Source organism: Ctenocephalides felis, unplaced genomic scaffold (genome assembly GCF_003426905.1).
Source record: "Ctenocephalides felis isolate EL2017-DRISC unplaced genomic scaffold, ASM342690v1 CF-g0.4_SCAFFOLD_03571, whole genome shotgun sequence".
Taxonomy (NCBI): Eukaryota; Metazoa; Arthropoda; class Insecta; order Siphonaptera; family Pulicidae; genus Ctenocephalides; species Ctenocephalides felis.
In genome coordinates, this window is record NW_020539725.1 from 39,727,941 (window position 1) to 39,795,567 (window position 67,627).

A 67,627-nucleotide genomic window follows, 5' to 3' on the forward strand; every position below is an offset into this window, starting at 1 on the left:
ATAATAAAATAACTTTATTTATGTATTTCCCTGTTTAAATGAATGGAAAAATGTTCTGGCCGGAACAAGATTCAAATTATTGCAGCAACCGTCTCTGTTTCTCTTAAGAATTTTAGAACCTGAAAAGGACCAACTGGTGTTTTTTTTACTGTCATTCTTAGAGAAGATTCTGAGGTGTCTTGTGTACATTACTACAGAGAATGCATTCGTTAGATGTTTTCTCAGTCAGCATAAAACCCGTTATTAGTCAGTTGAGATATGCTCTATGTTAAGGTTTTTCTCTATAAAGTTTTAAAGACTTTTTCTAGCTTGACTAAAATCCAAAAGATTTGTTCAATGGTTTCATTCTAGGTTTATGTTATGTTTAAAAGTTGTTATATAAGTAGTAGATAGCAAAAAAGTTGTATTATATAAAAAGTATAGATACTTCATTGCTCCCTAATGAGTGACCGCACGTCTTAAAATCAATTTTAATTAACAATATTTTTTTAAATCACTACTTTCGATTATATAATTTTTCTTTTAAATTAGTCAATATATTTGTTGTGTTCGCAATAGACATCAATTAATAATTATTCATTGTTTAAACAACATTAAATGCATATATTCATATACATATTTACTCACGCACTTAATTCTCGCACCATAAATATAAATTATTCCAATTGCATTTGTATCATGTGGAATAATTTTCAGCAATTAAATTTGTTCATTGAATTGTAGATCTATTTCGAGCTCACCCTTACGAACAAGTAGGTCAAACTAAACACACATGCCCTTCAAACAAAAGGTTCGAGGTTTTTTTCTTCGCTTCACTTTTAATTAATAAATCACTTCTTCTCAATGAAATAAGTTCGGTCCAAACAAATATATTTTCCTTAAGGCATCGAATTACAAAGTTGAAATTGGATTACTTACACAACTGATGAACGGGAGAAATAAATTAGATTTTAAATGTTTTTCGATTTAAAATGGGATAATTATAAATTGAAGATCTGATCTTTTTTTAATGAATCTGTTCACAGCGTTAAATTAATTTGGAGGATAAGTTTTTTATGTAAAAACCTTCTATAATGGCCATTAAAATATTTAATAAAATTGTATCTCAACGACAAATTCCCTCTTGTCGAGTTTCGAAAAAAATTATACGCTTCTAAGATTAAATTACTTGATAAAACGAAAACAAATAATTTTCAATAGAAACCTATAAAATATTGTTCAGACTTCTCACTAAGGTTGTATTGAGTGCACTTCTTCGAAAGTGAAAATAATTGCATGAAAATATACCTCTTCATATTTTAAGTCAAATCAATAGCTTTCCGTATCATATGTTAAAAAATACCTGATAAAAATCTATTGAAATTTTTGTATCGGTATAGCGTAAGTGCTTCGTCATGAATAAAAACTACGCGGCGTCTCCACCGGATTGTGTACTTGTATTATTCGTATTCGAATTCCGAGTGCTTGCAAGCAAAAGTACGTCCGGCGTTAATATTAAAAGGGTCGTCCGAGTCCTTTGAGTTTGAAACCTTTGTGTACAAAGAAGCAGCTGTGACGAGGGTCTCACGACGAATGAATAGCCGTAGCAAGTCCGCGAGAAAACAGCGAAATGATAAATGAATAACTGAGTATTAGTGCATGAGAAGGACTACTATGTCTAATAAAGGGGCTGATATCTCCAAAGCAGAAATGATTGAAGATTTCTACATTTTGGAATAATTTGTGCTATTACTGATGTGACACTTGTCCCTTGTTTTACATAATTTTAAAAATAATTTTATCTAAAAAAACACGCTTCTGTTTTCCCCCGCTAATAATACCAGCTTGTGGGTATATATGGGACACTTCTATATATTCTATATTTAACTTATAGACTTTTCTCTAACGTCTCTGATAGAGACTCTTTATATTCTAGTTTATTGTCTAAACGGTTATATACATATTTTTTCATATGATACTTTTTGAATCAAAATTTATGATGATAATCTTTCAAATGGACTAATTGTGAGATAATATATAGTCTTCTGATATATCTTTATTTATGCTGTCTTCTGTAGAACACAACGTGCTTATCAAATATGTTCTATTATCTTTAAGAAAAACTAAAGCATTTTCATAGAAGCATATTATAATAAAATGTTATATAATAATTGACTAAAATTTTCTAAAGATATTTCTGTTCTAAGAAATTAGTTCCCTCCCTCGTACTATTAGAAGTTGTACATGACCAAGCGTTACTAGCGTTGAATGCGGTTTGCGAAACTTATTACGAAATGTTTCTGTACTACCCGCACGTGATGGATTACTACTATGTTAGACCCTTTGTTACTTATTTATGATAAACTAATATTTGCCAAGAAAAAGTTTTTGTAATTCAATATGTTTTACTTTTATTTCAAGTTATATAAAAACATTTGTAAGAAAATCATACTGAGATAATTATTTTTATTTTACATGTATACATGTATTTAAAATTACAAATAATTATATATATATATATATATATGTGTGTGTGTGTGTGTATGTGTGTGTGTATGTGTGTGTGTGGCAATATGTATCATCAGTAATATAATAAACTACATATGTAACCAGGGAATTGAGATAATGAAAGAACAGGCGACGACATAATCACTGGACCGAATATGTTTCTTGGGATTACTGCTTATAAGCAAGATTTATTTACCATATAAATTAAGTCGGGCGGTGTATCGGTGAGCACGTAATATCATGCATATTTCTCCAGGCGCCTCTGAAATGCGAAAATTTGCCTGGCGTTGACAGAGAATAATTAGACATCACACTATCGAATCAATATTGCGCAAAAAATTACCTACTGCCAAACTGTAAATGATTGGATGCAGTGACAACATCAAGGAGTTGCTAGTATATAATATGGCGATATAAAAAATTAAATTCATTAAAAGCTTATGTAGGAACTTTCATAAAATACAGCAAAATAATAAAAACTTTTTCCAACATAATTTGAAACCACTGACGCCAATAATTCTAAGACTATTTAAAGATAAGTATATGTTTTTAAAGCTGATTGAACTAGATAAACTCATTATATAATATTTATTGTAAAAATAATATAGTAGTACCTACTCATTAATTAATTTAGAGAATATTAATTTTACGTTTGCGCAAGTCTAAAACATTTGACACTCTTGTGCATCTAATAACATTAGGTACTTGCGTTCATATAGAATTAAATTTTGTTGCATAGTAATTAATACAAGGTTGGTTATCATAATGTAATTACGATACCCGTGAAGTAAATAATGCAATCAATAAACAATGATTGATAATTATATTTTCAATAATTTCATCTAATTCTATAGAAACATTGTTTATCAAATGAAACACCATGTCTATTTTCGCAATATGGCTGTGGGGTAACAATGATTTGTCATCATTGTTTCCTAACTTGTTATGGTTGTCCACTTGACACATTCGAATTTGTCGTTTCGTGTATCACAAGCTTATAAATGTCAAATGCAGCTAGCTTTCCATGTATCCCGAGTTCATCAAAACCAAAAATAAATTATACTAAAATAAATTTTTACTTTTTTATAATATACTAAGTGCTTCCAGTAAAACTGTTACGTTTGATGCACCCAGAACAAGCAATATCATCATTGAAACTGTTATGACTAGAAGAAGAAATCACCAGAAACTGTTATGATTAGGAGAATAAATAATCCTGTAAGTGTGATTTCAATTTGCTGATGAAATTTGAACAATCATCAGCAAGAAATGATCCTTAACTATAAAATGAAATAATAACCAAACAAGTAATTTTCAATTCACTAGCAAACGCCTTAATAACAGAGAACTATCGACGAAGGTTGAAAAGAAAAGCGCCACTGGGTTTAAGTCATCTATTGTCCTTATAAAGATTGAAATAACTTAGTCAGTATTTATAAGAAATTATTTATAAGTGAATAGTTAAGATTATATCATTATCAATAAAATTTTGTTAATATTATAACGAATGTGAAAACAACTTTTGAGTTTCCCAACAAGCCTATTTAGAATACAATCCCTTTACGGCTGACAATTGTAAATTTCCCAAATTTATTAAATGCCCTTAACTGGACAGTTGTAAATAAAATAGAGAATAAGATTTAAAAAAAATCTCTTGTCAATATATAATATGATTATATATAATATGATTCATAAGATTGCGCCATGAGTAGGCGCGAAACCTAAACAACTCAGCAACGAATATATCCCATATTTAACTCTGCTTGTGGGAAACCTAGAAGCATTCTGCCACTCACTATATCAGAGATTTATATCAAACACGGTTTTGATAATGTCTATCCGTCGTTTCAGCAGCTTCACCAGATTAAAAATAATTCTCTCACAATATTTTAAATAGTACAAATCTCGGCGGCAATATAAAACCCTCTACGAAGAGAAGAATTTTAAAAGCAGTAGTAACGTAAGTGATAGTAAGAGCTCGAAGAAAAAAATTAATCTATGAATAATATTAATCCATTGCTAACGATTGAGAAATTTTAATCAATGGTAATATCATTGACTTTAATCAGAATCCTTTATATAATGGGTTGGTCATGGTCCTGCGTAAAGCTCAAGTTTCGTGCTACATCTTCATACACCCACCTTGTTTTAAAATAATGAACCACAATACGAAATAAATGTTGTCTTTTGTTTCGTACATTTAATGATCTTAATAGTGCAAACAAAACGGAAAAGAGCTGTGCAAACTGAAACTGCTTGAACAGAGGGATAATGCATGAGTCTTTGTGTTTTCAAAAGTAGTGTCAACTACGAGAAAATGTAAAAGAAACTTCTGAAGCATCCAGTTAAATTCTTTTTTCAAAGGCAAAACATTCAACTAAACATTTATATAACAATGCTCATTATCTGAAATGTACTATTGTTACAAAACAGTCTTTTACATGCCAATTGACAAAGCAAACAGGCGTCGACAGCTCGAACGCCTCTTTCGAGTAGCATGTGTACGTGCTCAATCCCCCTTTGCGAGTTATTTGTGAATTCGCACAATGGGAAACGCGTATAAATTGATTAAAAGTCAATATTTATATACACGAACAAAGGCCGCAGCCTTTCTGCCTCAGAGTATCGTTCTTCTTTAATGTAAACAAAATGAAAATGAGAATTTTCTACGGTAGAAAATCGGTTAAGGTATTTATAGACATCCATAAATGTGACACAAGCAACCTTGAATTAGGAAGTATTTGAAGCAGCACCTATAGAAATAGATTTGGAATAAGAAGAAAACGAGGTACTGCAAAGAGTTTGTAAGAAATTTACTTGAGAAAAAAGTCAGTGAAAGTTTAGTAAATTCAATATTTTGCTAGCTTTAGTAATTTAGTTTTAAAGTTCACGTAAGCCACTCGAACGTAATGATTTTCGTTATGTATTAAAAAAAATATAGGGGATAGAGACAATCAGTATAACTAGTAATAAGCGTTTTTCAACAGAATCTTAAACGTTATAAACATATTTTTTGTCTCGATTGAGCATGTAAAACATTCTGCATAATATTGTAGAACTGTGTAGATGGCTTTTTCGCAAGTAATATAAAATTAATCTATTATAAAATTTTAGTTTACGTCATTATTATTGACTAATTTAAAAATTTTAGATATCTTATTTGGTTTCAAATTTATCAATCTTTGATAATGTGTAGCAAGTTTTGTAATTGCTAAATTGTTTAAATAGTTATCTTGATTAATGTAAAAAAAATCACACCTATGGTTAGTTGAAACAATGCTTTGGATAGTTGTAACATACAAAGCTTATAATATTTAAGCTAAACTCATAACCGCCCATAGTATCAAATAATATGTTAACATAATTTTGATTGAAAATGTACTAGTCAGCGCCCGAAAAATCATTTTATGTGATTGCTAATTACTAAAATCAATATAAAACATTAAACCAAATCATGGTTCACTATAATATACTATCTATAATACTACATTTTTTATTAAATATAAAAAAATGTAATGTATTCTAAATTACTATATAGAATATATTATACTTTTTTATAATCTATATCTGTAAAATATTTCCTAAATATTGTTACTAAACTCATCATATAAAAACGGGATTAAAAATGCAAAATAAATGCTGGATGTATAATTTAAGCTTAAATTGGTTATTTACTTCACATTTTAATATCAATGTGCTCTTTATGAATTAATTCTTCATAACTTCTAATTTAATTAAGCCTCCAATTACTATACAAAAACATTCCCATTCAAATTCCATACACGTAACGCTCTTTCATCTATATTTAGCACTTCAATCTTCCTGAAAATAGTGTGAAAAGAATGTGTCACACAAGATCAAACGATTTTGCAACCCAATCACACACCTGGCCGGATTGGAAATCCCTTCAGCTTCCATTGTCTGGCGCGGTCATATTTTTTGGAGGCTACGTGCTGCGAATTCGCAAAAACAAATTGACGCTATTAGTGCGCGGCGTCCCGGCCGTTAGGTGCTCCACTAATCACGTCGTTTCACTCACACCGGGGCCCTTTTAGAAAAAGAGGCCGTCCAAAACTTATTCACATTATTAATTGAATCAAGAGATTTATTTGCCAATAAGCCTGCATTAAAACATAAGTATAGCTCGCCATTTATCTCAAATTAGTAACTTTTGTTCAATTACACACTGTTATCAACATCAAATATTTTTTAAGCTATTACATTTTTTTATAAATAAACTGTCTAAAACCTTCTTAATACAATAATATGCTGAACCAGGAAGTTTTTGGGTCTTTTAAAATTTGAAAACTATAATAAATTAAGGAATCACTTTCCTTATGTTAATTATCTTTTATTACCTTATACCAGTAATCTTCATATCTTTTTACAAACCGTATGATCCAGTTTCACTGAAACTGAATATTGCACACATTTGATTAAGATTTTCTTTTCAATTCGTCACAAAACCTGAATAAAGGAATATTTTTTGTGATCAAATATTTTAGAATTTTATTAATGAATAAATGGAAAAAAATGAATGAGAAAATAAATTAATAATTTATAATATTTCATTATAATAATACAGATTGAAAGACAGGTTCATCACTTGAGTTAAATTCTTCAACTCGATACAAGTTGTAAAAGCCTATTCTTGAATGAAACTATTGCTCCTATTACTCCCTAATAGTAAAATGAGAAATAGAAAACAAAACATGGTAATACGTGCATTATTTTTCGAGAACAGTGCTCTATATATTCTATTGAGTTTTACCTACAAACATATTTTTCACTATATTTTTCAGTAAAAATCGATATCAAGTTCTCCGAAAAAACATATTCGAGGGCAAGAAATCATAACCACTACATCCTTACTCCAATAAATCGCAAGGTTATAGAAATTCATCCATATGCGCAACATTATGCTCTTTTGCAACTTTATGGTTTAGGAACCTATAACGTGGCACAAGCAAAATTTATATTGCCAAACATATTTAAACAATATATCAAACGTTGAACAAATACAATATATTAAGGATTATATAACACGGATTGAAATAACTATATATATATATATATATATATATATATATATAGTGTCAGCTGAGCTAATATAACGGCACTGAACTCCTAGTTTTTACTGATTTATGGTCAATTGTATCAGTTAGATAAACGTAGCTTCATAGATAAACAAGTATAAATGCGTATGTATGCGTATAATATGCGTAGCTTGGTTAGGCCGAAACATAAGCATACCAGTATGATTGTTATACAACAATTATATAAAAACTCTGCTCTTTAAGGACGGATAATATAAAAGACTAAAGTGTGATTTCTCTTACATATACGATTTCTTCAATCAATTTCAATTTTTTTGCCTTTCTTTGTTTGCTAGAATTCTCTAAGAAGTAGATTTCGGCAATTTCTTGGTTTTTCATTTTCGGTTTTACCTAATTGGCGAAAAAGATAGGAAAGAAGCTGAATGTCCTATCAAAACGATACAAAGTTGATTGTATTGAGGATTAAATTCTCTTCTAGTTGAACCTAAAGAACCTTAAAAAAAGTAATAATTAAACAACTATTTGAACAATCCAAAGCGATTTTTTTATCATAAAACATGTTTTTTTTTGAGTTGCGAAAAATTGGTGAATTTCTCACTTTGTTCTGGATTTTTTAGGTTCAACTAAAATTTATACTATTGAAAATATAAATTTATTTTAGTTTTTTTTTGTTTCGGGTAGAAATTTTTTGCCATCCTTCCCGCCAATCGACACATGCATGCTCGTGGCGCCTCGGCAAAATACTTAAATATTTCAATGAAAAAATTTGAGAAGAATGTTGAAATATATACCAATAAAACCTGAAAGTTTCGTTTCAATTAAATATTTATTTCTTTCCCTAAAAATTCATCAAAAAAGCGATTTTGAAACCTTTAAAGCTAAGGTGACCATGCGTTCCGGATTGGATGGGCCAGTCCCGATTTTCCGCCTTGCTCCTCAGCTTTTTCTAAAAGCAATATTTGTTCCGGTTTTGGGTGTTTTGTTCCGGATTGTCTAGGATTTTTAAAAATGTTTTGATTGTTAATATTCTTTTAAATATATTTCAACTAAAAATTTGAACCGAAAATTGTGCATATAAATTTCAGCTCACCAACACCACCCCCCGCTCCCCCGCTCTCGGACACATTATAATCCGTCTAGGATTTCATGCAAAAACTATGATCACCTTACTAAAGCAAGCTTTCCCCTTAAGTATATTGGATAGCACGGATCATGCGATAACTTAGTCAATTCAAATACATATGAAAAAATCTATTAATTAGCTCTCGCCCTAATGCAATGTGGAGAAATAAAGCTCTTTCGGTCCGGGATGCGACTCAGCTGAACGGCGAATGTAGCGGACATGCCGCTTAATGCGGCGATGCTTTATTTTTATTGCAGCGCACGCGGTGCTGACCGACATACGTTTACTGCCTCCAGCAACATTCCGTCTAAGACCGACCAACATTAACGGGTTTATATGTTTAAGCTTCAAAGTAAACAGACGCATATACACAAGACTATATCAATACGTATATACGTATATATTAGGGTGGTCATTAATATGGACATTTTCGAATTTCCTTGCTCCCAAGGGCTCAAATGGTTCCAAACTGATAAGAAACAATTATCTGAAAGTTTTAGCTCTTAATATTGTCTTTTAGATAGAGCACAATTCAATCTAAGTTTTGTATGGAAATAGCATGAAAAAATTTTCAAAATTTTTGCAGAGCGTCGAATTTTCAATAAAAAATGACACGAATTTTCACTTTTAATTCATTTGTCGCTAAGTTATACCTAAAAAAAATTATTTTTAATTTTCAAAATTTTTTCTATGCTATTTTCATACGAATTGCGTGCTATCTAAAAGTTAATATTAAGAGCTAAAACTTTCAGAGAATTGTTTTTTATCAATTTGGAACCATTTGAGCCCTTGCGAGCAAGGAAATGCGAAAATGTCCATATTAAGGACCACCCTGGTATATATATATATATATATATATATATATATATATATAAATATATCAATGTACATGAGTAGAGTTTAAATTATTGTAACGCCCAATCAATAATAATTGTATGAATGTTTTATGAATTTATTTGATAACCATGAGTGCACTATAGTAATCATTTGTTTGACATCACAAACAATAAATAACAGAAATCAACGAGTTTAACAATTATTAAAGCATCGCAAATATTTTCCATAAAGGGACAACATATATGCAACTAATTATTAGAGTATAATATAGCAATGACCACTCACTTAATTAACTTCAAAATTCTATCAAAATCCATTTTGTTTATAATTTTTTTTTAAATTTAATTTTATTCTGCCATTTGTATATATCTTATATATAAAATTCTTCTGTAACAATGTAAGTTTCATATTTCCTCCTAAACTATAATTCGGATTTTCATGAATCTTCCTGAAGTTTGTTCGGAAAATTTTTTAGAATGTTTTGATTCATAGAAATATAGTTAAATTGTAGAAATAAATAGAAAAAATTACAAAAAACCGCTTATCATTGTTTGCCCTTGAAAATATTTGAAGCTTAGTTTGACATTAAAAACAATTGAGGACTGTCATTTGCCAAACATTTCTATTCACTTATAGGCTAAGGCGATATTAGAATATAATAAATTCATAATTATGAATAAGGAAAATGTAATGTCTACATTATTAATGCCGAAAAGCAGCTGAGATGTGCCAAAAATTAAATTAATATAAGATGCAAATAATATAACATGCATTTGACAAGTGATGCAGTCTGCGCATGCGTCTGACGTGCGCGTGGTTTGCTTTTGCTTGCAATAATTTTGTTTGCGCACTTTGCGAACAAATTCGCCGTACAAATTTGCGCAAAGGAGACGAACCATAAGTGATTGCGCTCGAAAATATTCAATTTGCAGTAGTTTTGCCTTACTATACTAAGTCACAATACAAAAAAAAAATTTTTACAAGTTTCATTGTGTCAAAAATTCATATGTTTGTCATTGGGTACGGAATATTTACTCAATGGAGCGCTTTGGGTCTGAAATTTTTACTATTTTCCAATTCGTTTGGAATTTTGGAACTAGGTTCATCTTACTCTTCAGAAGTGAAAACAATTTAGACTCCTTTACCACTTCTCGGGTGGATGACATTTCTTTTCAGTGGTGTAATTTTACTTTTTTCAAAATAACGTTGGGTATCGATAAAAAAACTAATTATACGAGAAAAATATTTAATAATGTTTTTCAAAAAAGGAAATACTTTTCAAGTTACTGGCTACTGAATATTTGTTTCTTTTTTGCGTTTTTCATCATTTTTTGCTAACACCTTCAAAAATATACATTTTAACGAAAATCATGTAATGAACAGAATTATATCAATTAAAATCTTAATAAATCGTTATTTTATAGTGTTTTAGGAACATTATTAGGCTAGATATGAAAATGGGTTTTTATAGTGCTCAAAATAAGCTTTAAAATGAGTACTTATGCGTGTAAAATGAGTGAGCTATCATGCAGATAAAGGACGCATGCAATGTTTTTTTTTTCATTTAAATCAAATACTTTGAGTGCCATATCCACCAAAATTAAAAATAATCGTATTCAATCTAGAATTAACTTGGTTTAAGAGATCTTGATGGATTCTAGAAAATACCACAACTTTAGTACAAATGATTCTCAAAAAACTCATGATTTCATGAAAAACAAAACATTTAAAAGAAAACAACCAATTTCTCATCATAATACCTCTGAAAGAATACGTATAAAAGTATATATATATATATATATATATATATATATATATATAAGAAAATTCGAGGTATTTTTCTGACTAATTATTATTGTTTATTATTTTTTCGTTACACAAATATTGATAGATGTATGATTAATTAAGGGGCTGTCCAACCAGAGGTCTTTCGAGCCTCTTAACTTCGCCGTTTTACGATAAGAGAAGTTACGGTAAAATTAATGATAGAGAAAGTTGTAGCTCATTTAATCACCTTTAAAATAGTGTATTACAAGTTCTGATAAAATCAGAATTAAAAGAGTAATAATCCAATTAATGCTGTGGATGGTGACGGAGTGCAAATTGTTAAAAACATTGAAATTAAGATAAAGATTAGCCTATTTCCAAAATATCAAGTAAATTGGAGCACAGTAAAAAAATTCACAGAGCAATAATTTTGTTGATTGTAAGTTGAATAGAGCACATGTGAACAGGATTTGACAAATTAATTCACTTCAAATATAAACTTAAGCAATAATGTATATTGATTTATTGGAGAAAAAATGTAATTTAGATATTAAAATTACTAAAAGCCAGTTAAAATATGGTATGAAATTATAAAAATTATAGGCAACATTATTGAAGCATATATTTTGGGTAAAAAAATAGAAGGTGATATTGCACCTTTGCCGCGAATGCTATATATTAATTCTTTCTGAATTTGTTGTACTTTTTAAAAGATTTCAATTTTCAACACGTGTATCTTATGCTGTGACATAAATCACAAAGGCAGACGATAATTTTTAGTGTCATAAATTTGGAAAATCGATGTTTTAGTCGTGAATAAACAAAAAATCATTCATTTATACATCCACATCTACAGGTATGACTAAAAATACTATATAACCCTTAAATGCAATAAAATAAATTGAGCTATTGGAAATAAATATGTTCTATAAATCGCAGTGTATAATTTTTAATATACAATTTTATTGAACATTTTTTAATATTTGTTAAATGAATAATTAAAGTGTTAACTGTGGGAATTGAGAACAATCATTTTATTTGAAATAGTTCTACATTCAACATCACTCATATATTGGTGTAAATAGTAATTTAAAAAACAGTAATTATTATTTTTAACTAAGCAGTAAATATTAGTATAAAAAATTGAAAAATTGTAGACATGAGTACAGAACAACGTCTGTCGGGTCAGCTAGTATATATATATAATTACATATACCAGAGAATGCTGACCAGTCGTTTACAGTTGATATTTATGAATTCGTTGTTTATAAAAATTCACTTTGTAATTTGTATATAATATATGGCTTATTTATGGTAATGTAGCTATATAACTGTATAGAACGATTCTCCTCAATCCGTTGTCTAAACAAATCTTTTTTAAAGTACAGGTCTTTTGAGTAAAGAAAATTATTATTGTGATTTAAAATATTCTTGAGCTGATTTATTTAGTTTATATTTTGGAATTGGAATTGGAATTATTTCAATTTTAACTGATATAAAATCAGGCAAATAAATAACCAGTAGAAAATAAGTATTTTATTAATCTGTTTTTTATAATTTAAATTAAAATTCAATTAGTATTTAGTAGTCATCGTTGTCCTTGTTCGGAATATTTTGGCCAATGTCAGCTCGAGTACGTCTGCGAGCACTAATGAACTCAAAGGGCTGTCGCCAACGCCCAGACAAATTCCACAATTTGATAAATTAATTCGGTTCTATTTATACATCTTAAATTGGAGAATCAATAGAGAAAAATAGTTTAAGATCGTGGAACATTGTATTCATTTTTAATATGTCGGACCGGGTCCGACAAAAGACAGGAAAAATATATCATTTACTTTGCAAAATGCTAATAAAATATACACGATTTATAGGGTAGACCAGGGCTAAAAGGTCCACTACCAACATCTCAAAAACAAAGAAAATTAGGAAGTTTTTAACAGCAATATTTGAAAGTAGAGGGCAAAAGATGTGTAACCAGTCATAGTCTTAAATCAGACAAAATTACTATCACAATATAAACGACCACAATGTAAATTTTGAAACGAAAGCATTTTTTTTCGTTTTTTGTCTTTTTATTTTTGAGCACGGTTGTTTAGTTTATGACAATAAAATATAATTTTTAAGTATACTTAATATAATTGTTTTATAAAATGTATCAATATTTTTAAGTTAGATTCAATAGTTGTATTTCTGTAACCACTAGAATAGTTCCCATGTAGTTTGGATGAGAAAAACAACCTAAATTTTTTTAATTGCGAAGTGTAAACAATAAGAAGCTTGTTAATAAAAATATAAAATAAGTAAAAAAAGCTATTTTATAAAAGATAAATCAAATTATTAGTTATTCCAACTTTGATGAAAAATTCTTCTGATAAAGTCTCATATGAAGGTTGTAAATTGTAACCAATGCGATAAAAAATTTATAAAAAACTTCATAAAAATGTGCCCATATTAAGCAGGTGTTCATTATCTTGTAATAATTGTATTTCATTATCCAATGAATCTGATTATAATGAAATAAATAGAACTATCTATTTTTATCTGATCTAGCCCCCTGATCTGATTTAGCCCCCTGAATGTCCCTTTTTATCTCGCCTATGAAATGAAAGTGATCCCATGTTAAATTTTTGAAAAATAATAATAAAGCATAATTTTATGTTATTTGTTTTGATGTATACTGTAGAGTCTCGTTTATCCAGATCTCAGTTATACGGATTCGCGATTATCCGGACTACCGGTATAGTATATATAGTATATGTATAGTATATGTATATACCTACAATTCGAATTTTTGCATGATTAATGCTGCAGTTTAGTATACATATGTATGTAAAGCAATCTGAGAAAATATAAGGTTGTCAAATATCTCCCTTCCGCCTTTTTGTATTATAAACCAATAGCAAAAAAGCGGAAGGGAGATATTTGACAACCTAATATATATACATACATAAGGAAGTTTCTATTTCCTAATAAACATTATTTTTGTTAATATCTATGTGTATATTTGTTATTTTTAATAAATACACAACATTATTTTTCATATATTTAATTATCCGAATTTTTGATTATCCGAATACCTCTCGACAACAATTAGTGCGGTAAATCGAGGTTCTACTGTAGTTGGTTTGGTTTGTATAATATAATTGCTAAAAGTCAAATTGCACTTTTGTGCCCCTTCCTACCCTATATAAATATTAAACCCTTCTAAGTAAACGTAATTCCACTGTAGCAAGTTATATTTACCTGAACATCAAAAATAGTAAATTTTAATTAAAATCCGAAACGCAATTAAAACCCGGCATTAAATCTAAGACAAATTACACCGCCAAAACTTTGAACTTTAAGCAGTTAATCGAATCTCGTAATTACTTGCCGCATCCGTTTATTAATTTCCCAAAATCATCTCCGTTATTTGATTAGCGCGGCTGGCTGATACAAATCCATCCAGGCTCATTTCATACCCATGTACTTACAGTCGATAACGTCGCCCTGGCAACCGCAGGTGTGCCAGTTACGCCCGTTATTCAGAGACTCTTTTGTTTTTTTTTCTGTTTCGTGTCATTCTTTCACGGGAAATTGTGATTAATTAAATTGTCGACCATTAAAGAGGATGGTTCGTCATCGAAATAAAAATTTCCATAATGGGAAACTGGCGAAAATATAATTGCAAGTAACAGGTAATATTCACGCTTAAATAGAAAGACATAAATGAAGAGTAAAAGTTCTTATAGTGCAAATTGACAAAAATTGGTTTAGAAGCTTTTACATTCAATTTAATCAACTACCACTCTTAACGCTAGATTTACGGATGTTGATTGTATACCTATTTTTACTCAAGTGAACTAATTTGGCTCATACAAAAAATTGAATTTTTTTGAAAACAAATAAGTTCAAGTTAATTTGAATGGAATGTTTATTATCAAAAAATTAAAAATAGACATACTTGTATGTATCAATGTATATAGTCATTTAAATTTTCATTGAGTCAAATTGGCTCGGGTCCGTAAATATATTGTTAAACGTACCAACTTTTATTACTAAATAATTGTTTTATAATTTTACTGTAATGATTTACTTGATCTAAAACATATAGAAATTTGTCTAGTCTTAGAATTCAGAATTGATGTAAATTACTACTCAATGAACTTTCATTGGGCTAGTGATTACTAGCTTCTTTAATAAAACAATGAAAGTATTATGTTGAATAAATCCTTATTTTATTAGGAATGCTCTCATGTCCTCATTTTTATAAAATTGTTCTCTATTTAATTTTGTTTAAGTAACATTAGGTATAGTTGTAAATGTTTCAGCACGATTGTTATCAGGTTTAGGATTATAGAAATATACTAAGAAGTATAAAAAATATATGTCTAGAATAAATTATTGATGTAATTAATGTTCAAGAATTAGAGATTAGACAATTTTATTTATAAATGTTTTCCCTATGATAACATTACCCAAGTTTATAAAAATTTAAATATTCTGAATTTATCATTTGGATTTAGTTTAAATTTATATTTTAAGAACATTTTGATTTTTTTGACTCTACTTAGAACATTTTTCAAGAAATTTAAGATATATTGCAATATTGACCAAAAATTATGTATTAACTAATATGAGCAAGTAACTCAAGTACAAATCTTTACCATTCAATGAAATGAGGTAATGTTGTAAGTTTTTGTTATTTCTAGAACATGGTGGAGAAATCTTTATAAAACTATATTGTTATCTATTTTTTTTTAAATCTGTTTTAACCCTTCCCACTCGCGAATTGGAGAACTAATACGTATTCGGCATCCGAGTGGAAAGGGTAAATATTAACGATCTTACACAACTACTTGATTATATATTGTTTTAGTCCTGAATTCTCTATTTCAAGAGAAATTCTATATTTTCACTATTTATTACTTGTAAAAATTATTAGCCCAATTTATATAAAAAAAAATTTTAGCTTAAATTGAAAGATGAATTTTAGTTTATAAACGTATTATATGCGATGGATATTGATGGTATATACTTCCAATTATTAATTTAAAAAAATTAAAACAATTTATCGATAAGTCATATTTAACTATCTATGTCAAGTCAGACTCATATATAGTCGCAAGATACGTAAAACATATAAAAATTGTAACTTTAAATATAAAATTCTCTTTGCCTCATGAAATCATGTTGTGGACAAATAAAAGAAGTCTTGTAAATTGTATAAGAATCTACCAACATTTCAAACGCCGCAGGTGAACAATATGTCAGAATTTGCTGCTTTGTGAGAATTAAGTACATGGAAATATCACAACTGTTTTATGTCATATTTATGAAAGTAAATTTCATACACATCTGCATGTTGGAACTATTGTACTATCATGCTATTGTGAAGAATAAAAGTCACGGATTCCTAATTTTTTTACATTTACTAGAACATTTTAGAACAAGAAATCGATGAGAAGTTAAATGGATGAGAAATCAAATTATACTATTTATAAGCACTTAAACAAAGATTTGATGAAAAGTAACTTAAATTAAAAATAAAAGTTTTAAAACGGTGTTATTAAAAGGTTTGACATTTACATAGTTTATTTTAGTCGTACTGGAAGTGGGTACTAAATGTTATCTAAATATTTAATTTTCCTCTATAAATTATGTAGAAAAGAAGATATAGCTATATTATTTTTGTCAGACGGGTTCTATGTTGTTAAATACTTCATGGTTGATATGACTTCACATATAAACTTTGGGTTTTTATCAGTTTTGTTCGTCGATATCATCTTAATGCCTTTCCGATGCATCATGACTTCAATAGCGTTTCAAATAGCGATCGCTCGAGGCAGAAATTCCGTAATAAAGTTATAAAACTATGCATAAAATAACAGCTATAAAGGTTGAATTACCGGAAATATTTGAATTGCGAATGCTACGAGGGAATTAACTTTTATGGATTATGCATTTAACTTTTTTAATTATTAATTTTAATACAAAATTCATCTTTCAATTTATTTATTTCCGTGAAACAATATATATTAAGTCAGATTTTTTGAAAGAATGTTTTAAAATAATCAAAAAGTCAAATGCTTAAAGATCATAGTCGCAGATCAATTTCAATAGTTAAGAAATTTCTCCACTAAAAGTGGATACTGCGCACGACAGTTGAATAGATTTGAAATATGTTTTTGCAAAAAAATGAATAATATAGAATGAATTGGCAAAGTTACAAAAGTTGATATAAGTACTGCAATATAAGATCAATACTGTAGTTATTGATTGCATATTGTGAAAAGAATTCCGGATGCATGAACCACTACAAAAAATAAAAAGCTTGAAGAAAGAAAGCTTTGAAAAAAGCACAAAATATGAATAAATATAAAAGTCTTGTTATGTAGATTTACAATAATGAACCAAAGAAAAAATGGTCAAAATTTATGTTTTGTGTAGATGCGCTATATATAATTTATTTAAAAATAAAATATATAATTTGAGCCAAGTTTTTTAAAAAAAACATGTATAATTTTTTAGATGAACCATTTTTCTAAATGAAATTCATATAATTTTTCAAAATTGATAATAGTTTCAGCAGCATGTATTTAAAATCCATTTTAAAATATTCAAGACGACGAACGTCTAAATTAAATCTGAATAAAGAATAAATACGCGGAACTAAAGCTGTTGAGATAGAAGTTTTATTTGAAAAATCCCGCTTCGAATTATAATTCTTGTACAAATGCATAGTTTGAATAAAATAAATGTTTTATCACAAAATATGTTTGTGCGGTGGAAAATATCAGCATTGTCTCCATATTTAATTACAAATTTAATCAAACTCTGAATCCGCGATTTATCTAATCTAGCGGATTTGGCTCATATATAATATAAAGAGCAACACATAATATAAATATAACATGTTGTGATACCACATGGGTAACGACTAGATTTTTTAATCACTGTTCTTATTTATGAAATCATATTCTCAAATGCGATTCAGGTATCATTACTATTAAAAACGAACTAGAATTAAAATCTAGATATTGGAACAAAATCTGAATCTTGCTGAACTCTAGAGCAGATGTTGCTTATGTTCTTATTGCAGCTTTGCTTATATTTTATGGATTCAAATAAAATCATTGTTGAATTTTTGCTATTTCTATATCCCGTAAGGTACTATAATAAAATCGCCAAAAATCGAAGATGATATCGTTATTTCATTTTAAAATTTTATTATAGAGATCATGAGCATGCAGCCTTATGAAGTTTGTTAGCCAAGCAAGTAAATATAGCGCTTCTTCCGACGCGTTTAATTAATGAGATGCTGTAGACACTTCTTTCAGAATAAAAGAAATAACCGTAATGAATTGTACGTTTAAAAGAATTTCCCGAGGCCATACATTTTATTCGTCTATAGACGCACATTATTCAGAAAAAATATATGAAGAGCAAAATCAGAATTAAAAGAATCGTGGTAAAGAATAGAGAAAGTAATGATAAATTTTACATCATTTCTTTTATAAAGTGCATTCATTAATTTCAAAGCAAATTAATAACATTATACCAATATTGTATTCATAAAGAGATTAGATCTTATTATACTATAAGCTTAAACAATGTTAGAAAAGTAAAGTTTGGCAAATGATTTTTATTTTTAAATGAGTAAAAATTCAACAATGTAAGTTATTTTAACGTAAATTTGAGATTACAATTTGTTCGTTTAATGTATAATACAGAAACTCTATCAATTTGCTCTTAATCGCTATACCACACATCACGAGGTATAATTTAATCAGTGTGCAATATCCAACGTCGAAATGTGAATTTTGATCAACAAAGTTATTATCAAACATGAACATCGATGATCATGAATTTATAATAAAATATTCAATATTTTATTCAATCTATGCAGTATTCATTTATTTTTTAAATCCTCAAATATTAAACCGATATAATGCTTGCTATAAAATGAATATATGATAAAAATTGTATGTTGATCCTGATATTTACTAATTTATTTATTTTTATTTATGAAAATAAATGAATTTTGATCATCAAAGTTAAAACCAAACATCGACATCAATGATATGTGATAAAATATTAATTATTTGTAACCAATCTGTGCAGTGTTTTATATTCGCTTATTTTTTCAATCCTATCATATACATAAAACGCTTATAAACGACATAAAACTGGTGGTGTGTATGGGATCGTGAATTAAAGCAAATTGCTGGAACTTCCCATACCGGAAGGAAATGTTCGAGGAATATTGAATGTTTTCAAATAGATTATTATAAATACTGGAACTTTGTCTAATATTTATAAGAATTATATAAATGGAATTCCAAAGTTGAAAATATTTGTTTAAAGTATACTAGAACTTAAGTCAGAATTACAATTAAAATCTGAATTATGTTCGATATACAAAAAGAATATTTAAAAAAATGAAAACAAAAATTAAAACATAATTTGTTTTTTCCAAAAGCAATTATTTTTTTTAAAACAAGCAGAAAGTTCTTTGAATCATTCAAATCGAACGCTTAGTTCTCTCAAAAACCGTCATTTTTTGCACTTCTAGCTCCGTATTTCCAAAACCGCTGGACCTGCCTCTGCCAAAAACTAATCACCATTTCTCATTGTCATTACGAATTGAATGTTTGTTAGATAATTCAAATCGAATACTCCGTTCTCTCAAAAACTTGATTTGTATTTTCTGCACTCTTTGCTCTATATTTGCCCGTAACTCCGATAATGGCCTGCTTTTGTCAAAAACTAATCAGCACATCTCCCTATCAATAGAAATCGAATGTTTTTTTAACCATTCTAATCGGTTGATTCGTGCGCCCGAAAACGTGGTCGAAAAATTGTATCCATACATGCACACACACACATCCATTTTTTCTGAGGTATGCCAAAATGTTCAGAAACCTTCAAAACGTGAAGAAATGTAAAAATTTTCAATTTCGATTATGACAGTGACCTTTATCCTTATATTTGTATCAAATTTCCTAAATGAAATTTCCGTTTTGTATAGAAATAATGACATCTGAGTAAATAATCCCAATTTGACCAGCGTCAAAAGCATATATCAAAGAAGAGTATCAAAATACGACAATATTTCTTCGAGCGGAAACAAATAAGAAAATTGATCCGATAACGTAATAATCTGGCAAATATATGTCTTTGAATATCGACCATATAATTCTCCGTGTAACCTTAGACGCAAATACGAGGTCGCGAAGTGTTTCGGGTATATACAACACAGTAACCCTATTTTCGCTTTATATTCAACGTAATAGATAATACTCTAAAACAACATTAAGTTCAAGCGTCACCATAGCTTATATTCAACTAATTTTGCCTATATTATATATACTCATTATATATTTATATACATATTGTGGTTTTCCGTAGCGTAGCGGTTCAGCGTCTTACCGTGTATCTACTAAATCCTGGGCAAAACCCGCGCTTAGACTACTGCATAATATCATACAGTAGTGTTGTCTATTTTAAAAATACAGACCAAAAATATATTTCCTAAAAAATAGAGCATTTGAATATTATCGTATAAAATGGCAATGTACAATTTCTCACAATATACATGTCTGTATTGTGCTGAGATAGGCCCCAATACACATGCCTATATTTGGGACCTATCTCAGTTCTTGGATACTAAAAATATATGTACTATTACTATGTACTATATATATATATATATATATGCATACGGTAGAAAAGCACAAAGTTCCAATTTGACTTTGAGCAATTATATTGTGAAAACTAAATAAATTATATCTAAACTAACAACACATATCAAACAAACAACTATTTGTCTATTTTCAGTAAAACGTCCAGCTCATTCATCATTGTAGAATTGTATTGCTGTTTTGCAAGTGATGGCCACAATATATATATTTTTTGACTATATATCAAAAATGGTCCAGAAAAGTGAAGTGAAATTTAGATATTATAAATTCTCCTTCAGGAAGTTAGAAATACTACTACAAAACTACGAACATACATCTAAATTTAGTAGATGTGAATACCAATCTTAAACAGAATTAAAAAAAATGAGTTTGCTCGGTTATATATATATATATATATATATATATATATATCGTCATCTATTCAATTATACGTAATGATATTGTTATATTTATTATTCATAATTTATTCTATACAAAATCACGACATCAAGTAAATTAAGTTTACTATAGTTTCCACGATTCCCGATAACATATTTTTTTAAAAGTTTATAGTGCAGTACAAACCGCTCGCTTAATGCAAATAAAAGTTTGTAAAAATGTACTGAACTTTATATTAAAAAGTTTGTAATGCATTCAACTTTGTTGCAAAAGTTGCATAGTTGAGAAATACTAAAACTATCAAATACACCCAAGGAAAAAATATCAGCAATAAAATGTCTAAACCAATACATACTTGACATTGATTGAACGAACTTTCGAAGTTATTTTTAAATTTGTTTGCGTTAAGTACTATAGTACATATATTCATATTTGTAATTAAAAATTTAAATAACACTTATCATGAGGTTCGAACGGAGCACAAAGGTGCGATTTGAGTTTAAGTAAAACCTACATTACAACACGTATCAAACAAACATCGGTCTATATTCAGTAAAATTCCAAGTTAATTGCTTAAATGTGTTTTCTAAAATTTGTTATCTGTCCCTTTTTACCTCATAAGCAAGGTAAAATGGGACAACCGGGAGGCAAGTAAATCCAATGTATAATTTTTAATTTTAAATGGTTTTTACGATATAATAGGTACAACGTTCAACCAAAGCAAAATATAAATTTTATGAGCTTATTCTTCTTAAAGATAACATTGTACATAACCCCATTTAGTCAGAAATATTCATCAGCAGACTTGAAATAACTGATTATATTAATTTAATTAATATTTTGCAAAATTGTTTTCTTAACCGAATTTACTTTTTCATTGCGAATAGGGTAGAGCGGACCTTTAAGACCCGCTCTGCCTTATTTAAATATTTACTCGGAGTTTTTTAATATATATTAGCGTTTAAAAAATTGTCGAATATAATAGTAGAAAAGAACTTGTCAAAATTTGAAAAGGTAAGTTACATAAAATAGTCTAAGTAAAATTTTAGCATATGCATATAAAATATTTGGAAATTTTTACTTTTACTTGATTGAATGCCATAAATATTTAAATGTCATATATAACACTAAAGTACAATATTAATTAATTACATATAAAGGGTATGAGCGCATTGCCATACAGAATCGGCCCCACCCTGGTATTTAAATAATTTATACGCCATTTTATAGGTCTAAATGACAAAAACAAATATACCAATTTTCAACTTTGTACCTCATCTTATGGCCGAAATATCATTGAAAATATGCCAAAGTAGCCCCTTCTTTCAAACTCACATTTTCGCGTAACCATAAAAGATATCGAAAATATTTTTGCGTGATTCTATTCACATTGACTCAGACCATATTATGTAGAACAATCGATGCCAAAAAATTGTTTATTATTAGCTGAAAAAGATAAAATAATTTTCCAATTGGTGTTTTCGTGCAGTGCGTTTAGTTGGACCACTTTCTAATTAGCGTTATTCGAAAGCCTAAAATTTCTTCTTTAAGTACTGCAAATATTTAATAATTAATAAAATATTAATTAACAAATTATTAATTATTAATTTAATAAATTCAATTTATATTTTTATTACGAATAGGGTAGAGCGGACCTTTACGCCCCGCTTTACCCAATTTAAATATTAACTCATTTTTGAATATAATAGCATTTTAAAATTCCGTCTGGTAATTAGGAAAAAACTTGTCAAAATTCACTGAAAAGAGTAAGTTACATAAAATAGTCTACATTAAAGTTTAGCATATGTATATACAATTTTTGAAAGCTCAAGAAGATTTTTGAAAGCTCAACAACATTCAATTCCAACACTAAAAGTGCGATATTAATTAATTACATATGATCTCACTTTTCAAATGTAAGCAGAAATGACCAGTTTCTCTATGAAAACATTATTCAAAAAACCTGGATTTTTTTCAAATTACTAGTAGAAAGATAAATTTATCCATCTAATATTTGTTCCATCAGTTTGCCTTAAGTTCTATCAGTTAGCCTCCACCAAAAACATTCTTATTTTAGTATTTTTCCATAATACTATGTACCAATTTTTTATTTGCCATTTCTCTATATAACGCTCACAATGGAATAATAAATTTAATCAAATGCGACTCGTACGGTAGAAAATGGCGCTTTAAAAAATTCTATTACCCCGTGCGAGTGCCTCCCGGGGAGTGATACGGAACCGTAAACTGAACATGTATCCCCGGCGTGCATATTTTAGCGAAACTTTCGAACATGCGAAAGCTGAACGATGCTTATATGAAAGCCATCCTGTCGTTTTTGGTTTGTTGTTCAGTTTTCGAACCGATATTCGATTAGCACGGAATATTGGAGTATAATTGCCTTTGCATTACAGTTGCTCAATTATTTGCACAACATGGGTTAGGCAGATAAAAGGGATTTCGGAATGTTTGCTTTTCGAGAAAGCATCAATGACTAATTAGTGACAATTTCATTAGAATAAAGTGCACTTCTATGATACAGATAATTTACATATTCACTCATACACATATGTATATTATATCTCTACCTATATGAGCTAACCATAAAATTTATATAGCTGTATGAACTAATGGTACAAATTGAAAATGATATTACATTGTGATACTCTGGATTATTAAGTTTAAATAAATGCGAAATATAAAATTAACATCAATTAAAATAACAATTTTAACTTCAAAATTTATAATAATTGTATAGGCTCTCAATCTCATTATTTAAAAAAAGTAAATTTATCAATACAATTTGTAACAATAGTCTGCATACAAAATATTTAATTCGAATCAATTTGTTTATTGAAAAGACAGATTCAAAATAACTATTTTATATGAGCTCATCATTAGCAAATTGTTGTATTTCAGAAATGTTTAATTTTTTTATATAACCTTTATAAAAAAATTAATATAAATGCCAGAATAAATTACTGAAAAAACGATAATTTCACTAAAACAAGGTACCTATATAAATAAGAATTTTAATTAATTCATATATGTATACTAGCAAACCGGGCGAACTCAGTTTCATCTTATGTATGGTTTCATTTTATGTAACATTTTATTTGGTGATTACAAGATGAAGAAAAAAATTGCCTATTTTTTTCTTTTTTTGCGCAATTTCACAGTGAACACAATGCCGGTTTATCACATGAAATTAACTGAGCGGAGAACAATGAGTAGCTATCAAACAAATGAGTAGCGGTCAAACAAAAAATATTAGTTTCCAGTACATGCTAAGTATCAGAGATGACGCTGTATGTGTTTTCCGATTTTCTGTTGAAATCTTTTTCAATTCTCTTTGCTATAAACTTCACGGAGTCCGAGACCTTTCCAACGAATGCAAAATCATCGAAATCGGTTCGTACGTTCTGGAGTTATATCGTCAGGAAGGAAAACCCGACTTATTTTTATATAATAGATATATATATATATATATATATGTGTGTGTGTGTGTGTGTGTGGTGTGTGTTTTTACCACAAAATTCGTCTTACTCATATACTCGTCGTTTAAAGTCGTTCTGAATCGTTTGAGAAAAAAGCATATGTTTGTTTGTATGTTATCCAATTTTTTACTTTTCTTCCACGTTTTCTCAGAAATGGATACACCGATTTGAAAAATATTAAAAGCCATTTTCGAAATAAACAGTTGAAAATTTTAATTTAGTAGCTAAATCTTAATTAATATTTAAAGAAGTCAATTATTCGCACGTGAGGTTCATGCAGTTTGCTTAAGGTAAAATTACTTACATCTAGTTTTTAATATTTTATGACAGTCTATGATAAACGATTAAATAAACAGTCGGTGACGAGGACAGATGAATTAAAAAAAAAACTAAATAAGAAGTAATATTACAGATAATAATTCATTTATATCGCATGACCCGATATCAATCTACACTTATATTATGCATATGCAGCTATACATCATACGTAACACATGCAAATTTTCAATGTATTTTTATATAAAAAGTTTAAGTAAATTTTTAACAGCTGTCAAACTCAAGGAAGCTGCGTCATGAAATGCGAAATATCCAGAAAATATTAAATATTTCAGCAAAGTAAGCAAGATCGACCTTCTTCTAGTAAATATTCCGAGATCCGAGCTAAGTTTCCGCGGCCTGAGCGAAGAGAAGGCAAAGTTTTGCAAATTGTCGTGTCATATCATAAAAGACTTCCTATGCGACAGATATTTTTTTCATATTCTGCATACGTAACTCTTGAAGTATTATTATCAAAAGGACGGTTTCTAAAGCAAGGATTCTTGAATAAATATAATACAGATAATGCTGAAAGCAGAATATAGTTTTATGAAAAAACATAGTGGCTATTTTAAATATTTCAAATGTTGAATGTTTTTATTTCTGCAATGGAAGGTTTATTTTAAAAAATCAACCGTAGCTGAATTTTTATTTTCAATATAGAAAAATAATAAATTGAAACATGTATATGGTATATATACATGCATGTGTATATATAGATTATAAATAGATGTTTGTGTTATTAAGAGTGGATCGAATATTAATTAATATTTCATAAATAACTAAATTATAAACGTTTCGAAACCGTGATTTGTGTCTTCATCAGTGTAAAAATTATCCAGCCAAAAATGCATTCAGATCTTCAGAACGGTGTGACGAAAAATTGTTAGTTTTAAATTGTTTCTATAAACTCCATAAATAAACACAATACTACACAAACAAATTTATAAATAAATAAATATATATCGTGCTGATATTCTGCCTTCATGGGTATCGATCAAGTCCAATTCTTCATTATATCATATATTGCAATATTTCTTTTCCGGTATCAAATATCAAATGAATTTATTATTATTTACTCATTTAGAAGTCTAAATTAACAAGTAATAAAAAGAAATGATTAGCCTACTATTTGTTAATTAATGCATAATAATATGGTTTAATGAATAATAGCCTATTAATGTCAGAATCAAAAACTAAAACAAACATTGAATGTTTCTTCTAAAACACCTTCTCTAATGCCAGTTATGCTCAAATATTATTCAAATCAAATTTGTGGAACACATTGAAAAATTTTTGAAAAAGGGGCCACTTTGGCATATTTTCAATGATATCTCGGCCATAAGGTGAGATACAAAGTTTAAGTTTGGTATATCGGATGTTTTCAAATTGACCTTCAAAATGGCGTATAAATTATTGGTTAGCCGATTATGTATGGCAATGCGCCCACACCCTTGCGCGTCGTGACTATTATGTACTCGACTTGCAGACCCATGCAACCGTCAGAATGGGCTGGCTTTTTACATATGCTTTCTGAGCAGTTAAAAGAATACACCCTCAAAATTTGAGCCTTGTGGGATCAAGTTATGATAAATTTTTTTTGACGTTATAACAAATTGAAGGGATGATGACGCAATCGCGAAATGACTGCCAAAATGGTACTTTCTTAATGAGTCGATAATAAAATATCATTAAAAAAAACTTATAGCTCTGAGAAAACAGGTTAGTCAAATAGTTTACTGGCTCTTAGACTATAAGAAAGTCGCTTGCTGGAATCGCTTTCTTTTAAATTTATCCAGTTGGATTAATTTTTAATTAAAATATTATGCGGTCTAAAAGAATTTTTACCACCTATACGCCTGATAATATTTTTCTTATATATTTAACCATGATCAGCACAATCTAGCCTTCCAATATTATTATTTCACAACATGAAACAAATTGGTCTTCCTTTCTCATACGTTCGTGTTCAGATTTTCGCGCGGAAAGGATAACCAATTTTCTGTACTCGTTACTTATTCAGTTATCAGTTATGAGTAACCATAAAATTTTAATATAGGGTTATATATGCTGACCTCAAAAAAGATTTAAATAATTCAGAGCTGATCTTCGCCCTGAACTAGTGCCTTTGCTGAAATCCCTAGCAAAAGTTTTATGAACTTGGGTTGAATAACAAATCAGGTATTTGAAATAAAATGTGCGCAACAGATTCAAGAAAGTCTAAAACTTGAGTAAAGAAGTGAAGACAAAATCAATTAATGTTACATTTGATTGAATCACTTATTATAGAAGTCCTCAAAAAATTGTCAGTGCTGGTGTGCGACATATATTTTTCAATAAAATCTTATAATTTCTGTCGTTTCCTGGTTCAAGTGCAACGAATTCCTGCAACGCTTTTTCATGTCTGTTGAATTCCCTCTTGGTTGAAGGGTGTAATATATTCAGAATCAAAAATCTATAAAGTGCTCCACTTGTGACTTAAGAGCATTCTTCATGTTATCTTTAAATATTCCGAAGTTCGGTATTCTCAGCACAGTATTTGAGTACGAGTACTTCTTGTTTGCACTGATACTACATGTTCAATAAATCGGAGGAAATGGGCGACGAACATGATAAAAATTCGGTTTATAACTCTTCATGCCATGTCATTTGCCGACTGAGACAATAAACGGAATTGAATTATTGGGAAAATAAAATATTAATATTATCTTTATACATTTTTATGTATGCGTCTATAATAAATTGTTTACAAATAATTCCCTTTATCAAGCAGATTTTTTTTTTGTCCAGGATTGGCCGGAACAGTCCCGATTTTCCGCCTTTCGTCTTTTGTAAAAGCAATATTTGTCCCGGTTTTAGGTGTTTTGTCCCGGTTTTTAAAAAATGTTTTGATTGCCAATATATTTTTAAATATATTTCAAATAGAAAATTTGAACCGAAAAAAGTGCATATAAGTTTTCAGCTTATCAACACCCCCACCCCCTCCTGCTCTCAAACACATTCTAATCCGTCCCGGATTTCATGCAAAAAAATATGGTCACCTTAAACTTAACCCAATTATTTTTATTCGTTTTGAAAGCTATTATATTTAATACAGCAGTTTTTGGGTTTCGTGCATTTAAAAATCATAGAAACAGAGTTCTGATAATATTTTACTTTTCTACTATAGAATAAAAATAGGTATTATAAATTGATTGAGTGCCACAATTGGTTTGAATAAAAGTGTTGATACAAAAATATCTAAACGCAAGATAAAGTTTCCAAATTTAATTATTCAGAACTATCTAGAAACAATAATTATATTCGAACAATCCAATAAAAAGCACCATTATTTTGTGTAGAATTTATTGATATTATTAGTGTACGCGTTAAAATATGTTAATAATATAAAAATAATGATTCTATGATTCTAAACTAATATCTAAAATCCAAACTATCTCGAACTATACAAGTACACAAACATTGAGATGGTATTGAAAATATAAAAATAAGTTTCGAAAAACAAATAAACAATTCTAAAAATTATTTTAACACTATAAAATAATATATAAAATTTTATAAATTTATAATTTAATTTCTTCCAATGTGTAGCTTCACAGTTTTGTTTCCTAAGGGATCATAGATTTTCATTGGTAATATTTTGTGAATTTGTTCATATTCTTTGATCTACGTTTATCATCTTCAGCTTGATTTTTTAATACAATTTCTCGTACAATATTTTTAATACAATATCCACTACGCAGATAATATTTTTTAAAAGTTGTTTTACATTTTGTTGTTGAATTTGTATTATTATCAAATTTGTAGTCGTCCAATTCTTTTGTTGTAGTTTTCCGTTGCCAATTTCGTTTTTCATTATTTTCATATAGTTTTCTCTGGTTGCGATCATAAGGTTTCCTACGTATTCTTTCGTTCCTTGATAACCGTTCTTTGACTTTTTTCTCTTCTTTATCCTTAGACAACTCTAAATTAATATCCGATGAAGGTGGATTTATCATAACATTATTCATGTTAATACAATGTTGCAAAGCCAAATTTGAAACTCTTCTAGGCAGTTTATGGTTCCAGGACAAAGCAAGATGCGTTAACACTAAATTCGTGACAAATCGTACTGCAACAGGCTTCCAATGAACTCCATCAGGGTTTCTCAATAAAAACTGTGTTTTAAAATAATGATATAAATCTAAAACATCATATCCATTCGTTGTCGCTACGTTTTTAGCTAAAATATTAGCTTCCATAATGTCAAACTGTAAAGAATGCTTTAAAAATTCTATTTGTTCTACTAGAAATGCTGGTCGACTTTTGGTAGAAACTGGTAAAGTTGATGTCCAAATTACAATGCACTGTTTTGGTAAACATTGTCGAAATTTCTGAAAAAGTTTCACCAAATTACCTTTATAAATATCGACGCCATTGGGTCCCCATCTGGTTATGTCCCATAAACACGAATTGATAATTATTACATCAGGGTGGATAATTTTCTTATTACATTGATTCAGAAAATGATCTAGTGTATCACACCAACACTTAGTGATAAAGCAATATTTCACATAAATATTCTGAAGATTATACTCCCTTTCTTCAACAAAGTCTCTGCCGGCAGTCAAAGTACTTTTTTTCACCAGCTTGTCGCGCATACAACTTGGATCTAACTTTCTTCTCATTGTCGTATTATTGATTAAAGTTCCTCGTTCTATCAAACATATGAGGTCTTTATAAAAAGCCCTCATATTTGAGGAGCCGAATAAATAAATCTTTTTGCCTCTAAGCAGCATTGAGGCATCACGTCTTGAAAATATATCCGCCATTTTATAAAACAGATATAAATATATATAAATATATTATCTTTAGTAAAAATATATTATCTTCAGTAAAATTATGTAACTAGTTTTTGTTTTTAAAATGAAAAGTGCGAATACTAGTTGAAACGATATTTTATTTATTCTAAAACAAAAATGTAAATCAATCATTGTCAAAATATTTTTATTACATACTTAGAAAGGTATATAACTAAACGATATAAAAATTGCAATTAATTTTGTTGCTGGTTCAATTTAAATTATCTGATGTTTCAGTAAGTTGGTATTGTTTAATTTCTAAATAAAGTGATGATAGGAACAGATAGGTTAGAGTTAGAGTATAACTGCCTGACTGAGATGTAACTGAATAATAATATGTTAATAAAAAATGCTAGAACATTTTATTTTATAAATAAATAATAACTATTATTTATTTATAATTTACTTATAAAATAAAGTGTTCCAGAATTTTTTATTAACATAATATTATTATTCACATCTCAGTCAGGCAGTTATATTCTAACCTATCTCTTACTATTATCACAAATTAATAAAATTAATAAACAAAACATTGTGAAATGATTGAAGCCGAGAAACAGTTTTAACAAAGAATATTTGCCTTAAGATAATTTTTAATAATAATGATCATGTCAATAATAATAATAATAATATGGGTGGAGAGAAAGGTTCTAAGTCTTTGCGCAGAACCACCTGTATATTTTTCTCAAACTGTTTTTAATTCAAATGGCATTGTGTTTAGTAAAAAAAACTACTAATAATAATTTTTGTATTTAAGAGTATAAGGTACATAAATATTTTTACCATTTTCACTTTTCAATATTTCATATTTCATTTGTGGGTATAATATTTATGCATCATAACAGATGTTATATTTATTCCACAAAATTTTGTTTAATAATTGTTTCATTCAGATAATGATTGTTGTGAAAAAACTAGAATTAGTATAGTTAGGTATTAATATCGCTAGTAAACTATGTTTTATTGATTTGGGGTGTTTTGTCAAAATTCAAAGTACGATTTTTGGAACTAGAACATTAGTACTAGATTTACAGGGTGACCTAGACATCAAGGCAAAACGGCGTAAAACCGTTTTATTCAATAATAAAATTATCAAGTATTTTAACATTTTACAATCCTGGTTAAATAGTCCAACTTTTGATGAAACTTGCCAGCAAACTTTAGTATATTTTTTTTAAAGGAGAGCCTCTCAAAGTCGAGTGATTTTAAAGAATTTAATTTCATAGTTCAACAAAAAGTCTTAATTCTTGAAAACTTGGGCCAGTTGTATTAATGTTTTGATTGTGGTCCTAGAAATGTTATCGCAGTTCAGGTTCCAGAGTTTAAATGAACAAAATTAGTTAAAATTAACCACAGTAACCTGAAAAATGTCATAGTATCACGAAAGCTCTAGGTCGCACTTAAAAGCTCATAATTTTCTAAAAGCGCGAGATAATTATTTTAACTTCCCGTAGGGAAAGTTATAGTAATCGCAAAGAAAATGTTTGTGTATCTTTACGTTTCAAAGTTTTTGAAAATTTTGGCATACATTAAAAAAATGGATGCATGTGTGTGTGTAAGTGTGTGTGCGTGTGTGTGTGTATGCGGACACAAATTTTCGTCGACGATTTTGGGAACACCGATCAACCGATTTAAATAATTCAAAAAACATTCGGTTCGTATTGATAAGAAGACGAGCTAACTAGTTTTTGTGAAGGTAGGTTTAGCCATTCCGTAGATACGGGGCAAAAAGTGCCTAAAACAGTAACTCAGTTTTTAAAAGAACGAAGCGTCCGATTTTAATAATTCAAAATACATTTTACTTGTTCTTGTCAATACTTTTGCATTGACAAGAGAAGAACTAATTCATTTTATGGGAAGGCAGGATCAGCGGTTATGGACTTTCAATAAAAATAAGGTAAAAAGTGTAATTTGGCGGTCAAAAATGTTTATTAGACATATGCACATCAAATTATCAGATATTTTATAGAGATTTTAATTATGCGTACACATTTTGTGTAAATTTACTTGGGTTCTGTACCAAGATTTTTAAATACGGTACGGGAAGTTCCAGCAATTTGCCTTAAGGCACGATGCCATACACCCCACTAGTTCTTTTTTCAGGACAGTATAGGTCAATACTATCACCCCGTTTCGGCTTGAGGTTAAGTTATGGGACCCTGTATATCTAGGTCAGGTATGAAACTTCGGAATAATAATTGTAACGAGTCATTGAATTTTTTTTTTTCTTTCGTCACAAATAAAATTATTTGCGCAGTATGCTAATTTGTTTTAGAATTTTCATATTATTAATATATATTAAGAAAGAAGCATATACCATTATAGCAGCTGTTTTCTGCTCTAGTAGAAACATCGTATGTAACATATCATTTTAAATACACCATATATGAAACACCGCTACCCCCATAGTTGTCTTGAATACATTTCCTTGGTTTTGATCTCAATCTTCAGCATCAACACAACAAAGGCATATACGCACAAAATACGTCAAATATTAAAATAGAACAACTCAGAGTTTGCAAATAACATGAAATCTCATGCATAGATACGCCCGAGGAATACGTGATATGTGATATGCGATATTACAGCTCGAGGCAAACATATCTATGACATATTTGCAAGGAGGAAAAAATGTTATTAAATGCGCACTCTGTCACGTGCATGCAAATGATATTTGTTGACAGGAAAATGTTCTAATGTATCATATTCAGATACTTTCAGAATAAATTTAAATTTAAAATACATTTATTTGCATTAATTTAGCATCCCAGTTATTAATCACTGTAGGTTCGGAAAAAAAATCAAAGTTCTGATGTCTGTTCATCTGACTGGAGTTAGAGCAAGTTTCTGAACTTGGTGCAGATCATTTATATAACTCCCATTAATATATGTAATAATTATAATTAATATTATTATTGTAGAGTGCCCGTGAGCTGTTCTTAACTTTCCGTAGGATACAATATAACAATAAGCCAAAAATCAAAAGTAAAAAATTTTGCACATCTTCACGTTCCAGAAGTTTCTGAACATTTGGCATACCACAGAAAAAATGGATGTGTGTGTGTTTTGTGTTTCTGCAGTTTTTCGTCTATGTTTTTGGGCATACGGATCAACCGATTTGATTGGTCGATTCCTATTGAGAGAGAGATGTGTTGATTAGTTTTTAACAAAAGTCGATCCAGCCGTTTTGGAGTTACGAGAGAACGGAGAATCCGATTTGAATGATAAAGAAAACATTCCATTCATAATGATGGAGAGAAGTGGTGTTTAGATTTTGGCAAAGGCAGGTCCAGCCGTTTTGGAGATGCGGAGCTAAATGTGCAAAAATTGACAGTTTTTAATAGATCTAAGCATCTGATTTGAATGATTCAAAAAACGTTGTGTTGAGGAAACAATTGCTTGTTAGAAAAGATTTTTTTTTTAATTTCTAAAATTTTTTGAATATCAAAAATAATTTGAATTTTAATTCTAATTCTAGCTAAATTCTGATGCTCACTTATATACTTCAAGTAAATAATTTTAACTTGGCAATTCTTTGTAAATTTTTCTATCCAACTCCGCTTGATTAAGTTTTGTTTATTTACTTTTCTGTAAACATATATAAGTTACAGTATTTATATTAATCTATTTGAAAATATTTAATTATCATCGAATATTTCTTTAGGGTACGGGAAGTTCCAGCAATTGAATCAATCATTGAATTAGGCTACGGATCGGATCTTTAAATAGAGTTTCGGATCGGATCTTTAAATAGAGTTTGAAAAAAATATTCAAGATGAATTATAATTTATCATTTGCGTTTATATGTTAGCTCATTCAAGATAACGTATCAAACAAGGTCTTCCTTATAACAAATTGAGTTTTAATATAATTTTATTGCTTCAATGTAGAAAAGGTTAGATATGGGTGAGTACTTCATTATAATAAGAAAACAAGACAATTATTACAATTATTATAGTAAAAAAAAATTGTAGTCAACTATAAGTATATTAATTTTTGTAGGTTTAAATTCATCATAGAAAAATAAAATTTGTGTAACCACCTTGGTTTTGATCGCAACATTTTACAAATGCTAGTACAGCAATATTCTACGCTTTAAGCATAATTTAATATGAAAGTAATTATGGTATCCCGCTCATAAATATTCAGAAAGTGGAAATAATAAAAATTTCTTTCCACACAAATCTAATTCAACCCTACAGAAATGAAATCAAGCTCTTATACCAATCCAGATTAATAAAAAAATACTTGTAGACCCTAATATGTAGTTATACATATTAACATATTCAGGGCCGGATTTAGAAATTTGGCGCCCCGGGGCACTGACAAAAATGCCGCCCCATCCCTGAAATTTTACGAACTTTCGAACTTTTTTTTAAAGTAATCGCGCTGCTTCAGTTGCGTAGGGACAAAATATAGAAGCGCGTAAACGCCGCGTCGCAGTCTAACGGATAAACAATGTTACAGAACGCATATAAATGTAAACAAAATTTATACTTATTAACATATTTTTAAAATATCTGATAATTTGATGTGCATATGTTTTGTGATCACTTTTGTCCACCAAATGTTTCTTTTACAATTTTTTTTACAAGAGAGCCTCTTCGAACGCAATATTTCTTTTATACATTGGATACATTTTACCTATATAAAAAAATCAATCCTCATCATCATCATAGGTATGCATATTTAGATGCCTTTGTTCAAATATGCTATTTTGAATACATGAATCGCCAAAATCATTGTGAACTTGCATTACTAGTCGAAATTGACAACAATTATTATGATAACCTCCATAACTTCATACTAATTATGGTAACTACTATTGTTACTAAATATTAGGTTGTCAAATATCTCCCTTCCGCTTTTTTGCTCTTGGTTTATAATACAAAAAGGCGGAAGGGAGATATTTGACAACCTTATATGATACTTAGTATTATATTTAGTGCTTAGTATTATATGTGCATATGTTTTGTGATCACTTTTGTCCACCAAATGTTTCTTTTACAATTTATTTTATTGGATTATCGAAACCGCTAAACCTGCCTCCCACAAATTTAAGCAGTTATTTATTCTGTAAATTTTTTTGAATGATATTGGACGCTTCTTCTCTCAAAAACTGAATTATCATTTTTGGCATTTTGGCCCGTATCTTCAAAACAGTTGGACCTGCCTTGGCCAATAACTAATCAGCACGTCTCCTTATAAATAGGAATTGAATCATTTAAATCGGTTGATCCGTGTTCCCGAAATCGACTTAAATATTTAAAAAATATTAGATTTGTATTGATGGGGAGACGTGCTGATTAGTTTTTGGCAAAGGCAATTACGAAAAATGGTAATTGAGTTTCGATATGCCTTCTCTGAAACAGCTACGCAGCGCGATTGCTTTGCAAAAAGTTGAAAAGCTTTTTATAAAATGTAATTTTTAGTACGGGATGTTTCTATAATTTGTCTTAAGGCACTGAGTCACTAGTTTAAATTTTTCTTCGACGCTATAAGCTTGGAAGTGCACAAATTCGTCATTTTAAGAGGGCTCGAGAACTGAAGTAAATATTTTTCTTAAACTTTCAGCTTGTTTACGGATCTTTATATTAGCCAAATTGCCAAATTTAATAACTTATTAACCAATTTGATAATTTACGTTCGAAGAGGGAGGCAAGGCAAAATAATAAATTTTAATAATTGGTTATTTCAACCCAAATTTTGCATTGCAATCGTATTATGTTTTGTTAATTATATTTCTTGAAATATAAAAATGTTGGTAAAAAAAATTTGATTATATTGTATAGAATTTTTTTCTCACTATCCAAATTTTGCCGCCCCCAAAAATTTGCCGCCCTGGGCAGTAGCCCCGATTGCCCCTACTGTAAATCCAGCACTGAACATATTACTATATTAACTATGTGTAAATATGATAATTATATAAATATACATATATATAGGTATATATGCATATCAACTTGACATATAAATGTATGTATATATTATAATAATGAAAAATACATTATCTGTATTTGAAAACTGATGGAAAAACTTTGCGACGTAAAATGGTTTGATATATCCAAACAATTTGATAGTCATCAAACGCAGGCCAAATAAATTGATTCTCAGAAAGTTTAGAGTTGCCCAAGAAATAGAAGAGCATTTTGGTAAATTAAATTCGCAACAAATAATTATTTTTTCTAAAAGTAAACGATAGCAGTCAATCAACTTGCATAATTTATAATCGAGAAATTTTGTTCATAGGTTTAAGAAATATAACTCGACCCTTACGAAATCAGAAGTCGTTTGACTACAATATCTTTGCTAAAGCTCGACTTTTTTCGTAATTTGAATAAATTTTTTCAATGTCACATTTTGTGTCCTCGGTCATTCGACTTTTCCTTTATTTGAAAACTAACAGTTCATTTGACTTGCGAATAATTTCAAGGCATTTTGTCCCGTCAGATAAATCATATCAAAACCGCCGAGCTTAAGAAAACGTGACAAAAATGACCTTGTGTCGCCCATCGTTAGAGTAGGATAAATTGCTAAAAGGACATTATGCAGACATGAAAAAGATGAGCAAATAAAACCGTGCATTAATATCTACTTAGCAATAAATCTTTTCGACGGAGCCAGCCAAAAAGATATTGCGATTCTGTCAGCGAACTTACGAAAAATGGCTTAAATATCACCCACGCGATGAATACGAGATATAAAACACATGTTCATTACCTCACATCGATGTTATTTATTGATCAGGTGGGATGAAAAATTTTGATATTGATACGTAATTTGTATTTTATGATACATACACAAGGTAATGATGTTACTGCTCGTCAAGCATATATTTAATCAACCGTTTAGAGAGCTATTAAATTATTTATATGCAATCAAGTACAAAACTGATAAAGCACCATAATAAAATCACTTTGCAATGCATCAAAATCATACTTCTTAAAATCATTTAAAGTGATTATTATATTTTTAAATTATATATAATTCTATATTTAATTATATAATCATTACCAAGCGTCAAATATTTTAAATTTTGTGGTAATTATGTTATATAGACTTTTGAGACATTCATACTAACAAATTTTGCTTAAACGCAAACATATTCATATTTTTTGCGATTAAGGATATAATAGTTTAAATATAGAATTTATGTTGCAATTGGTATTCTTGTCTTTATATCTTCAATAATTAAAATATCTTATAAAATCATTTAATTATTGACATAAATATTTAAAATCAAGCAATCCTGCTTCACTCAAAACCAAATCCAGAAAGTATACATAATAATATAATATAATACATAATAATATAATAATATATGTTTAATAGAATAAATTGCATAATAGGCAATAAAAAATATATAAGAAAAATAAATATTCCAAGTTGATTTTTCCAAAAAACAAAAAATCTAATATATACATAAGCATTAACCAAACATCCGATATTTCTTAAGGTCGTTTGATGTAAATGAAATTAGTAAAAAAATTAATTTGTTAGTGAAAAAATTAAAAATTATAATATGAAAATAAATATAACGCATCAAATATTTTTCAGGATTAGAATTCAAAAATATATCTGAAATCAGATTTTTAGAATTATACTATGTACTTTTAATTATAGAAATTAATACGTTTCGGAGCAAATACAAAGCGAAGTATCAGCAAATTTAATATATACAATTTAAAAATAAAATTATTACTTATTGACTTACTATCTCGACTTCAGTTAACAAATCTGAAAAAATATTTTTTAAAAAAAAACTTCAGAATTACTCTCGAAAGCTGAAAATTTTTGTTTAACTAACTCTTTGTAATTGAATCACTAGAAATTAAGCGCTTTTGATATTCCATTTCTGCATTTCTGATTTATTTTTCAATATAATCTAATTTAATTGCCATTAAGTGAAAAAGTTGAGTTACACTTAAAACTCATAATCGATTATTAATAATTACAAAATTATTATTGCAATTCTGTTCATAAAATTTTACTATTGTAAATGTAATAATTTTATTAATATAAATATTATTCAGAATCAATAAAAACCAATTCCTAGAAATATATGAGATTTGCCAGGAAACCTGTTTAATATTTATTATGTATAAAAAATATTCTTTTCATACTAATTTAGTAGCAGCAATATATTCAAAATGAATTTAATAAATTTCCAGTGGTTTTTCGTAAAGATTTTTATAAATCAAATAACTATAAATAAATTATTATAGTCTATAAAAGGCCGGTAATGTGCACACGGGTAATAATATTAAATCATTAAGTTTTTTATTGGAGTAATAATACGTGATACAGTTATGATGAAAATCAACTAATAAAAATTGTTCAGTTCCTAATACATTTTATTAATTAAAATAGTAATAAACAGCAAGTATACTATTCTATAACAATTCTTGCATGTTTATTAAATTAATTGTAAATCAATAATAAAGTAATATTTTTAATTATGAAGTAAACTATCGTAACTTCACTGAACTATGCCACTACGTCATGCATTTAGCAAAAAGAGGAGCTAAACTTAAAATTCATTATCGATTATAATAATTACAAAATTATTAGAACAATTTTGTTCAGAAATTTTACTTGTGTATGTAGTAATTTTATTAATACAAATATTATTCAGAATCAATAAACCCAAATCCAGGAAATATAAGATTTGCAAGGATACCTGTTTAATATTTATTATGCATAAAAAATATCATTTCCTTACTAATTTGGTAGCAGCAATATATTCTATAGATAGCGATTCTATAAATAGTAGTGTAGATTCTATAGATAGTAGAGCAGTATATTCTATAAATAGCGATTCAACTTAATTTATTTCATTAAAATTATGAACTTAAATTTTATATAGTTAACATATAAAATTTGAATTCATAATTCATGAATGAATATTGTATCTCTTCAAAAGAAAAGTTTTTTCCAGAAAAACCGACTTGTCTATCTTAGGTTTTTTCGGCGTTTCAAATCATTTTGAATCATTTGGGACCAACATTAGAAAAAGTATGTATGCGTGAGTACATCAGAAAGCTTTTCGAATATATATGAAAAATATTTTCTTATTAGAAAAATAATAAATTACTTCATTTAGTTAACATGCAATATACTATAATATAAGACTGAATCGAGCGAGTTTAAGCCCATTTTAGTACCATTAAAGAAGCACTTATCATTTTCCTAGTACATATATATATATATATATATATATATATATATTTCATATAAATATGAAAAGCTGTTCCCTCTGGAAGAGCGTTTATTCATACGTTAATACTTGCTTGGGTTCTGAAAGGAGCCGAGAAGACCGCTGTGATAAATATATTGTGATTTTATTATGTTTACCCACGGCTATAAGGGAGATGTCGCATTTTCTAGTGGATGCCTTTTATGAACGACATTTGTCAAAACATTTTCCGGTTTTATAGATGCTCACATCTTGATTCATACTAAAAAATATATTTAAAATACTCAATTTTGATTTATAATAGACGTTTGATTTTAAAGATTTTATTATCATATATATCTTTGCCATTGAAAAAGTTAAGCGTTATACTTATATAAGTAAATAGAAGCAATTATAATAATGAATGAAAAGTAACGTTTTATTTTTATTTACTGGTAATGAACATCTAGTAGCAGATTGACTGTATACAAACTACATAGTAAGTAGCATTTTGCCTTTAGGCAGGTTGCATGAACTTCCCGATACGTGTAAATAATGTACTTTACAAGAACAAGAATTAGATCTAACTATTTAGTTAAACTGCTCTACTCTTTATTTTGAAATTAAAGATTTTACTTTCATTGAAATTGATTTTAAATTGATATCTTTGGGGGCGTACATTAATTACGTGATCGACTTTTCAAGGATTTTTGGACCCCTCTTGGTGACACGTGGTGATATTCAAAATTACCTACCCCCCCCCACCAAACATCACTATTTGTAGTTACATATTTTTAGTTACAAGAAAAAAATAGTATATCGCCTATAGTATTTTAGTGTGTTAATTCAGACTAGGAAATCTATCGTCATACAATGTTTCATCAGAATTGGCAAAAAATCAACATTTAATTAAGAAAAATTGTCCCGGCCGATCTTTACCGAAAACTAATCAACATGATCATAATAATAATTATTATTATTATAGTTGTTATTATTATTTTAAAAGAAATAATGAAAATGATGAACCATTGTTGTTAACAGCATAAAGGGATTTTTTCTGGAGAAAGCTTGGTGAAACTAATAGTTTCCTTTGACCTAAGTAATTGGAATGATCATCAATTCATTTTTTTTGTAATTTTCATTAATTTTATCTTTTCGATTTCAGTCAGTTATAAAATAAAAAATAAATATAAATATAAATGAAATATAAAAAATAAAAATAAAAAATAAATACACAAAAGCGTTGTACGATTCTTCCCAATTCCACTACAGAATATGATTCAAAATATGAATATTAATGAGTTTTGAACACATTACTACTATAATACTTCATAGTAATATGATAATTCTTGCATATTTTTACTATATAATTCTTGCATATTTATGTGCTATAAATATGAAAGTATACTATACCATAATAAATCATGCATATTTATAAAAAATCTAACAATTGCACTACCTCCCACAATTTGTCCCTAACAAAAAAGTTCACATTTATGAATGAAGAGCTTTCCCTGACCTTGACAAACTCAAATACATTTATCGCATTTCAAAATTCATTATTATCTTTGAGATCCAAAAAATATTAATCCTCAACACGCAAAATCCACGCTTTGTGTGATGAAAAACGAATTTTCTGGGGCGATAAAACGTTATCTACATTTCAAAAACAGAAAAGAAATTCATGATACAGCAGGCAGAAAAAACACCAACTTCTCTTTATCACAAAACGATTTTTCTGTCTTATTACAAAAGCGGAATTTTCCGGAGTTTTTTTATCTAATCACGAGAAAACTCATTATAACGTCCGTTTGTTTTTTTCACAGCAGAAAAATATCTTCTCACATACAAAGCGAAAATTATTCGAGCGCTAATTCTTAAAGAGAATAAAAAATAATAATGCAATAGAAAGTAACCGTCATTTTGAAAGTAATTATAAAATTCATTAACTTGTACATGGAGGTTCATTTTATATACATCTTAGAGATATTTCTGTAATATTATTAAGAAAGTAAATTAGAATGACTAATTCACACTGCTTTATAATTATTTTATTAGGGTGAGTATAAAAACAAAAACAATAGATATTTACATTTTAATATTTAATGAAATATTATTGATCAAATTTTATGATTATCATATAAATCACTATTGTTTTTGTCATTAGAGCATATATTATATAGTTCATGTCTGAGTCAAAGCAAGTGTGTTTAATATTTTTCTCGAAATAATAATAAAATACTCCGCATAAGAAAATAATTTAATGTTTAAAATAACTTAGTATTAATTAATTATCATATTGCATATCTAATTATAATATATAATTTGATATGTACATTCATAAGCAATTTTACAAGCATTTTAGAAAACCTAAGAAAAATCTTTTATATTTGTTTAGGGAGTTTTGGGTATATTTTTTTAGGAATTTTTGAATATTATATTCAAATTAAGGAATTAAGGAGCTCTTTTCTAACAATTCTTTATTCCATAATTCAGAAGTTCTAGAATTCGATGATGAAAATGCTTCTTTATCATACTGTTTTATTAATATAGAAGTAAGAATTTTATTACTATACAGGTTATTCAAAACTTCTGAAAGTCTGTATCAGATTGAAAGCCGAAGTTTGAAAAGTAACAAACAGAAAAATGTACTATAAAAATAAATAAAAAGAGAGTGCACGCAAGCCAAAGAAAACATAATAAGATAATAATATAAATAATAAAAATATATTTAAAATAATATAATTATTTATTATTATTATCATTATTGTAAAAAAATCATATACATGAACTATTGTTGTTAATAGCATAATTGGGGAGGATTTTTTTTGGCAAGGATTGGAGGTGCTACTAATTATTAATAATATTCTCTGCTCTAATTATAAGTAATTGGAATGATCATGAACTTGTTTTTTTGCAATTTTCTTTGATTTTTTGGCAGAGCACTAAACATTATAATGAATTCACATGTATCCAGCAAGTTTGTTTATTTGAATCTAAAATAATAATAATAATAACTGAATCCAAATTTTAGATGCTAAATTTAGGAAAAATCATAAGCTAGTTTCATTGTAAAAAAAATTATATGGGTCACAAAAATCTATTTATTTCATAAAAGTTTATGAAAAATCTATTCAGGACAGAACTAACCAATAGTTTAAATAAAATACTCAGAGTATAAAATAAAATTATAAAGTATGAAATATTAATTATTAAATTAATTATTAGTATAAAATAAAATAAAATTATAAAGAGAAGTAAAATATATTGCTCGACTTTGAACTTAGGAGGCGTCCATTAATCACGTGAGGTTTCTAGGGAGAGGGGGGTTTGGCAAAAAATTACAAAATATCACGAGGGGGAGGGAGGGATATAGTAAGATGTCACATGTATTTATTTTTTAACTATTTTTTTAAAAAAAGTTCACACATTTTCAAAAAAAAATCAAAAACGATAGTTTTTTCACGTAACTAAAAATACACGTAATGTGTGGTGGGAGAAGGGAGAGGGATAATTTTGAATATCACCATGTATCACCAAGAGCGAGGGGGTGTCCAAAAATCCTTAAAAACTCGCTCACGTGATTAATGGACGCCCCCTATAAGTGTTAATAATTGTAGTATACATTCACATATAATAAAACAACATTTTAGAAGGAAACTGTTTCCATATCTGCCTTCGAAACATTTGTACATCGTATTAATTTCGTCTTGTAAGCATTCAAATTAAACTCAAATTATTCAAACTTGTTTCATGCATTACAGTGAATAGAATGCGTACGCTCCATTCATATTTTAACATCAAATAATAATTACGCTACACTGAGAGAAGTAATAATTAAATTTAATTAACACCGAGGAATGAAACGAAATTACTGAAATACACAATAGTCGGGCAAATATCTCGTAGATCTGCATGATAACCTGGGCTCCGTGAAAGATTCAACGATATAATATAATATGAAGTACTACGTTTAGCAGGTCCGAGGCGATGTTGAAAGGAACTTCTCTCAAAGGGTCGCTTGAACATACCACGCGTGAATGCACCGATGTTCGGCGACTAGAAATATATTAGCCTTGAATTTTATCGATAAAATTCCACGTAAATAACCTTTGAGTAGGTGGGTGTGAGCACACTATCACAACTTATTTATAACGATTCAATATAAGTTTGAAAATATGATGATTTAGGAAAAAATTGAACGCACTTATAGAAAATGATAGTATGGATGTAAGTGCTATTATACAAACCATGTAGAAAAAGAAGAAACAAGTCGTAAATATATTTTTTATATTTACTTATTAATTAGACAAATAGAATAAACTCTAAGGTCCATTAATCACATGAGGCTTAAAGGGAGAAAGGGGTTAAAAATACATCACAAAATATTACTTTGGAGAAGGAGGTCTAGTAGGATATCACTGAATTTAAAAAAAAAAATTAATTCAACATTTTTTTTATTTTTTTATGTACTGAAAATACACGTAATGTTTGATGGAGGGCACCAAAAATCCTTAGAAATTTATCACATGATTATTAGAAGGCCCCTAATGTAAACTAAAGAATGAAAAAAAATATTATACTTGCTTATGATGCAATTTTTGTAATGTATGCAATCTATGTTTCCTTGGGCAAATTACTAGAACTTCTCGTTTAATACATAAATTTTGTTGCATTTTTGGATTTTTAGGTACTAAAAATACACGTAATGTTTGGTGGACGGAGTTCAAAAATCGTTAGAAATCAATCACATGATTAATGGTAGGTTCCTTATGTGAACTAATAAATGAATAAAATATTACACTTGCTTATGATGCAATTTTTGGAAAGTATGCAATGTATGTTTTCTTGAGGAAATCACTAAAATCCCTCTTTTAACACACAAATTGAAAAAATTTGTTTCATTTTAAAAAATTAGAAATATTCCAAAAAAAATGTGTTATTTAAAAAAAAACAAATAATTATTAATAATTAATAGTAAAAAAAATCAATTGATTTAGTAAAAAAATACTTAATAAAAAGAATTTGAATTGATATTATTAAAAATAATATGGACTATAATATTGTGAAAAACAGAATGTTTAATTAACAATATTTTACTTTATATTCAATTTTCTCTCATTACTTGTACTTCACTAATTAAGTGATTTTATTCTGCTATTTCTAGCATGAATTTTCCTAGCTGATTGTGTATGGTTCAATTATCATTTTAAAATTGCTCATTTAGTTCGTAATTATTTTAGGGCAGGTGGATAATATCACGATAAACAATGTTCAAAGAAAAATAAATATATATAATGTAAATGTATAATGGGCAGTACTGAACTAGGACAGGTCCATGAGCTGAATTAAACTCATTCATTATTCAGGGAAAAATGATGTGAGAAATTACCCATTGCCATTTCGCACCGCAATGCCCGAAATGGGCTATTTTCAATTGGAAACATATTTTGATTGATATTTGCAAGTGAAAATGAACTTCGCTGAACAATGTCAGGTTGTCCATAGCTGGATTCGAACTCGGAACCTTGTCCAAACGATTCCATGAGCTAATTAACCATTATTATATTACACCATGGCGCACCCATATATATAAAAATATGTATATATATATATATATATGTGTGTGTGTGTTTGTGTATATATGTGATATAAATCCACCTGGTGAAAAATAATCTTAAAGTGTATACTTAAATTCACAACAAGATTTATGTCCCGGCAATGAATCGCCATAGTAGCGCAGGATATAAATTCAATGCTAGTGCAAGACTGCATTATTTTTCTCTATTTTATTGATGAACACCAGAAATGGAGAATAAACACACTAAAGAAATTTCCCAGGATGAAAATATAAGAAATGTATATTATAATAAATATACAACTTGACTTATTAAAATATGTATATTATATATACTTTTATATTATACAATATGTATACTTTTATATTATATAATATGTATATTATATATACGTTTATAAATATAAACATATATTTATATATGTTTTTAGTTAAGCCAGGACAATAACTAGTATGATATAGTTTTGCATTACAAATTATATTTATGGTTTTATAAAAGTTCTTTTAAGGTAATTAAAAAAATCATAATAAAATTACTGACACCAAGTAAAAATCGGTATATAATTTTTATACTTTATTTATTCGTTTTTAAGCCTTCTGTAAAACTTTGTACAATTTACTTCATGATTAGCTTAAAAAATAGCTAAGAAATATAAAGAATTAAATGAATTTGTGATATTTGCTTAGCGGTTCACAACAACCTTCTGACAAAGTGACTGCGCATATATTTGTTCAGAAAAATGTAATATTGCACACTCGAAACCTTCACAATAGTGAGAATAGAACCTTTATTAAATTGTGGAAATGATTATTCCTAGAATTCTGCTTTATCTATACATATATATATATATATATATATATATATATATATATATATATATATGAAGGGTATCCCAGAACTCAACGTCAAGCCGAAACGGATTGATAGGATTTATATCATGTAATAAATTATAAAAAAATGCCTTGTATATTTTATTGCTTATTCTGATCATATAATCTTTCTAATTTTCAGAGGCCCGTACGTGCAAGTTTTTTATCGGTTTTATGTTCCGAAGGAAGCTGGAAATGCCTCCTGCTGACGGCGCTGATAGCAGGTTGCGCCAGTGCAGTGTTATGGTGCAGGCTGAGCCAACTGGAAAGACTCGTTATAGATTTTTCTGCGTAAGTAGCTCAATAGTTTATTTAATATAGAAAAGTAGGATAATAGTATTCTTAGTTACGTACTTTGTTCAACTATTCGTCACTCATTAATAGATAAAAAAAATTGGATTTTCAATGTACAATATGATATACACAAATCGCTGCACTAACGAGGGCAAGTTGAAAGTTGTTGAGGGCAAAGCTTGAAAGCTTTTCAAATAATGTTTTTTATATAATCAATTTTGATAATAAAATAAGCATATGTGATAGAGATGTTTTTAATCACATTTATCAACAAAGTTGTTAGAAAATTAACTTCCTATCTGAGCTTGATTCTCACTACAAACAAGAAAAATAAAACTGTTAGCACTCAAATTGCAAAGATCCATTTGAAGTAAAATATCTTCTATTTTATATTTCACTCTCTGTAAAAAGACGGAATTCGCAACACGGAAATGCAGCTCCTAGCACTTTGCACGGACTGCAATTCGCCTAGAGGTGTTTTCCAAATCAGCAAAAATATATAACAAGTACGAACTAACCACCATATAAAATGTTTTATAGCATTGAACTCATCTATTGAAAGCTTCGTTAATGATAAATGTTCATCGAAATAAAAGCTCGTTTTATATGAGAGCACAACCATCCAAATTAAAAAATTCAATAATATCACTATACTGTATGATTATGCATATAATTAACTTTTAATGGCCCTAAAATAATGTATTCAAATAATTACGATCATTATAAATATTGGAAATATAATAATCAATGTTGTTATTGATAAACTATGAAACAACTCATTATATAAATTGTAATATTCTTTTGTAAATGAAACTGAAATTAATCGCTAATGTACACAATTGAGCAATGAAAGAAACGAATGAATCAAATAAAAATATTATTATATAGCGAATTAAAATTCATATCAGTATTATTACAATTTAAAAATGGCATTCGTTTCATTTCTCAATTAAAACGAATTTAATCCGTCCATTATTTTAATGAAAGCAAATATAATCGAAATATAATAAAGTCACATAAAAATATTGAATTTGAATAACTAGGATGTATATCGTAATGTATAATTTAACTTTCATATAAATCAGTCAATAATTGGTTTTTGAGAACATATTTTTTCGATTATTATTTTATCAATTTTAGTTTTATTGCATTAAATTTCAATAAACAAAATTATTATAGCAAACATATCATATCAAAAAAAGATTTTGATCACTTTAGATTGTTTCAATTTCAACTTCTATATTTAGATTTGTAATACTTTATCCGGAAACATAAATATGATAATTTGATTGCTTAATATAACACTCGAATTTATTTCAGATATCCGATTCAACGAACTCATAGGGCACCCGCTTGCGAAGATGCATTTTTATACGTTCCTTTAGGTTTTCTTGGTTTACTTTATCTGGTTTATTTAGTGGAATGTTATCATTGCTCTACGAGATTAAGGTAAATATTTATACATCATAACAATTTACTATTAATTTAAGATTACGATTAATTAAAAACTCCGCTATGTGTTTTTTTTTTCAATTTTCAGATTAGCAAGAGCCATAGATGCCGAAGCAGTACGCAGACGAATTAGTTTAATGAGAACAGCTGAACCAGTAGTATGGTAAATAATAAATTATAAAAAAATGAAAATTGAAACTTTTTTATTAAACTGAAATACGAATAATGAATGGAATCAATGTAAGTGGTAGACAAAATAGTTCTAATAAGGTGACCATATTTTGTAAGTCAAAACCAGGAAGATAAATATTGCTTTTAGAAAAACACAGGACACAAGGTGGAAATCCGAGACTGTCCTAGGCAAACCGAGATGTTTGGCCCCTTACAAGGGTTTGTAAGAAAACCGATTTATTGCGTGTGAATACAAAATAATTCGAATGAACTTCAATAATAAAGGGTATGCAATTGATAATTTGACTAAATTCTAATGGATACATGAATACATGAATTTAAGGATTTAATCTAGTTTAGAATAATACAATATATCCTGAAAATAAACCAACTTAAATTTTACGTTACACATTACAGTAGTTTATAATCACGAAAAAGTAATGACTTTAGTATGTTGGTCTACCTTAAAAAATTTAACACCAAAATTCGTTTCAAGCAGCCTGTTGTCGAGCAGTAGTAACATCGGTTTTCACTTGAAAATATGGTTTCAAGTAAAAATAGTTTTTTCCCGGAACTGCTTCATTAATAAAATTCCATCACTATGAAAGAATTTGTAATAATAAAATTCATCACATAGAGATGGCTCAATTGTATAGGTTGTCATCTATGAGAACCCACGTAGTTTGTAAAGTATATGATCACAACAGCTTATAGACCCCTTACGCCCCTAGGTAAGCGGTTAAGAGCGACGGGACTTGTTTCAGAGGTCCCGGGTTCGATACCCACTTCGAGCAGCCTGTTGTCAGGCAATATTGACAACGATTTTCACTTGTAAATATAGATAGTAATATGTTTCCAAGTGAAAATAGCTCTCACTCGGCTTTGTTGCACCATACTTGCCCTATTACAGAGATTGTAATAAAGATTTATTATACAGAGATGTGACAACTGTTTGGGTTGCCAACTGTAAAAACAAACGTAGTTTTTAAGATATTAATCACAAAAAAATAAAAAGGATGTTAAAATGTTTAACAATAAAACCTGAAAGTTTCGTTTCAATTAAATATTTGTTTCCTTCCCTAAAAATTTCTCCAAAAAGCGATTTTTTGAACGAAACTAGTGTAACCGCCGCCTTTTGGGAATTTATATTAAAAAAACTATTTCATCAATCATTTCAAAATTGAAGGAATATATTTATACATGTTTTATGAATACATAGTAAAATTTTTGAAAAAAAAAATTAAATATTTTTTAAGTTATCGTCAATCTCCAAAGGCGCGACAAAAAAAAGGCTCTTCACTGCTGCAGTGATTCCGGCCTTCTGCGTGGATGAAATTAAAAAAAAATCTCGTTAAACTGGATAATATTGTCTGTAAAATAAACTACGATAAAGACAAAAAATCAAAAAATGACAAAATGACGGCGTTTTTTTAAAAAAAGGCGAATTTTACCCAAAATTTTGGTCGTTTTTGGACTGTCAAAATTCGATTTTTGATCCGATCAAAAAATCAATAGTTCATTTTACAAAGAACTGTATATAGTACACGTAAAACAATTGATAGCGATCGGATCATTTATTTTTGAGTAATCGCTGTAACAAATTCAGATAATGCTGTTTCGAGAAAAACGCGTTTAAAGATTAAATGATCGTTATACTATATACTATATACTATATATATACTCTTTAAATGGCTGTAACTCAAAAACTATTTAAGATATCGATTTAAAATTTTGGTATGTTATTTTAAAGGTATAAGCTATCGAAAAATTCGATTTTTGAAAAATTTCACACTAGTTGTGCCCCTTAACCTTAAAGCGCTGTTCAATAACAAATAAGAAAAAAAGTAGACAATCATGTAATAGTAATATGGGTGCATTTGACCTATTTCAGAATAATAAGATCAAATACACGTATAGCATCTAGATAAATCTCAATTCGTCAAACAACTTCATTCTTCCTGTTTTCTCCAGGTGGAAAGCTATTTGTTACCATTACGTCCGTCGCAAACGACACATAACGCGCTACAGGAACGGCGACGCTTACACCTCAACCCAAATTTACTACGAGAGAGTGGACTCTCACAGCGCGAGCGCCACTTTTAGCCACGCTTATTGCGGATACCAGGTAATAATTGAAAATATTTATCATCTAAATTTAATAATTAATTTCAATTAAAAAATAGGGCTGGCCCGTAGGTAAGCGGTTAAGAGCGACGGGACCCGTTTCAGAAGTCCCGGGTTCGATACCCACTTCGAGCAGCCTGTGGTCAGGCAGCAGTGACAACGATTTTCACTTGGAAATATAGATAGCAATATGTTTCCAAGTGAAAATAGCCCTTGCCCGGCATTGCTGCACCAATAAAATGTCAGCCCTTTTAGATTAATTCTAATAACAAAAATCATCAAATATGGGTGGATTAACCATTGGGTTACTATTTAAAAAACAAAGTAAGGAGAAGTTTCAGCCCAACAGCTCATAGGACGTAAGGTTCTGTTCAAAAATTTAATAAAAAAAATAAAATAAAATAAAAAAAAAATTTAAAAAAATAGAAAGGCCTAATAAAAAACTGCCGCAGCTTCGTAGTTCAGTCATTATAGTAAGTTCACCTCGGAATTCGAGATAGCCAGCAGTAAGTCTGTAAATACTTTGTAAATACACCCTAAAAAACCTACATAGGTAGGGTGTACGTACCATATGTAGGTTTTGAGACAACTTTTAGGCTGTATTTACAGAGTATTTACAGACTTACAGCTGGGTATTTCGAATTCCGAGGTGAACTTACTATAATGACTGAATTATGAAGCTGCGGCAGTTTTTTATTAGGCTTTTTTATTATTTTCTTTATTTTTTTAATTAATGATAATTATTAAATTTAGATGACTGGACTATCAAATTAGAATCAAACTAGCAAAATTTACAATTTTTGATTCGGGGTAGAGGAATTTCAGTCAAAATTTCTATAATAATCCTAGTTTAAAATCAAAATTTCTTAGTAATTAAAAGTTTTCTATTTGAAGATTCTATATAATTTGTGGACCAGCATATTAGATTAGAAATAAGGTCTACAAGAAGGTTCGTGATAAGATCTTTATATTTATTAAATTTATATCGATCTCGATATTTCATAAAATCCTTATTCAGTTTTATTTTTAGTTCGCTTATAAATTTCTTACCAGTCAACTGTAACTTTTACGTGGTTGATATTTATTTGATTTTAATCATATTATATTCATAATTTAATCTCAATTAAGATATTTCCATTATTAACTATCAAGGATATTTTTTTACTTCATATGTTTTATTTTATTACTTTATTATTTTTTCCAATTTTTACCCAAAAAATCAAAGACTATGGTTTGATTTGGTATGGTTTTTCACTCAATTCAAGCATGTTAAAATATCTACATCTTTCACTCAAATCAATCTAAATAAAACTGATATTAAAATAAAATAATCTAATAGAATGTCCAAAAAACCTTTATAATCGTCGTATAATTACTAAATATAATGCGCTAAAAATTGAATAAAATGCTACACAAAAATCGCATTAAATTTATAAGCAAATTTGAATTTGTTTTCTTCAATTAACTATGCATTGTATTATATTAATAATAATAATATAATTGTATTTTTCAATTGCATTTCAGGATGTTTCCAAAAATTTGATTTTGGATGCGTCAAGTGATCCAATAATAAAATTTAGATTCAGCAAAGGATTTGCATTTTCAAACATTGAAGCAGCTTCAGGTAAAATCTCGTTTTGATAAGCATAATTTTAATGATAATAATATTTTTACATGAAAGGATTGTCAAACAATCTTCTCAACAATGATCCGCCACCGTTGAAATTGCTATTTAGAGGCAGTTTTATCCAAAATGTTTTTATCCAATCTTACATAATTTTCTCAAAACTCTGTTGATTTTCAAATCCGGTATTAAAAATTCGCTCATTAGAAAGAAAAGTGATGTTGATAATGAAAATAAAATATTGTGAAAAAAACTGTGTGCTTTAAACTAATGCCAAGAAATTGCATTGCCATTAGTTATCGATAATATATAAATCATTAAAAAACATATTTCTTGAATAAATATTGATCTTTTCCCAGAATTTGAAGAACAAAGATCTCGATTTTTCTCAGAGCATTCGCATTTTGATGACTACATGGAAATGCGCGAGGGTTTAGACTTGGCTGGCGCCGGATTGGCATTCAGGGAACATTTGGTCGCAAGAAGAGATTCGAAAAAATCGCCATGGTAATCATAAAATATATAGAAGTTCATAAATAGGATCTGTTTAAAACTTGTCCCAGTACAAATCATTGCATGCAAAATCAGATATTTATTAAAAACTATAAAAATTATTACTTACAGGTATTGCACGACACCAGCTTATTGGATTTTATCATTTCTGCTCCTCTCTTGGCCTTTGAGAATTCTAGTCGAATGCCGGACCTCCAGAGTTCGATACGATGTGACCAAAGTTTTCGGAACCAATTATGTCATAGGCACTAATAATTCTGAAGAAGCAGGTGAGATAGACCTGGAACAAATAATGCACTTATTATATTATTATGAACCTTGGTCAAAAATAAATAATTAAATGCACATATATTGTTTAAGAATGAGTCATAATCCAATCAAAAACAACAAATATGGATCGAACTCTTTGTTCAATTCTTATTTCTTATTCTTAGTTCAATAATTATATTGATATACTCTATTTCTAATTCGGAATTAGTTTTGTGTGAAGATTGTTCAAGGCATCAGTTATCAATAGAATGTTTTTTTCATATTTATTAAAATTATAATATTCATCGATATTCTCCCGTTCGTATATTGATTACTTTATTCATTAAATATTTATATTAATGTATATTTCATAATTAAATATTTTATTACTGAAGCAGAACCAACGCACAGAGCAAGTAACGACAGCCTTATTAGTGGATCAACATTGCAAATTGTTAACGAAGAACCATATTACGAGGCTACACCCTCCCAAACAAGTCCGAACGATGCGATTTTGTTGGCCAGCGGCCTCCATGCTATTGTTCCACCTATTGAAAGGATTCAGCAAAGTAATTGGCATTATTTATAATTTTTTTTATTCTACCATTCTTATATTTATTTGTCAGCAATAAAATGTATGAAGTGGTAAAGAAAATTAAATAAATGGTGACCAAATTCAAAAGTCCAAAAATATCAACTATTTCTAGCACAACATAAAACAGTACACAAACAAATATTATCAACATTCAAATTTTAAAGTTTACAATTTAAATATCGATATTGTTTTAATTTTTTTTTCAGATAATACTTCCTTTCCCCCACAAGATGAGTACCAAGTAAGAAGACCACCGCCTAATCTGAATCCAATAACTTATAGTAATACTACTGATAGTTTACAAATTTACGAAAATTGTGCTCTGGTGCCTTCTTATTCCGAAGCATTACTGATGACACCGAATGGTGATGTCGTAAATCGTTTAGAATCTTCTAGAAGAAATAGTTCAGAGAGTAGAAGAGGGATAGCAATTATGAGTTCTATTATCAATACTAGAAGAAAAACGAATGAGGTAAACGTTACGTTATTCTGTTGAAATATTTCAGAGTTCCTAATAAATGCATATCTCAACTCCAAACTGTTAGTAGAACAAATGAGTTACTTTCTGTAATTTATTCTGAATACATATTATAATTAAATAGAAAATAATATTTGTCAGGCTCCTGACGAATCAGTTCAGAGCAGTTGGTCAAACTATAGTCTTCGCACTAGAAACAATAATAGTATATCTAGGGTGAAAAATCAAAATAGAAGATCTTGGAATGGAATCGCACACGTTAGACCAGTACATCACGGGTACAGCACATCAATAATGTAACTAAAATGATATCAGTTCAATCTTAAAATAAATTTATCATTGATTTTTCAGTGGCTCGGTACTGTATTATGCCAGTCCTCTGCTTCAACACTGTCCTGATGATCCTTTCGGAGGGGCAGGTAAGATAATATAATATAAAGATAATTAATTAAAAAATCCTCAAAATTTATGCATCAACATTCAAAACACCAACCTATTTTTACCCTTTAAGAAGTAGATATAATAAACAACAGCTCATATAACTCATTGATGTTTAGGAATAAATATATGGAAAGTCGACAAAACGTTTAAATTCAATGGACCAAATGTCTCCCTTACTTGGTTCATCTTCACATTATAAAATGTTTCGATGTATACTCGTATATACTTTCATAATTAACTTCCCGTAGGGTAGTTATAATAATGGGCCAAAAATCGAAAATGAAAATTTTTGCATTTCTCGACGTTTTGAAGGTTTCTGAACATTTTGGCATACCTCAGAAAAAATGGAAGGTGTGTGTTTTGTATGTCCGCATTTTTTCGTCCACGTTTTCGGGCGCACGGATCAACCGATTTGAATGGTTTAAAAAACATTCGATCCCTATTGATAGAGAGATGTGCTAATTAGTTTTTGGCAAAGGCAGGTCCAGCCGTTACGGAGATACGTAGCAAAGAGTGCTGAAAATGCAAATCGAGTTTTTGAGACAACGGAGTATCGGATTTGAATGATCTAAAAAACATTCAATTTGTAATGATTGGGAGAAGTGGTGATTGGTTTTTGGCAAAGACAGGTCCCGCCATTTCGAAGATACAGAGCTAAATGTGCAAAAAATGGCAGTTTTTGAGTGAACTAAGCGTCCGATTTGAATGATCTAAAAAACTTTCTGCTTGTATTGACAAAATTGCTTTTGAGGATAAAAAATTATTACATCTTTTTTTATTTTATATTTTTGTAATTTTGGATTAAAAATTCAAAAAATTACCCAGACTAAGCACAGTCTGAGCGCCATTCTGGTACAAATGTTTACCCAAGTGCGTTTAGACTGTTTATGTAATGGATCACTTTTTCAATTTTGTGTAGGCAACTATTTTTTTGAATTTGAATTCGAAATGAAATGACGATTGTTAATGTTCTGGAGATAAATTGATTTATGAGTTACATTTGATTTGCTCAGATATAACAAGATAGCAATAATAATGAAAGTTACAGTATTTGTAATAATGTATTTGAAAACGTTTAAAATTCCTCGAACATTTTGTTACGGTACGGGAAGTTCCAACAATTTGCCTTAAGGCACGATGCCATGCGCCCCATTAGTTTTATTTATTGGGCTGGCTTTAAAAATAGCAAGCAAATATATTAATTAAGTAATGAATTATCTTTCACACTCAGGCTTTTTTTTCAAAAGTATTATAATTATTAGATGCTTTTAAAAAGGATAATAGTTATTGATTTTGAATTAGATGTTGAAAAAAATACTATAGTTACTACAATGCGAAGAAATGTATGATTTTTGATAAAATATATGTTATCAAAAACTATACAACACCTCTTTGCATTGCAGTATTCATAGTATTTTTTCAACTAATTCAAAATTAATAATTATTGATAATATTCTTTCTGAAAGCATCTAATAATTCTTCATGAAGTTCTGAAAAAATTGAAAAATAACATTAACCACATATTAAAAAGCAAAGATTATTTTGAAAATTTTTATTTTTAAATATTTCGATATCACTTTGTAATTATCAGTGATGTGTACGCATATATTGATACATTTATGTATATTAATTAACATAATTATCTAAATATTTTAATTTTGATAATTATATGTACTTAATTAGGATGCAACTTGCTTCCACACCACCCATGAGGTGAAGTTGCCCGGCGCGTTTTTTTTAATGTGGTGTCGCCACAGAAATAGATACTTCTATTCATATTTACGTTTCTAACATTTCAGATGGAAATGGATATAGTGTAAATACTACTAAGTATCGATTTGTGCAGCCCTAATCCACTTAAACTAACTTACAAACTAATTATACCTAACTGACCCGAATATAACGCGAAAAGAACCCCCGCAAAATTACCTAATGTACCCAAAAAGTTCGGTTTTTCAAAATGAAAGAACCTCTCGTCGTAAAGAAAAAAAAAATCAATATAAAATGTGTACTTTAGTATTTTAGCGGTGATTGTAAATTAATAAAAAAAAAGCATTTACATGATGTACCCCCCAGATCCACCATGTAAACACTTGGGAAAAAACTTCATAGGTTCCCAGCCTATGAAGCTTAAGGACAAATCATTTTGTGATTTGTAATTATTAATTAATTGATGTAAAGAAAAGCGCGAAAAATATAAGAAAGGTTCTTTCATGACGCCACCCTTTTGAGCTCAGAATAAAAGCACGCAAACAACCCCAAAAAATGTACGACCGAAGATTTTAATTTCAAAACGCCCCTTAAGCTGACATTAACTAAATACTTCTATAATACAATAATATAATATAACTAACTATACAATAATAATAGAAAGTCTTATCTCACAGTTAATTTTCCTTTCGATTATGTCATATCTTCCAATTCAGTTGTAGGCGTGCAGTGGTGCTAGTTGGTTTGGAGTATATCATTTTCTGGCAAATTTCGTGTAAGACCTAAAAAGAGGTAAACATAGAATTTCATTACATCTATACGTTATGGATTCTAGAAGTAATTCTTGGTACCCACTTGCACATATCATTTAATTCGGTAGTGGTCTTTTGGTAGTCCGTGTATATTTTGGTAAGACATACAATTCAATGTCTTCTTGGAAAGACATCTGAAATGAGAAAAAAAGACAAATGCTCCTAATAGGGACGAACTTAAAAACGGTGCCCCGGTTATAATAATAAAAGAATATATAGTTATAACTAAGGTCTAATTAACAATAATATGATAAAAACCTCTACATATGCATATCCTCCTGGCAGTTATTTGGAAGTCCTGGTGCTTTGTGGTGCGAAAAGAAATTAATGCTGTAACCCTGAAATAAAAAGTGGTTTAAAAAATATCAAGAAAAAAATTTATACATATTACTTAGCAGTATGCCAACAATTTTAGTGTATTGGTACATCAATTTGTCTGACCAATTTTCTCCTATGGGTTGTGGAAGTAGTTCTTGGTACTCACTTGCACATATCTTTCTATTCGGTAGAGGTTTTTTGGTAGTACCTATATGATTGGTAAGCAATTTTCTTGGAAATATATCTGAAATGAGTTGAAAAAAAAAACACAAGTGCCCCTAAAAATAGGGACGAACATTCAAACGGGGCCCCGGTAACAATAATAAAATAATTATATAGTTATATCTAACTAAGGTCTAATTACTTAATATTAACTTATGAATACGAGAAAACCTGTACATATCCATATTGAAGTGAACTGAAAGGGTTAAGGGTACTCTATAGATACCGGTTTTTATTAAAAGTCATTTTGGGGCGCTTAGTTAAACCCTTTACATTGGCAAATGCAATGCTAAAATGTACCAAATAGTAGTCGTTGCACCCCAAAAAGGGTACCTCCAACCTTTTTAATCCTGGCGTTCATCTGGCAGTCCTGGTACTTGCCGTCGCGGTGAGAAATTAACTCTGCAACCCTGAAATGAAAAGTGACTTGAGAACATGTAATAGATGATGAATTATAAATACTGCCTGCTCGTAATCATTCCAGTGCTCTGGTACATCATATCGGTACGCATCTTCTCATCTTCGTTGTTGTAGTATTCAACCTCCTGGTATCTTTAGTTTAGGCCCATTTACACTAAAATAAATGTTAATTTTGTTATTTTTTTACATAATTTAGGGTTTTGTATCATCATACCTTTTTTTTTAACTTCAAATAATACGTCTTCAACATTTCTCCGTTTAGGAGACTTATTGTGCAATCACAAAAAATTTAAATTTATTTAATTAAAAAATGTCCATTGCATTACAGCAGAAAAATCAGTCAAAATAAAAACAAGTAATTTATTTAACAAAGTTTTTAGATTTTTAGACGAGTTATTTACATCCATGCTACTAATAAAATAATTCCAAAAAATTAAACATTGTACATTATACGTACATATAATTCTAATTATAAATTAAAGTGTATGGGGTTGCGATGATTCTGGGAAAAACATCGCAAGGATCCATACACCGAATGAAAAAATTAATATATCTAATTAATTTATTAACGAAACACGAATTACTAGAACCTGCCGTGGGGGGTAGGCGACAGGAACACATTTAAGGGCGGAAATCGTTTTAAACGATATTAAAATTACGAACAAAACCTCGCACGAACAAAAAAAAATTAAAATGTGGATGCAAATAACTCAAAATTATAATTAAAAAAATATATATAAAATAAAAATTGTAAATGTGATTGAATAACAAAATTGATGCACAATAAATCCCCAAATCAATCCGCCACTGCGCAAAACACTGTATGAAATCTGAAACAAAAACATTAGAAAATAAACAAAACAAATGTAGTCAATTGTAAATATTTGAAACATAAGATTTATATTAAAATTTTATGTTGACGGAATACTATTGTATGTATTCTAAACCGTACGATCATTAAATGGTAAATAAATCACGGTTGCATTAAATTATTTATGTTAACTCAAAGGCTAAAATTAAATATTTTCACAACAATAAACACTAAAGCGACTTTTTAACAAAAATATATTGAATCTAATTCAAATGTAACGTAAATCGTTTAATATAGAAGAGGCGAATATTTACTTCAATTTATTTACATTCTTACAGTCAATCGAATCAAGTCAAATCGAATCAATCAAAACTCAAATTCCATGACACGTATTTGAAACTAAATGCACAAAGAAATAATACATAATACGTATTATTTTTATAAGACTTACCAACCACCGTAGTGTGCACCAAGCGAGTTCCAAATCCAGAATGATTTTTGTGGGAAATTACACACCTCTTATATTGGGGTCAGAAAGGGACAAAACTATGATTTGTTACCAGATGATACTAAAATTCAAAAATTGTTATCTAATTGAATAGTTTCGGGTTCAGAACCATAGAGGGTGCAATACGAAAAGTTTGTACCTCAGTCACAATCAGTAGCGTCGGAAGCAAATTTTTGATGTGTGGGCTTGTTTTTTTTTTCGATACACAGACAGTGGCTTCGTTTTTTTTAGAAACACATACTAGGGCATATCATTTTTTGGGATTGATCACCCATCAAAATTCATGGGTAGGCTCAAGCCCACACAGCCCACACGGTTCCGACGCCACTGGTCACAATTAAACCTTCGTGGCGAGATTATCGAGATTATTTTATAGTTTTTATAGTTCTGTTTGATTTATATATTTGATTTCATTGTGAAGTATTATTTGTATTACTTTGTTTTTATTTGTATTTGCGTCTCATTAATTTGTGCGTTTTTATATATAATTATAAAATAAAATTAAAAGTATTTTGGTTATATATATATATATATATATATATATATAATATTAATAGAATTTTGTGATATGAGTGGAACGAATATTAAATGTTAAATATGAAGTTACTGCTAAATATGAATTAAATATGAAATACTGGTAATGGTGTACTGTGTTGCATTGTAAGAGAATGTTGGTGCTTTTGTTTTAAAAATTAAATATAATTTATATTAAAATATTGAATAATGTGTCAATATATAATTTTTACTGTTTTAAAATTACACTGAAGATGAGTCTACCTTGGTCTCGAAATTTCTGTAATTTGAAAATTCTATTCGTAACACACGTGATCGCCTTTGTAGCGATCCTTTCTTATTCAATCAATACGATCAATACAATCCACTAGTAGTGCATGGCATCGTGCTTTAAGCAAATTTCTGGAACTTCTCGTATTTTGAAACATAAAGATATGCAAAAATTTTCATTTTCGTTTTTTTTGCGATTACTATAACTTACCCTACGGAAAGTTAATAATAATATATATAATATCAGTATTTGTGTGATTTTATTAAATGGTTTTATGCGATTTTAATTTTGCACGATTGTTTTTTTCGATTTATTTTTTTGTGGTATATGAATCTTACGGGGTATTCTAGTATAGGAATTTAAACAAATAGTTCTTTTTTAACAACCCGTAGGGTAAGTTATTGTAATCGTCCAAAAATCGAAATTGAAAGATAAAGAGCAAAAAGTGCAGAAAATAAAAATCGAGTTCTTGAGAGAACGGATCCGATTTGAATGATCTAAAAAACATTCAATTAGTAATAATTGGGAGAAGTATTTATTAGTTTTTGACAAAGGCAGGCCCAGCCATTTCGGAGATACAGAGCTAAATGTGCAAAAAATGGCAGTTTTTGAGAGAACCAAGCGTCCGATTTAAATGATTCAAAAAACTTTCTGCTTGTTTTAACAAAATAATTGATTTTGGAAAAAAATGTTTCAAAATTTTTTTGTTCAATTTTTTTTTCAAAAAACTTTTTTTGTATATCGAAAATAATTCAGATTTTATTTTTAATTTTGACTAAAGATCTAATATACTTTGAACAAATAATTTCAACTTTGCGATTCAGTTTATATAATTCTTATAAATATTAGACAATGTTACAATATTTATAATAATCTATTTAAAAACATTCAATATTCCTCGAACATTTTGTTACGATACGGAAAGTTCCAGCTATTTGCCTTAAGGCACGATGCCATACACCCCACTAGTATAACTTTATGATGCTCATTTATATACACCCGCAAATTACTTGTTATCACCATATATGAAAAACGCTGTTGATATGTTCAATATATTTTCCTTCATTTGCTTCAAATTTTAAGAATATCATCTATCATAGGGCACCCGTTCTACTTAACTTCAGAAGCACTTTTCAAGGCTTTTTTTTATTAAATCTTATCATTCATTTTTATTAAACATTATCATATATAACAATTCTATTCTTTGCTCTCCAATACAATTCTATACACCTGTCCGTTAATTTAAAAAAAAATAATATATGGTACTTCGTGTCCATAATAATTTATGAATGTGTTGAAAGTTTTTATAATTTGTGTATTTTTTAGAATCGGTAATGGTGCCAGAAGTACCGCCACCAAGTTACGAAGAAGCGCTTTTATTTCCACGACTAAGAGCGTTGGCGCGCTCCGCCACAACACGTGAGGGTCTCTTTCTTAATTCTGGCCCTTCTGCTCCACGAAGAGCATCGTTAGGGGTCCCCAGGAGAATTATTAATATGGAAACCAGCCTTTGATATTCGCATAAAAATTTAAGTGAAATGTCTTTAGGTAAACTTATAGAAAACAAAGTGTAAAAATTGTTACTACTAAAATACGAGGCACAAGTATCAAAGCTGATAATAAAAAAAATTGGTATTTGTTGTTTCAAATAATCAGTTGGAAACATCTGCAAACCAGTAAATCAATTTTAAATATATGTATATATATGTTTAATGACAACTTGATTCTAAGCGCTTCAAATTATATTTGAATTCGAAATTTGGAACTTTAACCCATAGTATGAAAGAGGCCTAGGCAAATCGATTCTTGTATATTTTTACTGATTTTTTAATTCTGGTGAAATTATTAATACGTTATTTGTATTTGAGCGTTCCAACGTCGAAACATTTGCAAATTACAAAAACAAGAATACAAATAACTATAGGAAATTGCAAATAATAAGAGTAAGGAAGCATGCATATGACTTAGATACTAAACGTATATTAATTTACGTTTATAAAATACTAGACATCAAAAACATATATAATGAATATAGCTTAAGTAAATATATGAGTGCCAATGCCGAATTTTTATAATTAAAAGTAGTAAATTATAGGTATTTTGCAAAATCATTACCGGTTTCATGAAACAAGTAGCTATAGCTAAGTGAATGCAATTGTTGTATTCAGAAAATTAGATAGCAATGCAAAATATTCAACAATTTAGTATGTTAAATAAATATTATTTTATAACAATAAATAGTTCAATCAAATATCAAAATACGCGAACAAATTACAAAATATTGAAATGTAATTTCAAATAAAAATAATTTTATTTTATTTGTATATATATTAAACTTATAAGATAGTTGAGTTAAACTAAAATCACTCATGTACCTGTACAAATGTAACTGTAAGCTATTATATTGCACAATATTAAAATATTCTTAATATATAAACCTGCCCTAAAATGCAATTTTTAAACGTAAAATAATTTTACGCTAGTTTTTGGTACCTTACGAATGAAAAATTTTACCAAACAAAAATATAGTTATTAATTGTATATTATAACGTTAGCAAAATTCATTCAATCGACATTATTCTTATATACATTTTGTCGCTGAAAATTCAATATGTGATGTATACTTAATTAAAAATATGTATTTTTGATTTATTTATATATATATATATATATATATATATATATAATACACACATATATAAATCTGCAACTTGTATAATATTTACAGATGTTAAAAATAAATTCCTTCATAAAAAATATAAGCATATTATTTGTTTTATTATATAAAAAATATAAGAATATGATTCGTTTGCGACTCATTCGAAGAGACGTGACATTTATATAAAATTATTGTAGTTATTAATTCGAATCTACGAAATTGATGATATCGGACTGGTTGCAAGGAAATTCCGAAAGTATATTTACTTAACCATAAGGCAGCAATAATGTCGCATATCAATCACAAACATTCAATTGAATCAAATTAATCTCGTGATAGAGAAGTGTTTTTTTAGTTTTACCATCAAAGTTAAATAATTAGCACATCAAAATAGTCACTTATCGAACACTAGTATTATTCAACACTACACATACCAAATAACTAAACCGATGTAAACAATGATCAAATTTCAGGAAAACAAATTAGTTTCTAAATGGCTTTATTGTAATATATAAAAATATACAAAAGCATAACAGCGTATTCGATAATAATATCGTGCTTTCCAATTGATTTTATAACTACTAGATATCAGGATTAGATTAATTCAATCAATAATTGCTCAAATGGCAGCATCTAAATCACAATTCATTTTTACATTAATCAAAAATGGTTATTTCACTTAAATTCGAATAAATTAATATGCTATTGCTTATTTGCAGTAAAAATATACCTCATACATCACAGACATACTTTTATCACTAAATAATAGTAAATTAAACTAAAACAAACGGCAAGTTTTATATAATTATATAGTTTGTTCAAAAACAAAGCACATTTTTTAAATTTAGTAGTAGCCCATGCGTCGAAAATAAAAACTAATAAATATTAAAAAAATATATATTCTGGGTGTTTTGGGGCTAAATAAGTGTCATGATTCAGTAGTCTGAACAAGGAGATATACAGAAGATATTTACTTAATTAATGAAGAGAAAGGGCCTCACCGAAAACGATAAAGTCTGATAAAAAAAATTTAAAATTTACTTATATTACGCACATGTTTGTGCGTATACATTAAACGTCTAATTTATGATATTAGTAATGCATTATAGTTTATTATTTAAAATCTTTTTAATAAAAGTCTGAAGATCATGTTATGTAATACAATAACTTATAATATTCTTCATGTTCTTCATTTAATTCTTATTATATTTTTTGAAAAAATATCATTTTATCACGAATATTTGGTAATTTTCAATTGCAAAATTTCAAAACTTCACAATATATTTTAAATCTAAGTATAATTTTAATAACTGATAATAGATCCAATTTGTATTGAAGGGATGTATCCAGTTTTCTCAACTTATTAAAACTGAATATTAATTTATGGTGTTTTAATATAAGCATACCAAAATTATTAATTTTGGCGTTCAAAATGCTCAGAAATCAAATAAAGGAATAAGCACTATGTAATTTTTAAGAAATCCACTAAAGATGTTTAAAAAGATCTCTAATAAGTAATAGATATAAAAAAATATTGAGGAAGTAATTGTATAATTCTGATAAACGCTAAACGCAGAATTTCAGATTGAAAGATATAAGTTTTAAATCACCGCGATGATAATTTCTCAATATGCTTAAAAATTAAGAATATGATAGATCGTCACATTTATACAAAATAGGTTAATTTTCCTGAGATAATTTTTAAAATAGCCTTAATGTGTAATAAATAAAAATAATTTTAATAAATAGATCTCTCAAAACCAAAAATAAATATAAAAATATTTATCTGACTTCATATCAAGAAACAAGCAAAAATCCTGTATTCTATCTTATTAAAATGTACTTACTAAAAATAAGCCAAACTAACTTTTTCAATGTCATAGTATCCAGAAAATTTATCTATTCCTGAGAGTATAAAATTGAAATCACTGGATCTTCAGTTCGGAAAGTAATCAACACATCTCGAAATTTATCAAGAAGTTGCAAAATTTGTGATCTTTGAAGATTTTCATTATACATTATTTCTTCTAAATGATGCTCTCCTTGAAAGTAACCTAAAATTTAAACAAAATAATTTAAGAAAATGTTGATATTTATGTCCTATTATTCCAAGAAAATATAAAATATAAACAATAGTGGCAATAAAGTTAATTCAATAATATGAATAATGAATAATGTAATGGTTTCTTCAACTTTCCCAGCAATTTTTTATATTAAAAGGTCATAGACATCATTCACATTGTAATAATGATATATTAGTAAACCTTTTTTCCGAAGCCTTGCCAGTAATGCCAGATCTTGATGATTTGAAGAAGCTGGAATCTTCATGATGTATTCTCTTTCAGAATCAGTAAATTCCATAAACAAATCGTCATTTTTCTCATCCACTGATACAAAGCTTATCTCATTCTCTGTACTCGCAAAAGATGTGGAAGGTGGTATACTAAAATATTAATGAAACAATTAATTTAAATTTTCAAACATCAATAACATAAAATTATAAAAAGAATCATCTGTTTCTATAAGAATTTAATTTCAAGAATAAATAATTGAGAAAAATATGTGAAAACGCAAAATTTGCATTTACATTAGTTGTAGATAATTTTAATCAAATAAAATTCAATTTGATTAACTTAGCAAAATACCTTGCTGATGATTTGTGGCTATAACTAGGTAAAGCTGTTAGATCATCTGATAAATTGGAATGTGAATGTGAGTGAGACCTAAAAATAATTTCAATAAGGTCACATGTTAGTAGTGATTGCATTATATATTTAATACTCACCTAGAAGATAAGGCTAAATCAGATCCATGAGAATTAAACATTGGGTCGCCATTGAAATGAACTGCACCATTTGTTAAATTTTTGTTGTTTGTGGGTACAGGCACTGGCAGGCTAGAAGCACTCATTACTGAACCAATAATGCTGGAATTATTTCAATATGCATTGAATAAAAAAAGATAAAACTATGTAATAAAATCAATAAACTTATAAGCATGAACACATATTTACTGTTCTTCAGGAGTAGTTTCTCGGCCATTAACCACTGGACTAATATCTTCTGGTCCTAAGGAAAAATTTTCAGCATTTAAAATTAATATAAATAGTAAATTTAAAAATGGTAAACCCCGAATAATGTGCAAACAAAAAATAATTAGAAATAAAGATTTTTTATTATTAGAAAGTCATTTTTTATAATTTAACATATATGTGTATGGCATTAACTTACCTATTTGTGGGACCATGAATTGTATATAGTGTGAAGCTGAACTAATAGATGATGTTGCAACATCCACACCAACATTTGTACAAATTGAGAATGTTGAGAAGGATGCTGTAATGGGCTCAATTTGTGTGCTACACATGTTCCTAAAGAAAACTCACTTATTACCTGAAATTCAAAATTTTTTCCAGTTAACACTGTATACATGTGTCAATTAATCTTTTTTAATTGATTGTAAATATGATTTAATGGCATATTAATATCAACTAATATTTAATATAAACTCTTCAAACCTCCAATAAACATGTTCCGGGAAACTGTTCTGAAAATTTTTCAACCAAAGGTGAGTTTATATATAACGGCGCATCTGAGGCTATAACATAAACATTATTTTCGCACAGAGGATAAATAATAGTAGCCTTAGCCCAGTATACCATATGCCCTACTAGTTGATAAACCTAAAACAAAAAGAAAAATAAATCATAAAATAATTAAACATTAATCTTAATTATCACAAATTTTCTTAAGAATGTTTTGCATCAATATTGAAGATTCAAATATCATTTAATAGATTTTGATATTGGTTAATAAATATTCACATAAAAAATATTTCCCATATACTTCTAAAGAATCGTAAACTATATTTAACAATAGTTAAACTTATTTATTTTATAACAGCCTTAAATCTGCAAAGTACTTGAAATTGCTGAGTTTTTAAAAATTAAAAAGCTTCATTATATATTAAATACCTGTTGTAAAGGCATTTCTGTATCAGCAGCCAATGCTTGAAGACTTTTCAGGGGACTATACATTTGAATCATTTTGATAAGAGCATTTGTGTTCTCTTGTCCTACACAATCCATTAACTCTATATGGTCTACCTAAATAAGATGAAATATTTAATAAATAAAATAAAATGAAATATTAATAAAATATGTCACAAATAGGTATTTGATACATAAAACATTAAAGTGTCATAGTTGTAACTAATTTAGCAAAAATATCTAAAATATGTATAAAGTGATATTCTCTTCTTACCAAAAGTAACATTCCATGATAAGGTCTCAATGATTTCAAACATTTCTCTATTGACTCTGGTTCCACAATTATTCCTGGTTTATGAAATTGATGTGCTTTTTGTGGCAAACAAAAATTAACTGTTAAATATCGATTAATTTGCAAATTGACTAGTCCTGTATTGCTCACATCATCAAATGTTGTTTTTAGAGATTGTGCTAAAGTTGATCGTTTCAATATAAGATCAAAGGGAGAAGAAGATAATGTTGTATCAATATTGGCAGCAAGCTCATCATGGGCCGCAATCTAAAATTATAAATTAAAACAATAAACAATAATAATAAAAATTCAACACTATGCATTGCAAACACATCGGTGAATTATATTTATAAACAAGGTATGTGCTTCAAATATAATTTTTAAATGCATTTTCAAGATAATTGTTAAAACAATTTAAATTATTTATTATCCAAATGATTTACAATAGCAAACAACATAATTTTAAAAATAAGTACAGCAATAATTAATTTTATTACATACAATCTGAAGTAAAAAATAATATATGAAAAATATCATACCATAATCTTAGTTTCCTCAGACAGATATGCAACTCTTTGCTCTTCATGCTTAATTGCAGTTCCCAAACGTTTACTTAAATCATAATAACATTTCACTACAAAATATAATAACTCATGAGCATAGTAATAAAAAATATTATAATTAAATAATCTTTAAAACTGCAATCTTATCACAATCATTAATTTAGTAAATATTAATAATCTCTGAAAATAGAATTTTGATACATATTATATTAGATAATGATACTTAAAGACATAAAACAAAATATAATCTAAAATAATATTTAATTAAATATAACACTTTTCTTACCGATTGAATGGCTAGCCTGTGCATGCAGTGCAAATACAATATTCACAAGTATATGTGATGCACAGTCTTCTCTCGCTCCTTTCGACTGGAGCAATGTTGGGTGCCCAACAAACCGTACATCATTAACTTTTAATTCAAACTTTTTATTGCACAATTCTGGTTTAACGGCAAATAAAGTTGATAAAACTTCATCAGCAAAACCTGTCAACTGTCCTGAAATAAAGATAAGATTAATTATTATATAAATATGATTCAGAGTAAAAATATATAGAATTAACACAAATTCCAATATCGAATGTATATGTATATCTTTTTACTAAATCAATGGTAATTTGTAATAACTGCTAAACTATATTTGAACAAGAAATTCTCCATTGTAAAATGTTTTTAAAAGAACAAAGTGAAATGTGAACAAGTTAAAGTTTTCAAACCTTTATTTATATTTGAAGTCTGAGGTACAGGATTTTGCAGTAGATCCTCGACAATAATCATAGAATAAGGATTCCTTCTTTTATTTTGTGCGCTTGATACATTTTGTATATCAGCCACATAAGGATATCGAAACAAGAGCCTGTCGCCTTTGCTATCAGATTTTACTAAAATTATACTTAAAGGATTCACCTCCATATTTATTTCTTGAGTTTAAAAGTATAATTTAAAATCTGCATCATTTTGCATGTACGACGTTTTGATAGAAATTTT

At 28.5% G+C, this 67,627-nt stretch overlaps 2 protein-coding genes and 1 pseudogene across 2 annotated transcripts; 1 reads left to right on the forward strand and 2 right to left on the reverse strand.

The window, feature by feature from the left end:
• Positions 1-28,717: 28,717 nt before the first annotated feature.
• Positions 28,718-29,958, reverse strand: LOC113386023 (PC-esterase domain-containing protein 1B-like). The gene is made up of 2 exons (XM_026623834.1): positions 29,049-29,958; positions 28,718-28,755 (listed from the first exon to the last, which is right to left on the reverse strand). The coding sequence occupies exons 1-2, from the start codon at positions 29,956-29,958 to the stop codon at positions 28,718-28,720; spliced, it is 948 nt and encodes a 315-aa protein (XP_026479619.1).
• Positions 29,959-44,971: 15,013 nt separating this feature from the next.
• On the forward strand, positions 44,972-60,651 carry LOC113386024 (transmembrane protein 151B-like). Its single transcript, XM_026623835.1, has 13 exons — positions 44,972-45,022; positions 45,754-45,902; positions 47,226-47,354; positions 47,446-47,520; positions 49,500-49,653; positions 51,177-51,276; positions 51,636-51,783; positions 51,901-52,058; positions 52,434-52,607; positions 52,840-53,105; positions 53,253-53,389; positions 53,463-53,530; positions 60,464-60,651. The coding sequence occupies exons 1-13, from the start codon at positions 44,972-44,974 to the stop codon at positions 60,649-60,651; spliced, it is 1,797 nt and encodes a 598-aa protein (XP_026479620.1).
• A 2,974-nt stretch (positions 60,652-63,625) lies between these two features.
• LOC113384636 lies at positions 63,626-67,627 on the reverse strand (annotated as a pseudogene).

Coding starts and splice junctions, on each gene's coding strand:
- LOC113386023 (XM_026623834.1), bottom strand. CDS start 29,958: ATGGCGGATATATTTTCAAGACGTGATGCCTCAATGCTGCTTAGAGGC. Junction 28,756..29,048: donor ATCAAGGAACGAAAGAATAC/GTAGGAAACCTT, acceptor ATGATCCCTTAG/GAAACAAAACTGTGAAGCTA.
- LOC113386024 (XM_026623835.1), top strand. CDS start 44,972: ATGGAGAATAAACACACTAAAGAAATTTCCCAGGATGAAAATATAAGA. Junction 47,521..49,499: donor ACAGCTGAACCAGTAGTATG/GTAAATAATAAA, acceptor TGTTTTCTCCAG/GTGGAAAGCTATTTGTTACC. Junction 53,531..60,463: donor TGATCCTTTCGGAGGGGCAG/GTAAGATAATAT, acceptor TGTATTTTTTAG/AATCGGTAATGGTGCCAGAA.